At 38.0% G+C, this 72089-nt stretch overlaps 3 protein-coding genes and 1 long non-coding RNA gene across 5 annotated transcripts in view; all 4 read right to left on the bottom strand.

Moving 5' to 3' along the window:
- Positions 1-21442: 21442 nt before the first annotated feature.
- On the bottom strand, positions 21443-24239 carry LOC107798474 (uncharacterized). The gene is made up of 4 exons (XM_016621483.2): positions 23808-24239; positions 23103-23156; positions 22528-22587; positions 21443-21815 (listed from the first exon to the last, which is right to left on the bottom strand). The coding sequence occupies exons 1-4, from the start codon at positions 24129-24131 to the stop codon at positions 21690-21692; spliced, it is 564 nt and encodes a 187-aa protein (XP_016476969.1). The 5' UTR covers positions 24132-24239; the 3' UTR covers positions 21443-21689.
- A 652-nt stretch (positions 24240-24891) lies between these two features.
- LOC107798473 (uncharacterized) lies at positions 24892-31928 on the bottom strand. 2 transcript variants are annotated; one of them, XM_016621480.2, is made up of 10 exons: positions 31788-31928; positions 31178-31327; positions 30100-30258; positions 28230-28289; positions 27990-28088; positions 26771-26878; positions 26547-26690; positions 25715-25822; positions 25270-25321; positions 24892-25177 (listed from the first exon to the last, which is right to left on the bottom strand). In XM_016621480.2, the coding sequence occupies exons 2-10, from the start codon at positions 31274-31276 to the stop codon at positions 25143-25145; spliced, it is 864 nt and encodes a 287-aa protein (XP_016476966.2). In that variant the 5' UTR covers positions 31277-31327; positions 31788-31928; the 3' UTR covers positions 24892-25142. The 2 variants fall into 2 exon arrangements, with proteins under 2 accessions (XP_016476966.2, XP_016476967.2); XM_016621481.2 differs by having other exon boundaries at positions 26771-26863.
- A 6352-nt stretch (positions 31929-38280) lies between these two features.
- LOC107817590 (xyloglucan glycosyltransferase 4) lies at positions 38281-41633 on the bottom strand. The gene is made up of 4 exons (XM_016643443.2): positions 40578-41633; positions 39901-40209; positions 39283-39687; positions 38281-39171 (listed from the first exon to the last, which is right to left on the bottom strand). The coding sequence occupies exons 1-4, from the start codon at positions 41214-41216 to the stop codon at positions 38533-38535; spliced, it is 1992 nt and encodes a 663-aa protein (XP_016498929.1). The 5' UTR covers positions 41217-41633; the 3' UTR covers positions 38281-38532.
- Positions 41634-70050: 28417 nt separating this feature from the next.
- The window catches only part of LOC142171588 (uncharacterized), a 3778-nt gene continuing 1739 nt past the window's right edge, over positions 70051-72089 (bottom strand). Inside the window, exon 3 of the long non-coding RNA XR_012701334.1 lies at positions 70051-71288. This is a non-coding gene — a long non-coding RNA (uncharacterized LOC142171588). The remainder of the gene's footprint in view (positions 71289-72089) is intronic.

The raw sequence follows: 72089 nt of genomic DNA, 5'->3' as shown, positions 1-72089 counted from the left end.
GAAATTTTTACATATTTCTGCCAAATCCTTCTATTATTAAGTACGGTCGGTACCACTTCGATGTGTTTCAAATCTTTCGAACAAGAGAGGTTTGATGCTTTTGAATCCATTGTATTAATTCCACTTCCTACTTGCGGTATGCTCTTTATGATCTTGGCTTATGATTCAATTGCCATGTATTTAGCTATTGAGCCTGAAAGTTTATGTTTTTATGTGATTGCAGCATCAAATAGAAAGTCTGAATTTTCTACGGAAGCCGGCTTAAAATATTTGATCTTAGGTGCATTTCCCTCTGGAATATTATTGTTTGGGTACGACCGGACAACTACCGATATCTATTAATATCTTTTCTTAGATTGTTCTTTAGAAATATATATCTATCTATCTATATCGTAAACTATCAGATCGGGTATTACTTAGATGTGAAACTTGCAGACCTCATAGGTTGTAATATTTTTCTTACAGGGGGAACGAAATCAAAGAATATATAGACTAGTAGAGACCCTCTATGTAGTTGTCTATCTAGGCGATCGGTCTACATCTTTCCCCATAGTCCTGGGGCTGTGTCTCGATCTCCTATGTGCAAAATATAAGGGACTAGTTCCTATAAAGATTCCCCTTGGTCTAATTCCACGCCTTATGACGAAAGGGGAGTTGGCGTGGCGTAAAGTGAACATTGGGGGGAGTAGAAAAAAATTCCCTTATGGGTATTCCGAAGGTGTAACCTAGGCAACGAAAAATGGGCCTGATACTTCAACTAGAGGAGCGACCAGTTGGTTCACCAAACCCCGACCCAGCGTCACATATTCTCCAGGTCTGAAGGGATCCAGTGCCCAACTACCGAGTCCTCCCGGAATTGCATTATCGGAGCCGAGCCAGGAATGGCCGTTAGTGGACACCCATCACTTTTCACCGGTTAGAGAGGCCCTCTTTAATACATTAAGAAAAGATATTCACAGGGGCCAGAAAGACTCGGTCATAGGAATTTAGAACACCTACGTGCTGGTAAACGAAAACCACCTCGACCGTATCAGAGTAAACAAGAATGTCGAATCAGGCCACCCTTTGCCTTGAAAGAATTCACATGCGGCCACCAGCTTTCCCAAAATATGGGGAGATCTACTGCTTACTGCTCACGGAAACATCCGACCTATACTATAGTCAAGTCGTTCACCTATCTTTCTGATCTCCTTTCCTTCTATCCATCATATTTTAGGCTTTGACCCAGTGAAAAATGGGGTTGATAGTGTTGGCTAAAAAAAGGGGGAGAGAGGAGAGCCTTAGGGTACGCTCACTTCTGCATTTTTGTTTAGGTTCTCGAGATTCTCAATCGCTCTTTTTAGTAGGGAGGAATAGTATGTGAATGGCGGTTTTCAGACGAGGGAATCATTCCTCTCTAAATAAAAAGAAGCTAGAATCTTTCTATTGATAGATCTTTCACGTCTGCGCATAGAATCATTTTTTCCCTTCCATTCTGTTCTTACAGTAGTTGGGTCGTGTGATGGTTCGAAAGTCGTTTCAAATATTCTTCGCATCCCCAGAGAGATAGATTGTTGCCATTGTGCCTTGGTCATCAAAAGAGGCACGAACAGTCTTAAAGTACTGTTCCATGTCCCAGAGGTCTTCGAGCCTTGGCATTTCGAATCCCGTTGAATGGCTGTGGTTCCGGGACTCAAGTCTAGAGTCGCCAGGTGAGACATTCGGTTCACGAACTGGAAACCTATCTCCACAGCAAGCTCCTCAATTTGACCCGGTCTGTCACGCTTTGGACATTGCCACCGGGATCGTTGAGGCCCCATGAAGACGGCTCTACTTCACTGGGAAGATACGGTACTCATTAGCGAGCATCTGGTGACCAATGATTCCGGATTCCCCTACCTTTCTGTCATAGTCTACACTTGTCCGTCCAAATGGTCGACCTTGCCATCAAGTTGGGTCACTCGATCCTTGAGTGTTTCCTTAACAATAGTCGCGCTGACAGCACTCCACTGCTATCGTTATGTACATGGTACAACAAGAAGAGAATTAGTAGAAATCGAAAGGTTTTTAGCCAAAACTCCACTCTGATACCTCCTAAAGAGAAATAGGCACGCGCACGGGTAGAGAGTCTGCCTGAGTCGTGCGGCCCCATGTAACGCTTAGTTTAGTATAGCACCTGGGTTCTGCCTTCTCCTTTCCTTGTCGAGTTTTGCCTCTGATCTCTCTATGAGTCTCTAGTTCGTTACCTTCTACTATCGATCGTCTCCCTCTGCTGCTACTGGAGCTATGGGATATCGACCCAAGAGATACTAGACCAGGTGCGAGAGGAAGATATGTTGCTATTGATGGACCGATGCTACCTCTGGATCTAAGAATCATGGAAGACGTAATTGAAATATGCACCTGGAATTAAATCACATTGGTATAAAGAGCCGGAAAGGAAAAAGAGGAGGAAAGAGCAATGGACTAAGTGACTGTCACGACCCCAAATTCCCTCCATAGGATGTCGTGATGGCACCTAGTCTCTAAGACTAGGTAAGCCTATCAATGCGAATAATAATAAATATCTGAAATAATTAAACTACAATTCAAATAATTTCAACTCCCAAACCCGGTAGAAATAAGTCACAAGCTTCTAAGAATTTTATCCTCAATGTCTCTATATATCAAGGTCTAAAGAAAAATAAGGAAGCAACATAATAATGATAGAAGGGGACTCCGGAGTCTGCGGACGCTGGCAGATATACCTCGAAGTCTCCGTGCACAGGTAACTTACTGACGTCTAGGCTGGTAAAAATGTATCTGGATCTGCACAAAAAGATATGCAGAAGCGTAGTATGAGTACACCACAGCGGTACCCAATAAGTGTCAAGCCTAACCTCAGTAGAGTAGTGACGAGGCCAGGTCAGGCCCTACTGAAAAATAATAATAGCATGGTAAAATGTTTAACAATAAAACAAAATAAATGACAATGGAAATGAATCAATTAGCAGGTCACCATTTAATTACACAAAATAATGGCAATTAATATCTAGTGGAAACAAACAAAAATTCCTTTCAACCTTAAGAAAATCACAACAAATAATCAATGGCAACTGCAGCCATAAATCAATATCAACAAGGGCACTCCCGAGGTACAGCCTCGTAGTCCCAAATCATAAATAAATTCACAATATCTCATTTCCTTATCTCACCGCGGGAGCCTTCACAATTTATTTGAAAAAAATATTTTTCCCGAAATAACATCCCGCGTTTTAGCCATCCTTATCACACTGCATGACTTCTAGTAGTTTTCCCTACTAGCCACGCGTATCAAGCCACCCTTATCTCACCGCATGCGTATCAATATCACAATATATCACAATTTGTACCTCAAGTGCTCAAATAATTTAACTTGCCAAAATAATTCAACAACAATATTTTTCCACAATAAAGAGCTCACGGCTCTATCACAATGAGTACGAAAATTTTACAAAAATATTCAGGAATAAATAATTCAGGAAAATAATATTTCAAAATCTTTAATACGTTGCTTCAATATCAAATTTAAAAATGTCAAATACTTTATATTAATAATATTTAATTTAAAAAAAAATTAACCTTCAAATAATGCATAAAATAAAAGAAACCAAGTTTCAACTAAACAGGTAAAACAATTAGCAGAAAAATATCAAACAAATTTAAAGTATATATCTTAGATCAATGATGAAGAATATAACAAGATAAAATAATTTAATAAATGCGCAACAGTGATCTACATAATTTAAAAATATAATCTTTCATATTTAGTCCGTGTACACACTCGTCACCTCGTGTACACGACTTTCAATACATTTTAATAATCACATCAATACCAATCCTAGGGGAAATTTCCCCCACACATGGTTAGACAAGTCACTTACATCGACTTGCTCCAATTTAACCAAGTATTATGCTTTTTCTTCGATTTTCCGACTTCGATTGACTCGTATCTAGTCATAATTAATTCGATACAGTCAACAAAAATAATAGAATCAATTCCATAAGAAAATATTATATTTTTAATAAAATCCAAAATTAACTCAAAAATAGCATGTGGGACCCACGTCTCGGAACCCGACAAAAGTTACAAAATCCGACAACCCATTCAATTAGGAGTTCAACTATACTAATTTCACTAAAATCCGACTCTGAATCGGTGTTCAAATCTCGAAATTTTATTTTATGAAGTTTCTACAATCTTCCCCAAATTTTCATCTCAAAGTCTTAATCAGATGATGAAATCATTGATATATTCATGTATATTAACCAAATCCGAGTTAGAATCACTTACCCCAATGAATTTCTTGAAAACCCATGAAAAATCGTCTCCAACCGAGCTTCCAAAGTCCAAAAATAAAATAATAACCTAAACCTCGGATATATAGTACATCCTCTAAACTCAAATTTTGCGGTCAGCGAAATTCCAAGCACGGTCGCGCCCCAGGTCCCGCGGTCGCGAAAAAATGGTGCGGCCGCAAAATTCTCGGGGCTGCATTGGCAGGCTTTAGTATTTTGGCCATAACTTTCTCTACAGATGTCCAAATGATGACTTTACCTTTCTGAAAATTAGACACGAAGGGCTACAACTTTCTTTTTTGAAGCATCTCAAAATTCTTTGTAGATCAAAAGATATAGACTTCTGAAGTCGGACAAGCGGATCTGCAGAACTTCCAAGCGTGACCGCGAAATTCTACCGCAGTATGCAAAATTCTGCCGCGGTCCGCGAAATTCCAGGCACGGTTCGCGAAATTCTGCTACGGTCCGCACCTCTCCTTCGCCTCAGCATCCCAAAATGCGTGGTCCGCGCCCCCGAAAGTGCCAGAACAATATTAGAGTGCCGAAATGCCCGGAATCGCTCAAAACTCATCTGGAACCTTCCAGACACAAACCATATATGAATTTCAATCATAAAACACTCTACGGACCTGCTCGCTTGATCAAATTGCCCAAATAACACTTAGACTACGAATCGGACACCAAATCAAAGGAAATTTTCAAGAAAACTTTAAAACTTATATTTTTACAACCAGGCATCCGAATCACGTCAAATCAACTCCGTTTCTTACCAAATTTGGCAGACAAGTCATAAATATTATAGTAGACCTATACTGGGATCCGAAACCAAAATACGGACCCGGTGTCCATAAATCCAACATCAAAAGGCCCAATATACCTAGGGCTCAACTTGCCCTTCTTCCCGAACCTCATCATACCTTCATAGGCGAAACCTGGAGCAAAACCCGCTCACCAACCATGATTGCAACGTCACGAACCTTCTTATATGCATAACTCTTCTGTCTAGATTGGGATGTACGAAGTCGATCCTGAATCAATTTAACCTTTTCCAAGGCATCCTGAACCAAGTCTGTACCCAATAGCCTAGCCTCGCCCGGTTCGAACCAACCCACTGGAGACCGGCACCGCCTACCATACAAGGCCTCATACGGAGCCATCTGAATGCTTGACTAGTAACTGTTGTTGTAAGCAAACTCCGCAAGTGGTAAGAACTGATCCCAAGCACCCCCAAAATCTATCACACACGCATGAAGCATATCCTCTAGTATCTGAATAGTGCGTTTGGATTGCCCGCCCGTCTGAGGGTGAAATGTTGTACTCAACTCCACACGAGTACCCAACTCTCGTTGTACAGCCCTCCAAAATCGTGAGGTAAATTGTGTACCCCAGTCAGAGATGATAGATACCGGTACACCGTGAAGTCTGACAATTTCGTGAATATATACTTGAGCCAACTGCTCTGAAGAGTAAGTAGTAAACACATGAACGAAATGAGCTGACTTGGTCAATCTATCCACAATCACCCAAACTACATCGAACTTCCTCTGAGTCCGTGGGAGCCTAACAACGAAATCCATAGTGATCCGCTCCCATTTCCATTTTGGAATCTCTAAGTTCTAAAACAACCCACATGGCCGCTGATGCTCATACTTCACCTGCTGACAATTTATGCACCAAGATACATATTCCACTATGTCTTTCTTCATCCTCCTCCACAAGTAATGCTGCCTTAAGTCCTGATACATCTTCGCAGCACCTGGATGAATGGAGTACCACGAACCGTGAGCCTCCTAGAGAATCAATTCACGCAAACCATCTACATTAGGCACACATAGCCTTCCCTGCATCCGTAATACACCGTCATCTCCAATTGTGACTTCCTTGGCATCATCGTGGTGAATTGTGTCCTTACGGACAAGGAGATGGGGGTCATCATACTGACATTTCCTTATACGATCATAAAGAGAAGACTGAGAAACCACACAATCCAAAACTCGGCTCTGCTCGAAAACATCCAATCTGACAAACTGATTGGCCAAGGTCTGAACATCCAAGGCTAAAGGTCTCTCTGCTACCAGTAAATATGCTAAGCTGCCCAAACTCTCCGCCTTATGACTCAAGGCATCGGCCACTACATTGGCCTTTCCAGGATGATAGAGAATGGTGATATCATAATCCTTAAGGAACTCCAACCATCTCCGCTGCCGAAAAATTCAGATTCTTCCGTTTAAACAGATGTTGTAGACTCTGGTGATCGGTGTAGACCTCACAATGGACACCGTACAAATAATGTCGCCAAATCTTCAAAGCATGAACAATAGCTGCTAACTCAATGTCGTGAGCCGAATAATTCTTTTCATGTACCTTTAAGTGTCTGGACGCGTAGGCAATGACCCTACCGTCTTGCATCAACACTACGCCGAGACCAATACGCGACGCATCATAATACACAGTATAAGACCCTGAACCTGTAGGTAATACCAACATTGGGGCTGTAGTCAAAGCTGTCTTGAGCTTTTGGAAGCTCTTCTCACATTCCTCAGTCCATCTGAACGGAGCACCCTTCTGGGTCAATCTGGTCTTAATAGTTGTTCATAATAAATTACAAAATCGTCAATTAACTTCATGTTAATAAAAATCTCATTTCAAACCTTCACAATACTAATAACGAGACACGAGGCATGAAGACCTCATAATTATTTACCCGAATTAATGAGTCACATTTAGCGTTACCTGGGCGGGAACCTACCTCGTAGGTTAAAACTCAATAATTACAATACAAATTTGGCAAGTATGCACAGAGAATTTCATATAAGAATTTTCAAATAAGTCTAACAGGCATGACTCCCTATTAGTACTATAGTACAAATTAAATTTCACAAGGAAGAACTTAAACACAAGAATTTTCCTCACAAGGATCTCATCCTTATATAACTTCTACCGCAACTTGTAGCCCGGTTTAAACATATTAGTTTATATTTAAATACGAGGATCTCGTCCTCGGTTCTGAATCACAAGTAATATGCACTTCGTGCCAATCGAAACTTTCCATTTGCTCTTTTTAAATAATTTTTGTTAAACAAAATCACAACATATAATGAACCCCATGCCGGTAGGGCATATAATTCACAATTTGTAATTAATTATCTGTAAATTACATCAAAACTTACCGAAATGAGTAACAGAAAGCCACATTTAGCCTCACAGCTCTTATCAGTGACCAACATGGAATGATAGGCATAGTTATCTCCATAGAATCTCCCAACGGGAGTAAACACATAAGTAGATTATAGAATTACGAAGCTCACTGATAAGTGGAGCACCACAGGAGGACTTGTTTCGATACTGAGAACCGAATCAAGTTAAGGAAACTATTATTTCATATTAAATCGAGGTCGTACCTGTAACGACACCATATGATGTAGCGACCTCCGCCATATCGTAAAACAAATATATCAATGGTTGGGTCTCCACCTCTAGGATGCCTTCTACCCGCATGTCCTCCACCCCTAACTAGTCGTGTGGGTGGTGTAGTAACTGCAATAGGGCACGTAGCCTGAGTGATTTGATGAAATATGTCTCTCCCAAGTTTGGGACAATTTTCTCATGATGTGCCTAGTATCACCGTATTCATAACAACCCCTTTGCGGGTTTAGCTGTTTATATTAAGTATGTGCCAGATAACTGGAATAACCATTGTAGGAAACTCATGTCGGTGGTGCATTAAACGAACTTACGGGAGTACCCCGAGTAATCCGATGTGCGGACTGGGCTGGCCGTCTGCCCGAGCCCCCGCCATAATGATTTATATTTGCAGAGTAGAATTCACTGAATCCTCCAGAACCTTGAGACCTCTTGGTCTCCTTACTTTTTTATTTTCCTACACCGAACACGTTCTAATATCTTGGCAATTTCTACAACTGGCAGAAATGAAGTATCAGCATGTAGCTCCCGAGTCGTACAAAATTTTACGATCATAATTGAGTCCTTTAATGAGTCTGTGGACTCGCTCTCTGGTTGTAGGAAGCAAAGTAGGAGTATGACGGGTTAACTTATTGAACTTGATGGCATATTCTGACACCGTCATGGTGACCTGACGCAACCGTTGAACCCTATGCGCCACGCATTATGGAGAGTCCGGGAAACAAACTCTTTCAAAAGCGTGTCTGAGAACTGAGCCAAAGTGGGTGGTGTTGTATTGGCTGGTCTTCCCTCTTCATAGGATTGCCACGAACACCAGGCCAATTTCTTCTTTTGTTATGCTGACTCAACACTATAGAGCTGACCCATTTCTTAACATACTCTTCGATTCTTCTTTGGGGTAACCCTTACCCCTATTTATACACAACGATCACAAAAGTAGAGCTACATACAGACAAATCTTGGCATGAACCACATAGTCCAGAATCTCATCAACAACTGTACTTCCTTCGAAGCACCCCAAAATCTGCAACTGTGACGTCCACGCGGGAGTAGACTTTCTGTAGATTTAGAGTTGTTTCTCTAACTTCTTTGGTATTGAAGTATAGGATTATTAAGGAGGCGGACATACCGCAAGTCCCAACCTTATCCTCTACAAATATCTCAGGCCTTAAACATGTGTAAATTTTAGGGAACCTTTCAGTACCACATATATACATTTCAGGCCAAAACTGATATAACACATGACCCCGCAATCAATCCATTGATAGTGGACTCCCACCACTCGGCGCGAAGTCATAGGTCATAATGTCCGATGCACCCTCCCACATGATTCACTGAGTGATTTCTCAATACGTCCGCATCTTTAGTCTGAACCACACGTTGAGGCAATGTTTGAGCGTCTCTGGCCCCCTCGCAGTCCATCTGCGCCATCACGAACCGTCGACAACAGAATATGAGATATATGTTTCAAGCTAAATCAATGTCGCACGATAAGGAATCAAAAAAGTGAATATTTTCCTAACAGTTCCATAACCTCCCGAAGATAAGTACAAATGTCTCCGTACCGATCCGCAAGAATCTACTAAACCTGCTTGTGACTCATAACACCTATGAACCTAGGGCTCTGATACCTATCTTGTCACGACCCCAAATTTCCTCCGTAGGATGTCGTGATGGCACCTAATCTTTAAGACTAGGTAAGCCTATCAATGCGGAATAATAATAAATATCTGAAATAATTAAACTACAATTCAAACAATTTCAACTCCCAAAACCCGGTAGAAATAAGTCACAAGCTTCTAAAAATTTTATCCTCAATGTCTCTATATATCAAGGTCTAAAGAAAAATAAGGAAGCAACATAATAATGATAGAAGGGGACTCCAGAGTCTGTGGACGCTGGCAGATATACCTCGAAGTCTCCGTGCACGGGTAACTCACTGAAGTTGGGGCTGGTAAAGAGTACCTGGATCTGCACAAAAAGATGTGCAGAAGCGTAGTATGAGTACACCACGATATATTCATGTATATTAACCAAATCCGAGTTAGAATCACTTACCCCGATGAATTTCTTGAAAACCCACGAAATATCGTCTCCAACCGAGCTCCCAAAGTCCAAAAATAAAATAATAACCTAAACCTCGGATATATAGTACATCCTCTGAACTCAAATTTTGCGGTCAGCGAATTTCCAAGCCCGGCCGCGCCCCAAACTTTCTATTTGGGGTTGCACTGGCAGGCTTTAGTATTTTCGCCATAACTTTCTATACAGATGTCGAAAAGATGACTTTACCTTTCTGTAAACTAGACACGAAGGGCTACAACTTTCGTTTTTGAAGCATCTCAAAATTCCTTGTAGATTAAAAGATATAGGCTTCCGAAGTCGGACCGGCGGATCTGCATAACTTCCAAGCGCGGCCGTAAAATTCTACCGCGGTCCGCGAAATTCTGCTGCGGTCCGCACCTCTCCTTCGCCTCAGCATCCCAAAATGCACGGTTCGCACCCCGAAAATGCCAGAACAATATTAGAGTGCCGAAATGCCCGGACTCGCTCAAAACTCACCCCGAAACTCATCCGGAACCTCCCGGACACAAATCATATATGAATTTCAATAATAAATCATGCTACGGACCTACTCGCACGATCAAATTGCCCAAATAGAACCTAAAACTATGAATCAGACACCAAATCAAAGGAAATTTTCAAGAAACTTTAAAACTTATATTTTTACAATCGGGCATCCGAATCATGTCAAATCAACTCCGTTTCTCACCACATTCGGCAAACAAGTCATAAATATTATAGTGGACCTATACCGGGAATTGAAACCAAAATACGGATCTGGTGTCCATAAATCCAACATCATTAATTTCTTAAAACTCATAAGCTTTCAAACTTTTAATTTTTCATCAAAATTCCATATCTCGGGCTAAGTACCTCGGAATTCAATTTCGGGCATACGCCCAAGTGTCAAATCACGATACGGACCTACCGGAACTGTCAAAATACTGATCCGAGTCCATTTACTCTAAACGTTGACCAAAGGACCAAAGTCAACTCACTTGAGTTTTAAAGCTCTAATTCACATTTTAATCCATTTTTCACATAAAAACTTTTCGGAAACTTTTACGGATTGCGCACGCAAGTTGAGGAATGATAAATAGTACTTTTCGAGGTCTTGGAATACAAAATTATTTATTAAATTTAAAGATGACATTTTGGATCATCACAGCGACGAAGCGAGGTTTGGAACCCTTCAATTACAAAGTGGAAGATGCCTCTCACAATGGGTAGGATTACTACATTTCTTATATTTGACTCTTCTATTTGATAATATATATATAGGGAGTTGGGGCTGGTTAAAGGGGAGGGGAAGTCAATTTAAACATAGTACCACCATAACCCTATGAAAACGAGATTGGGTTTGTGTGTGTAGACTATCCTTGGAAGTTTCTATTCTTATAATGTAATGCTATCAGTCACCTCGTACTACCCCCCATTGCGCATCCTGTGTAACATCAAGGAAAGGGAAGGCTCATACTACCGCGGCGGGAGGTCGTCTCCCAACACATTCCCCCTATAGTTGATCTGCCACAGATTGAGGCATATCCTTTGGAGATGGTCACGTCAGCGGCGGCAAGTGGATCATTCATGCGCAGACTTAACTGAAAAAGAAAGATTCCCTTTTGTTACCGACCTTCTTCCCTTGACTGGTGTTTTAGGTCTTCTTATCCAAGAGGACACTTTAATCTTGCTTTAGAGGCCCGAATGCTTATCATTCTTGCCTTCTAAACTTCTTTATATCGAGGGATGAGGAACCATATTATCCTGCATTCCTTAAACCTATGTAGTGAGTCGTGTAGGTGGCGTGTTTAAATTAGGACCATACATTGGGATTCTTTTCTCCTCATCGCTAGCCAGTCGGGATGCTATCTCTCTTCTCCTTCGTCACTCAACCATCAAAATATGGTATATAATTAACAAACTCTTTTTTTGATATTTACTTAAAACTATACTGAACCACCTATCTATTCGTTTTTTGGCGCTGTCCCGACACTGATGAGCATCACTTAGGCCTTCATTCATGATACTCTGCTAGGATCTGCAGCGCTTCAGTAGGCCCTAGGCACTGATGTGAGGTTAAAGTTTTAACCAATGCAACATACTATCCATAAACATTGTACTCCCATAATATAATAAGGCAAGAAAGCGGAAAATTTTAAAAAAGTAAAATGAAAAAAGTGCCCCCTTTTGATTAGCCTGTTTCCAAGAGGGAGAAGGTCTTATGGCAAACTCAGGCATACTCAAAATTGGTTATTTGGCTTGATCGAGCAACCTATGAACAGTTGTCGCCTACATAACCTACCTCCCAGACCAAGGGAAGAAGGTATCAGATCACTTTTGAGAGCCCTTTTGTTAAATCAGTTCCTTTACTCTTTTTGAATGAATTACAGTTAGTAAAGTAATTTGGTGGAAGGGGTCCATAGAATAAAAATTGGCTTCTTTTTCTTTTTCTTTTTTCTATTTTTAGAATATATAAAGAGTCGAAACTAAGGGTACGCTCTCTAGAAGATTTTCTCGGAGCCTTTTTTTTCACTTGGTCGCCTGGTATCTTGAAACCTCTTTGCTTGCGGGGGCAGGAGTGGAAAGAGCGCTTCAGGAAAGAATCGTGTGGTGCGGTGAAAGGTTTCCCGTTGGGGTTTTCGACACTCCAGGTCTCCACCTACTTGTGGAATAGGGGGGGTTCCTTGATAGTAAGGTGTCAAGGCAGTCGAAGAAGGCCACATGTGGAAGCAACCGGTGCTTTGATCATTCAATGGACTCCTTGCTGCCAGTCCGTGCTTGCTGTCATGCTGGCAAAAACAGGGGTATCGGTCGGTTTTATCTACTATTGGATTTTAACCAATGACTCTCGCTGTATGAAAGCGATACTCTAACCGCTGAGTCAAGTAGGTCAAGTTGAGTCAAGTCACCCTATAAGAGAAAGGAGCGCAACCAAAGTAGCCCTTACTATACAAGGGGGCGGAGCGCTAAGAAAGAGAAAGCGTTATCACTATACGAAATGAAGCTAAGATCAACCAATGTCTGAACGCGGAACCTTTCTTTCTCGGTCATCTGTCTTAATAAGTGGATTCCGATTCATGCATTCATTCTCTGTTGGATTGGTCTTTTCACTCAGCACTTTCCACCATAACGAAATGTTTCCACTATATCTCAGGAGTAGTCAAAGGAAGTACGGCAGGTCTGAGTAGGAAGAAATTTACTAAGAAGAGGGCATACAACAATGGATCAATTCATTCAACAAGATCTATTCGGATCGAACCAGGATGAATGGGATTGGTCTGACCTTTCGTGAACAACTATGCCCGAGAATGAATTGTGATATAGCGCCGAATAAGCCACTGCTCTATTCCTGACTCGAAATCCATAAAAGGACTTTAAGGGAGATAAAATAAGGGGCCCTATACCATACATCATGCTGCCTTGGGACGACTGCACGTTACATCATAGCAGTACGACCAAATGGAGGTGGAAATCCCCTGTATAGGTTGGGCGCTAGCTAGCGCCTTCCTTATACTAAGATAAAATATTGGGCCTTCCCCTTATTTATTAGTATTATGCAAGTTGATCGAGGACTTCTACTGGGAATGAAAGTTCCCTATTATAGGATCCCTAGTAAAGCCAATTTAATGATGACCGCTTATTTGAGTAAGAAGACAATGGCTCCTATTATTGGTGAGAGATATCCTCTACACGTTATCTTTGGGCGTTTTACTCTCTTTCAAAGATATGACTATTCAAACCTCAGAGTATTCGGATGCACGTGCTTTGTTAAAATTCCATATCCTGCACAAGACAAACTGAGCCCTACATCTCACTCTATGTGTTTTCTTGAGTGAGGTTGGGGTACTCCTCTCTCAAAAGGGCTACAAGTGTTAATGATCTTTTTACATGACGATTCCACTTTTCTCGACATGTCACATTTTTCAAACATGTGCCTTACTACGGAGCTCGGGGCTTTGAGATTCCCTGTGATGGTGGGCCATTATGTTCCCTTGTCTCCCCTTAGAGGGGAGGGGTGGAACTATTAAGGAGTTTATGTGAGATAACATCAGAATTCTCCGTATAGAGTCAGCAAGATCCGGGTGACCAGAGTGATCAGCAACTTGATCAACTTAAGGGGAAGTTTTGCAGGTTTGTGAAGACAGATTCTCGTCACTCAGTTTTCAGAGCTGAGCCAACTGATTCAGTGGTCTCCCTCTCTCCCTATATTTCAAACCAAGACTCTTCTTCAGACTTAGGTTCTCTAGCTTATATTCTCTGGGTACGTAGATCCACCCGTCTTCGTTTTCCTATTCATAGGTTTGAATCAACTAAGTCTCTGTCTACTTTCTACGAGTCTTTTTTGCAATTTCATCCCTCTTTTTTAGCATGATACCTTTGCAGAGGCCATATCTCAACCCTACTGGCAGCTCTATGCAGAAAGAGATCGTAGCACTAGAATTGTTTGCTACTTGGGATTGAGTCTCTCTTCCTCTAGGGAAATCAATAGTGGGCTACAAATGGGTCTATAAAGTCAACAAAAAGCTGATGGAGTTGTTGAGAGGTTGAAGGCTAGATTGGTGGCCAAAGGATACACACAATAGTATTGAGTCGAACCCCTTTAGAGATAGGGAAAAGATTTTCCCCAGCTTGGCGAATCGCATCCCCGTGCAACGAATTGCATTGCCAACCTCCTGATTGTCTTCTTATCATTTTTTCGTTGCATGTTTGGGATACGTTTGGTGTTCAATATATTCCATGATGTCAGTAAACCATTGTTTACCGGTGGGTTCCCTTTCAATGGCCAAAAGATCACTATTGAACATGCCGGGAGTCAACTCAAATATTTCTATTAGGTTGCAATACACCAGGTTGCTTCTTTGTTCTATCATGATTGGGCAGACTTTCCCTCAGGAATGTTTATCATGGAGGCCAGTGTTGCCAATGCATCCGCAAACTTATTTTTTCTTTGGGTTGTGGAGAGAAACTGATTTTCTTGAATTGCTCAGTGAGCTTTTCAAGATAAGCATGGTATGTCAAAAGTTTTTCATATTTTGTTTTTAATTTCTTTTGAGTTTGGCAGATGATAAGCGTCGAATCCCTAAATACTTCGATTTTTTATATTCCCAGGGTCAAGGCAGTCTTTAATTCATGGATATATGCTTCATCTTCTGTGGTATTCTTAGTTCCTTATAAGTTTCGCTTAATGGCAATAGGGTGTGCGACTCATCAGGTTCAATCAACAATGCCCCTACTCCGTATCCATTTTGATTAGTCGTGCCATCAAAGTCAAATTTTCATGCGCACCTCTTTTGTGACAGCTATTTCCTCGTCTGGGAAGCAATCATTAAACTCATGTTCCTCCTTGATAGAGTGCAAGGTATTCTGCTATCGCCCTTCCTTTTTGGTTACATACGTGATGTCGAATTCAGACAGAAGCAGTAACCATCTTGCGGTCCTTCCCGTTACGTTAAGACAGGTTTCTCGAACAAATACTTTTTTTGTAGGTCCATGGAAACTATTAAATGTGTTGGGTAAAACAGCATGTAATGCCTCAATTTCCGCCTTACCCAAACCAAAGACAAGAAGGTTTTCTCCAAATTGGTATATATAGCCCTTTACTTCCGTCTGTCTTCATCGTATTAAGCCAACATAGACCCCATAGTAGTTTCAGTGACTGATAGGTATAGTAATAAAGGCTTCCTGGCGTTGTAGGCACTAGAATGGAGTCATTTATTTTGTCAAAAGCTTTCTGGCGGGCTTCATCCCATTTTCCTGCTAAATTTTGATTTATAAATTTGTGAAGTGGCTCGCAAGTGGTTATACAAGAGAAAGTCAACGTCTAATGGGACTATTGATCGCTACAAGGCTCGCGTGGTAACCAAAGAACTTGTCGGCATGCACTCAAACTAGAAGACAGTGCTACCTCCTCTAGATGAATGAGACTGGAGGGGGAGATTGATGTGGTCCATCTCATTCAAAAATCAAAGTAATAGGCATGTGCCTAAGAAAATTATTTGGCTGAAAATTTCTTTGGTTTGCTAACCTAACTTTGTTGAATTTCTTTGGTTTGGTAGCCAACTTTGTTGAATTGTCAACATTGAAGAAAAAGAAGGAAAAATGTGTGCAAATTATCAAATATAATAGGCTTTAGAGAGTGAGGCTTCGGCTATAAAAGGAGAGCTTCAGCTCTCATTTCTACACACCAACAAAGAGAGAAAGAAAGAGTGAGGTTTCACAAATTAGGTATAAGAAAATAGTTTGTGAGAAAAATAGAGAGTGAGCGATATTGTAGTGAGGTGGGAATATCAAAAGAAGGTTATTTCTTTTTTAAGTGTTGTAGTGGTCTTTGGAGTATTTTACTCGCACTTACAAAGTGTAAAATTCCTTGCTATAGTAATATCAGTTGCTTGTCTCAGGGCCGTGGTTTTTCCCTTATTCAAAAAGGTTTTTCACGTAAAAATCTTGGTGTCGTTGTCACTCTTTTATTCTTGTTAATTACCGTATTTCGATACTACGTTATTATTCCGCTTTTATTAATGTAAATATTATTTCTGGAGGGGGTTTATTCCCAAACACTACTTTGGAGTGCTATGTTTGGAATTCGATTCCTTCCCAAGACAAAGTAATTTGGTAAAATTGCTACCGATTCTTTTGGATAATCCGAATTGCAATATATCCATTTGGAACGTTAATTGTCACATATTAAGTTTATCCTCTTGCTCGTTCTTATTTTTATTCAAGACACAATGAGGAATAACCAAATGTCTGTATGACTTGATCTGATTAACCATTAACATGACAACTTGCTCTTCCTATATATCTTCTAGTATATTTTTTAAGATGAGTTTAATTTTTTGGTACTGACAATGTGAATATATTTTAAAGTTACGGATTCATGTCTATTATTTGTTATAATTTTAGTGGATTTTTACACATAAATTCACGCTCCGTGTTAAAAGTATTGAGTTCATATGACCCCGGTAACTTTAAGTTGTATCAAGCTCTTGCAAATATATTTATGATAAGTATTATAATAGATGACCCGATAAATAACATGCTATAATAATTAAGCTATATAGATCGTGTAAAAAATATATATGCTATCAATATATATAACATGCGTACTTTCTGAATAATGGTTTTGGAAGTTGCATTCAATCTCTATTATGCTTAGATTGTTGCACCATCCTATTTAACATCTACACCACCGTACGTAATTGCCCTTGTTTGGCAAAGAAATCTTGATAAATACCATCAGCTCTTCTTAGTTACACAAGGGAAGGGAAAAACAAAACGAAAACAGAGATTACAAAGCTTTACCAATCTCATCACAGTAATAGTACTCCATTAATGAAAGACGACATCGTATGGCACAAGAAATAAAACGGTAATATCTATCATTTAAAATAAACTTGAATGACCTTGCTCTTTTACATGCCAAGAGCATTTATTTCTCAAAATCCATCTCCAAATTAATTAACAGTAAGCAACATATTTGTCATATAAATAGTTTTAATTTCAACTTTCAGGCTCCTTCTCCGGACTCGTGCATAACGAGAGCTTAGTGCACGGACTGCCTTTTTAGGGACATTTGATCAAGCCGCCGTGAGTGGTCATGTCTGTGTAACATTTTCCACACTTCTCTCGGTTGCCGGATTGGCCACATCTGCATCTTTCACAGCAACTCGTGCATGCTCTTAGACACACATTCTGCCTTGAATGCGACTTGCACCTCACCATGCAAAGTGGAATACACTCTGCACATATTGTTCAATGTATCCAACACTTATTACCAAAGATCATTCCAAGAATACACGCAAATCGTTTATTTAATATATTCCTTTTGTTCCATTAATTTTATATGACACTAGTATCCGAAGCTTATTATCTCACCCATTGGTTAAGGTGACATGAACAGCGGTGAAGAGGATCTACGCAATTAATACACGCATCGATTCTCCACATTTTCCTTCCAGAAACCGATAATAGAGAGAGAAACAGAAAGGAAGTAGTAGAGAGAGAAAGGAAGAGTGAAGCAAAATAGATACCCGTAGCCACAAATTGCATTGGCAAATACAATTCTTAAGTAGCAATCTTTTAATGCGATTTGTAAATCGCAATCTCGAATGCAATTTACAAGGCGTAGTGCTCTAATGCGATTTACAAGGCGTAGTGCAGTAATGCGACTTACAATTCTCAATTTATATTGCCACTTAAATACAATTGTCAATTTGTAAGTTGCATTTGCAAATACAGTTTATAAGTCGCAACTGTCAAATGCCATTAAAAGTCGCAATTTCAAATGCGATTAATAAGTCGCAACTTTCAAATATGATTATAAATGGCAATTGATACATCACATTTGGTAAATGGAATTTATATGATAAATGTAATTTCTAACAATTTATAAGCCGCATTTGATAGTGTCACATTTACCAAGCAATTTATAAGTAGTATTTACCAATTTTTTCATAAGTGGCATTTATAAGTGTCTTTTTTTGGTTCGTTTCAATTAAGATTGGCATTTTTTTATATTTTTAACTTTTGAATTTTGAAGTCCTTTTACCCTTAATAATATTTTCTTCTAGCCATTAAAATGTCATAACATATTTAAAGAGCACAAGTTTTAGTGATACTTTTGGTATGTCTATGTGTCTAGTCAAACATTTTCATATAAAATGGAACAGGGTGAGTACCTTTTTTGTTCCTTGATTGAGGAGGAGGAGGAGAAGGTGGTGCCTTGACTGCCGGAGGAGTTGGTGCCTCCGCTGGTGGTGGTGGAGGAGGGGGCGCCGTCTTTCTTGGTGGATACAGGGTGGTAGGTGGCTTAGGGACTGAAGCAGGTGCTTTGACTGGTGGTGGGGGACTCGAATATGCCTTACCCTTTGAGCTACCAAGGTCAGATTCCACTTTGCTGTTTGCTTTCTGAAAACATAAGGACCAAACGGGTTCAAATGAACGCATTAGTGTCCGTTGAAACTATGTTTACATATTAAAAAATCAAAATATGTGTATATTAAAATATCACATTTATTCTGAACTTATATTCTAACTTACTACCCCATGCTTTATTTCTGTCACGAGGATGCATAGAATTCAAAGTTCTGATGATCATAACACAATGCATGTATGGAGTATTTAAAGGCATGCTAATATAGCTATATTCCACATGTTCTTTTTCTTAAGGCTGTATGCATAGTTAACTAAGAGAATATCAATTGTGAAAAAAGTGAAAAAGAAAATAAAAAGTTGTAAAGAGACATACAGTGGAAGTAACCAGAAGAAAAAAAGCAAAGAGAAGCTAGTGGCATAGTTTTGAAACACATGGTGAAACCAGGCAACTGCAGAAAGAAAGCAGATAGGAGCAAAAGCTAATTGGTGAATAATCTAGGACATAAGCAAAGAGTATATATAGGGCGTTAGGACAGACACAAAATCATATGAATAAGCTAGCCAAATAGTACTGATCTTATGTAAGATACTAATAATGTTCTGTTACTATCAGGTGAGATCTACCTTGAATACAACCATGTATTAGCTAGATCGAAGATCATGTCACGATTTGAAATATATGAATTCTGAATTTGTTACCGAACTCATAGCTCGTTTTATTGAGTTTACAATTAAATACTTATATATTTAATGAATTTTTTAAAGCACATATAGGATCTAAACAAAATTTATTGGATTCGTCCAAATCCATGCCTAGTATTCTAGCTCCAGAGTCTATCTAGGAGTAGATTCCTTAATTATAATTATTGTTTCAATTCACACCCACATGCCGTTGGGCTCGTAAACTAATATATTTACATGAGATAACAGAGCGTGCTTTTGCTTTTTTAATTACGATTCCACGATGTTTGTCTTCTCAAGCTAGAGCATTTCAGCCTTCGGACTCATATGAGAATCTAAAATTTAAATTCAGTGGGTTCAGAATATATGTGATATATTATACTAGTATATATTTTTAAAACTCATGTTCTTAGATGTATGCTGCCAAGACATTTCTTCCGTTTCCAATATACAGCAACCAACCGTTCCTCCACAACATAGTGTTATTCTGCTGAGGATGGTTTATTTAAGAAACTGAATGCTATTAAATTATGGTGAATATTCCCTTTTGCACTTGTGATCATCTATGGTAGAAACGGTTTTAAGATCATCTAATTCTTGTTGCAAACGCACTTATTGAATACTTGTTTTATTATGGTGGTCATGTTCGGATCATCTTACGTGCATGTTGCTTATTTTACTGAATATTTGCTATTGTTCACCAACTCAAACATCAAATAACTTTGCCTAGTTAGCAGATGCATTATAAACAATATGGCTTGGCTTGAGCTTCCGTATCTATGATGAGGGCTAAAGCCAGGTTGCATTTGTCTCATTTACAACAGGAAATAGCAAGTTGGTATTTTAAACATTAAGAATAGCCACCTCGTATTATTCCTTAAATATACGGCAAATGTCCAAATATACCCTTTTACTTTCGAAAATGATCTAAGAATACCCCTCGTTATACTACTGGGTTATCTATACCCCTGAAATCATACTTTGGGTTCAAATATACCCATCATTTAAACGGAGGGACACGTGTCATCGTCCTGTTGGCCAATTCTAAATATCTCCTAATTAATTAAAAAGACCTATTACCCATACCCGAAAAGTAATTTTCTAAAGTAATTTTTTTTTGTAAAAACTGGAAAAACTGATTTTTTTTAACTAAAAACTGAAAAAAACGAAAATATTTTTTTTTTCAGTTTTTACAAAAAAACTGCTTTAAAAAAAACTGAAAAAAAAAACTGAAAAATAATTTTCTAAAGCGTGTAAAAACTGGAAAAAAATACTGCTTTAGAAAATTGCTTTCATTTTTTTTAGTTTTTACAAAAAAAATTGCTTTAGAAATTATTTTTTATTTTTTTCAGTTTTTAGTAAAAAAATATTTAGTTTTTTCCAGTTTTTACAAAAATATTATTTTTCAGTTTTATTTTTCAGTTTTTACAAAAACATTATTTTATAAAATATTTTTCAGTTTTTTTAAAAGCAGTTTTTTTTTGTAAAAACTGGAAAAAAAATATTTTCGTTTTTTTCAGTTTTTAGTAAAAAAAAATTCAGTTTTTTCCAGTTTTTACAAAAAAAATTACTTTAGAAAATTGCTTTTCGGGTATGGGTAATGAGTCTTTTTAATTAATTAGGAGATATTTAGAATTGACTAACAGGACGATGACACGTGTCCCTCCGTTTAAATGAGGGGTATATTTGAACCCAAAGTATGACTGCAGGTGTATAAATAACCCAATAGTATAACAAGCGGTATTCTTAGACCATTTTCGAAAGTACAGGGATATATTTGAACCTTTGCCGTTAAATATATATGGATATCATGGCACTGAGATACATTTTCATCTGACTCTGACGTGTGATTCCACATGGGTGTTTATTATTCAAATTAGTCATAGTTGCAGTTAACTCATGTTAGGAACTTATAATTTGTGAAATAACACAGTGCGCTTTGGATGCCCGTTATGAACTCTCAAGCAAATAGCATTAGTAATGCTTCTCTTCTCCAGTAGCAGTTGAGCGAGGTTCTACAGAAGTTTCGCCCTGCAACTGATGCTGTTTTTTTCTCTTGCATTTTATTTTTAAACGCTGATAGTGCAAGATTGTACAGAAGTACTTTCTCAAAATTCTAACTAAAATGCAGATAGAAGCTTAAGCGATAACACCAAGATCCTGAAATAACAACATAGCTAAAAAGGAAATTATATAGTTCTCTATATGCATAATCCCAAAAAATGTTACAGAAATAGGCCTACTGAACTACTTGCATCGCAATAGGGGAATAGAAATCTCTTAAGACGTTCCTGAAAGATATCATCTCATCATCGTCTCTGAACTCCAAAACAAGTGTTCGTAGCCACCCTTTAGCTAATATCTTCTTCATCCTGAAAGCTGAGATTCAATGTTTGCAACTTGAAGCCTGAACCTTGTATAGTTTCAACCAAACTGGAAGACACCCCTGTAGCTTGTATTGTCGTTTGCTTTGTTAACTGCATAAAATAACAAGTTAGATCAACACCGAACCAAGGAATATATGACTAATTATGCCATGTTTCATCTCTTGGCTCTTCAAATGCCTTATTTAACTTCTGAATGTAAAAAATAGAGACATGTCTTTAAATGCTTCTTACGTTCTTTTGTAAGTGAAGTTTAGAGGAAATTTTTCTCCATGTTTAGGTTATACAGGTGTTATTGCATAATTCACCTATATATTACTAACATTTTGTTGGCTAAAAATTAGATGATGAAGATCCCAGCAAGGATACTTATATAAACTGAAGGTGGTAAGCTGAAATGAGGAACTCAGGTTCAAATTCTGATGGAAATAGATGGTAACTTTACCTTCCCACTTTTGTATGCTTGATCTATGTTGTCAATGAAATTCTTACACTTATAGGGATTTCTGTAGTTTGTATGCTAGGGGAAATAGCAGCTTAAAAGGATATTTTTGACAGTGTTAGACATTCTACAGAAGATTTTATAGTTCAAAATGTAACAAGTACTTTAAACACCCTTTTTTACTTTTATTCCAGTTACTTTTGAAGAAGAAATGAATTTTTTTTTAAATTAATTTAGTGCAGTGTCTCTAAGGTGCATTATGCTGCTCAGGATGTCAACTTTCTACAGCAATATTTCCTCTAACAGAATATACTAGTACTATTAACGAGTAAATACAAGAGAAGCATTATAGATGTAAATCACCTCCACGCTTGCAATTCCCTCAACAACTTGAACTTTGAGATCTGTGATGCCTTCTATCTCCTGTATATATATGGACAGACAATGAAGGTCAAACCACAACTATTCTTAAGTTCTAAGTTATTATTAGCTAAAATATATTGTTTTTTAACCGAAAATTTCCTTCAGGCAATATCACTACAAATTTGAAATAAAGATGGAGAAACAGATATAGCTCTTCACCAAACACACACAAAATCTGATGAGTATTTATACCTGTACTTTGGTTCTAGGTTATAAAATTTCAGATATGCCTAGTTCCAAAGGAAAATAATTTAAACGCCTAGAAAGCTCAGAACATTTTGGTTTCTCTAATTTCTCCATTAAAGTTTAAGAACCCCATGTTGTTTATTTCCAACTAGAATGTAATTGTGAGTCTTTCTGGTGTGCTACAAGTACCATTAAATTACAGAGAAAAAGAAAAATGCAGAGCAACTTCAACTACATTGTATTTGAAAAGCAAAGACAACGATCGATAAGAAAGGGCAGACAAATTGGCATGTACAACATAAAGATCTGAACTTTATAAACCGAATTACCTCTAAAGCCTTAGTCACATTAGGAACAGCTGCTTCATTCATTGTTCCTTCTGCCTGTGATAATAATATAAATTCAGTTATCATTCACAAGAAAATCCAGAACTAACAATTTGAAAGGAAAAAAAAAAGGAAGCAAAACTAACACATCGAACGCTTGTCATTCTTCTAGACAGTATTAGAAATCAATCAAATAATTAATTAAACCTCAATCCCGAAACTAGTTGGAGTCGAGCTATATGAATCACTTATATGCATTATTCTCTGGACCCACCTCATACCAATATGAACACGACAGAAATACATAGTCATTACTACCAGAATTCATCATAAACTAACTATTCTTACACTAAGCATCAACCTACTGCAACCCTCCTCCTCCGATATGAATCATTTATATGGATTCTTAGCCGAAACCATGTCATACCAATATGAAAATGTCACTACTACCAGAATTCATCATAAATTAACTATTCTTACACTGAGCGTCAACCTACTACAAACCTCCTCCTTTACCGGGACATGGTGAATTCACATAGGTGGAGTTTTTGACAAAATTAAACAACTATGCCTTAGTCCCAAACAAGTTGGAATCTGCTATATGAATCCTCACTTACCATGTCCCCCATTTAATTCAGCTCAGGCCAACATTTTACAAACTAGAAATAAAAAATGAAAAGTACTAGAATTAAGGTCAGAGGGTTAAACCTGAAAGAACATGGTGAGGACATCGGAAGGGGAGACGGAAACAGAAACAGTCTGATCAACGGTAGTTGTCGGAGCAGCAGATGCTTCATCGACAACAGCAGTGGCACCTTCTTCCTCAGTGGCGGACCATATCCTAGTATTTCTCAAAGGTGCCTTGGCTTTCACCAAACTCCGAGAGTGAGAATAGCCGACGGGAATGGCCCCGTTCCTTCGAAATCGAAGGAATTGAATTGGGAACAACTGGGGAAGAACAATAGATGAAGAATGGGGAATTTGAGAATGCGATTTAGCTCCGCAAACCGAAAATGCTAAGACGGTGGCCATTTCTTTTCTCCACACTACTTCCTCAGAGTGATTCTTTTACTTCTTATCCAGAAGCCAAAGCACAAAAGGAAAGGACTGGATATTTGGGACAAAATAATGCCAGTTAGTTAGTAAATTTTGAATATATAATAGTTACAAAAAAGTTTAGTGTCGCCAATTTTACTCGTCTACTAGAACTTTTTCCTTTACTAAATTTCACAACAAAGATAAAATTGGAAAGAAAATTCAAATTTCTAACTCATTATCTTTTATTATCCATATAGTTTCTTGAGGTCTTGAAGTAGCGGCAACTATCACCTTTTAGTGAAAAAGAATTGTTAAAAATTAGATATCTCAACCTTATGGTCATTTTGTCTCAAGAATAAAGGACTGGTATATAAAAAGGAATCTGTATAATGTATACCAATACCAATTGCATGTAAAACAAATCCACATTGAAAAATTAAATACTCAAACTATTGTCCTAATTGGCTAAGTGATTCAGAAAACGCATGTGTAGATAGGCTTCAAAATCTTCAGTCTATGACTCTATGTATATATATATTTCTTTTTTCCGTCATCCGCTCTTAAGAAATCTCGTTATAGTTTTTCTTCACATCTTTCTTGTTTACCGACTAATCTGAAATCTAGTCCCTCATTATATATTTCATATTTGTCGCACCTTTTTAAAAAGAAATATGAGTTGAGTCACCGAAATACCAATTACGTTGAATCATTACTTGTAAGAAGCTTTCTCAGCTAGAGAGAGACGACTTTCACATTCTCAAAACTCAATTAGACCTACTAATTTTCATTGCACCTGAAACCAGAGAATAGTTTATTCGAGTACACCCTAAACACAAGTTACACTAGTCCAGATGCATATAATTAGGTTACATGCACATAATTCAGATCATATATCTACAAGACGCAGTTTGAGACCAAAGAGAACCCAATACTCGTTTTTGGGGTCATTCATCCTTCCCAAAATCCCAATAATTGAGGTAGTCGGTAACTTCACATTATTATAAGTTATTTCATGTCACATTCCACTTGAATTTCACCATCTGCACAAACAAAAGTTTTATCAGATTTCTCATAGGAAAATGGAGATTTTTTTTTAACACAAAACAAAGGGGTCCAAGAGAAAGACCCTTACTCTTGAGATACACAGCTAAATTTGCCTGGGCATCAGCTTCAGTATTGCCTTCCTGATATGTTAAAACAAGTAAAAGTGCAAAACCCTCAGAAGGGGATGAAAGGATAGCTTTCGATGACTACAAGAAAGGAACGATTATGCGAACAGTGAATATGAATAAATAAATTATGAACTCTCCATCACAGGAAAAGAGAGGTCATATAGCTCATCAGCAAGAAGAGAGAAATTGTATATCGCATAAAGTAAACATGACATTCGAACACACTTCACTTGCGCCTCTTATGGTCCCGGGATTGTAAAAGAACACACGCACACATTGCAATTTTATCACATAAATAACATGCAGACGTAAGATATAATAAGAACCTCGGCACATCAAAATTCTGATAGACCTGTTCAGTATAGAGCACGATCCGAATTAGCAAAAGGGGAAAGTTGGTCATACTCTTAATATATGGTTGATCTGGAATGATATAAACTGATCTTTAAGCTCTTTGACGATCTTGGATAGCTCAGCCATGTTCTGGTTCTTACATTTCCAGATTCCCTGAGTCTGTTCCATGACAAAATTTGTAAAGAACAAGAGATTGGCCCATAAGTAGTACCAGCAAAAGCACTAAAGGTAATATAATAGCACTGTGAGCGCGCATATGATCTCATTGAAAGATCACGTAGCTTCAACTTCATTTTTTATTTGTTGGGAAGAATCGCTTCATTTTCAAACTGGTTTAGATGTAGCTTAGAATGGTAGTGCGAAAGATCATATAGGTTGCAAGGGAAAGAATAGCTTCACTTTAAACTGGTTTAGGTGTATCCTAGGATGGTATTGGGTAAGGTACCATCAAGACGGCAAGCTTATACAACAACAATAACAACCCAGTAAAATTCCATTAATGGGGTCTGGGGAGGGTAGTGTGTACGCAGACCTTACCCCTACCCCGAAGGAGTAGAGAGGCTGTTTCTAGACGGCAAGCTTATACCGAACCAAAATTCCTATTGAACTAGGTAGCCTGAACATGTCTCAAATCCTATACTCCTAAACCAGTCACAGCAAAATCTCTCAGGTATTCTGCAAAATAAATATATAAAACCAATTTCCTTACTTAATTGTGAACCTACACTTTGTTCTCCAGCATTCACCTTGGGATGTTGAGAAGCAAGTTTTCCCAGGACAAGTGAGAAAGCAGAACTAATTGACTAATTTGCTAAAGGGGAAGTGGATAATAAGCAAAAACTAAAACAAAAAAGCAGAAGTAAGAAGAACGAGAAAAGAAGACCTGCATGCAGACAAGTTTTGAGTCACCCTGAACTTTAATATGTTTGAAACCTTTCTCAATAGCATATTTTAGCCCTAAGATTAGGCCTCTGTATTCAGCAACATTGTTAGTTGCAACACCCACACCTTCGCGCAACCGGAAAACCTACAGAAAAGGAATTACAAGTCGAAAACCTGTAAATTTATGGTGACAAACCACATCTTCTAAACGGATAGGGAGCATACCATACTTCCATCACCAGCATGTAGAACAGCCCCGGCACCAGCTAGTCCAGGATTCCCCTTTGAAGCCCCATCAAACTCAAGAGTGCAAGAACACTGCATATAGGGGGGCTGAAGGTATCAATTTATAAGATGTTCCTCCAAGCTAGAAGCAAAGATCACATTAAGATAGTAGCACTTAAAAGAAAACAGTACGTTCACCATATTACAAGCGAGTCACAGACCACCCTTTTTGCAAAAATGAAATAAGACCAATGTGGCTAATCAATGTCTTTTTCATGTCATGGAAGACATGATATCATGACTAGGAAACAACAACAACAACAACAACAACCCAGTATAATCCCACTAGTGGGGTTTGGGGAGGGTAGTGTGTACGCAGACCTTACCCCTACCCTGGGGGTAGAGAGGTTGTTTCCGATAGACCCCCGGCTCCCTCCCTCCAAGAACTCCCCACCTTGCTCTTGGGGTGACTCGAACTCACAATCTCTTGGTTGGAAGTGGAGGGTGCTTACCACTAGAGCAAAACTGAAGTACAAACAGAATTAATACACTAAACTATGGCTGAAAAGTCAAAACATAAGTCCAAACAGAATCTTCTTTTTTTTAGGCACATAAGTCCAAAATCTTGTATGTTTTTTTAAATCAAGTGACGTATAATCTTTTATGTTTCTTATAAGGGATAAGTAATCTTGAATGTTATTTCAACGGAGAATTTCTTGCACTTGCGTTCTTTTTGGCTCCTAATGGAAGTGCTCCACGTGAAACAGGTTAGTATGCTCCAAATACATTTGTATTCTAAAATAGACTTATCACACAAAAGTAAACTTTGCCAAAAATCCTCAAACTTTGGACATTTACTGAACTTACTCCTGGAAAGTTGCATTTTGTCCTCACAATTTGATTTAAGAGTCACTTGGCCCCCTTGGCTCGGCATTGCCGAATCAGGACTTTTCAACATATACAATAGACTAAAACAATTTTCTCTTATCCCAATACATATTGACTTTTAAGCCTCTTTTTTCCATTAGCTCAAATAAACATCACTTTCCTAACTATTGCTTGCTCATCAGCACCATAATGTAAAAAAATAGGAGCAAGTCCTTACCAAGGCTAACAGCACCCACCTATCCACCCCCTTCAGACTATCAACAAACAGGTAAAGCAGATAATGACAAGCATTTGTGCATATTGATTCAAAAAAATATTAAAAGAAACTTACACAATATGACGAAATTGGGGGAACTTCAAGGAAATTGTCTAATTTGGCATGTTTTTGCTGACCAGCAGCTGAAAATGAAGGAGATGCCACCACCTCTGTCTGAATGAAGGGAATAATCATGTGAATATCAAAGGCTCCACAGATCACATTTTCATAATAGCAAAACTTTTTCACTATACTGACTCTATCTGATCAATGAAAGAATAATATGGATTGACTCGTTGACCATTAAGAGATTACCTGCATCCTCTTCTCCTGAAAATTCTTCCCAATAATTTTATCTTTGGAAGAGCCAGGTTGCTGCAAAAACATAAAAAGAAAAAATATTACCATGCATGAAATGGTCCTTGATGTAAACCTGAAACTACAAAAAAAGTGTCAAAAAAATCAAGGCACAAAATGTAGGTTATCTATAGACTGCTGAATTTGACAGAGAAAAAAGAGACAGACATTTCACTAATTGATTGCCAAAACATCTGAACCTTTCAAGTTTAGTCTAACTGCAAAATATAAAAGCAGTATTATGCGCATTCTGTAATACCAGTCAGTGGCCGAAAGACACAAAATGGGAGAAGTAGTTGCCATGACGGCAATTGACCGAGTACTAACAAATCCACCAAGTGATTATACCTATCATTGGCATCAAATTCAGACCTCAAGAATCTCATACTCAAAACTATTAGCAAAAGCTTCTACGACCTTAAGGTTAACAAAGTACAGTTCTGCATCTGACACAAACCAGAATACCCCCACCCGACCCCACCCCACCCCACCCCCCAAAAAATTACCAGAATTGGTCTTGAAGCAATATAACGTATGGCAGTAGCATTATCACCAAGAAGATGTAAACCAGAAAATAGGCAACTGTGACATTTTCCCTTTGAAATGCTTCCATGTACCACATAATTGGATAACACTTTAGAAAAGAATCCTCTTCAATTTATTCACGTACAGCTTTTCCATAGTAGCACCTCGGTTTGCTCTCTCATCAAACGCAGCAATGAAACATATTTCTTCCCAGTTCTCCACCTTTCAATTTTTTACCTATACATATAAATCTGATTCAATATTCACTTCCTTTCTCATGCATCTTAACCTAAAGTTCTCCTGTGGTAAAAGTTTATTCAATCACATCATTTTTATTTGTCACCTCTTCGATAATCACCTCAAAAAAACCATCGCCAGCATATATTAGTTACTATTTAATATTTTAATACCTGAATATTTTTGTTAAAAATACTCAGAATTTCTTTGACCAAAATGTGTCCAAATAATATAGCGAGGGATTCTTCCAGTTATGCTAGCTGAACGATAAAATAAATTCTTCCAGTTATGCTCGTTCGCATATGATTGTAGATGATGGAGTGATACTCTCCTCATACACAGCAGAAGGCCCATTATTATTTGGAGCCTATAGGAAAAATTAATCTCATTAGTCCAAAACTATATCTGCAGCGCCAGGTAATAGTGTCATGATTGAAGCAAAAGATAATAGAGAATGCTTAAGAGCTACAAGAAGTATTTTCTCTTACTTCGACGATCAGATGAAAGTGAAGCTAATAGGAAAAGGAGATGGAAATAACTGTTGTAAAGAGAGAAATAACAGTCGCATCCACTGTATACAACTGTAGACAATGCGATGCAAAGAAGACATTACGACTAGGCAAAAAACATAGTACCAACTTGAGTGAATACAACATGTAAATAGCTACCACTAGGTTGCCAGAAAAAAGCCACCAAGTGGAGTGAATACAACATGTAAATCACTAACACTCGGTTGCCAGTAACATAGTTGAAAGATCAGAAGGAGAAGCAGTTCAGCCTGATAAAAAATTTTAAGATGAAAAATCATGCAGACAGTGAAGGCCCCGCGGTGCACTAAAATGTGTCTATATCATGACAACAAAAGGAATGATACAAAACTTAAAAAGGAGGACAATTTAGCACCCCCATTAGCCAAAATTTGACCCAACTATCATCAATTAGATGAGACAACTAAGTCTACCGCTAGGTTAAACTCCTCAAGTGCAGAAGAGGGCACATGAGTCCTAAATTACATAGTGAAACAGCAAAAAACGTTCAGTAACATTAAAATGATCAACTTTCTAACCCGAAAAGGACATGGGATGAGTATCCCAAAGAGATCATCTCGGACATCGCTGAAATCCATAGAATACATTGCATTCTTGAGTCCATGAGAGGCCAAATACTCTTCAGATTCCTTAGCCAGGCGGTACCCTTTAAAAACACTTATGGCTGGTTCACCAACCTGAAAGATCAGAAAAAAATAACAAAATATTCAGAGAAAAAAGGAACACCTAGTTAATATTATTGCTTGAGCTCTAAAAAATCAACTAAGCCTCACCCGACTAGTGGGGTCGGCTATATTGTATGCATTTTGCTTTATTTCTTCTTCATTGTTCAAAAAATATTCATAATTACATGTTTGGCCATAAATATCATTCATTTTCTATATTATATGACGTGTGGCGTACCCAAGTCGATTTTTTCAGCACGTGTGCCTCCGTCCCAAAAAAGGATGTATATTCCGGACATTTATCATGGGTGCTTCTAGAAATACTTGTAGTTCAGTATTTTCAAATAATTGTTTGGTCATCATTATTTGTAAATGTTGAACTTCAGTATTTGAAATACACGTGGCGATATTGAAAAACTTCTTTGAAGAGTGTTTCAAGCGAAATAATGGTTTTCACTCACAAAACTACAACTTTTCTTTTCAGTAAAGTCATGTCAAAACACAAATTCAACATTTAAAGGAGTACTCTTTTTTAACTTCAATTCTAATACTCTATTTTTTCAACTTCAACCAAATATTGTCCGACTTTAAATACTCATTTTTTTCCAACTTCCCCCAACTCTTCTTATACTTGAGGCCTAACCTAGGTAAAAACTTACCCACACTAGGTGTTTGCACCAAACAAATAGGTGAATGCCATGTATTTAAAAATAGTCTCGAATCACTTAATCAGTGGTAATTACTACACATTTTCACAGAATAAAATCACTTAACCATGGTAAATTGCTATAGTATGGTGTAAACACCCGGTGCGCATAAGTATTTACCCCCTAAACGACCCCCCTCCCCCAAAGAAGTAGTCTAATAGATAACCAGAAGCCGCCTTTGGCCCAAAAGCAGAAAGTATTGACGATAAGTAAAAGAAACATACAGAAGTTCGGAGCAGAGCTTGTAAATCGCTCAAGTTCTTATAAACACCGATCACATCCCCTTTACGAACAACATAAAAAGCGTCCTTTTCGTCCCCCATTTATTTGTCCAACTCCAACGCCTTTACTTGACAGTGCAAGTTACTCCACCACTGTACCAACACATTATAACTTAGTAAAAGCAGAAACAGAAATAATAAATACTAGTCCAAATTCCATTGACAAAACTCTATTCAAACAACTCAACGGACAATATACAGTCAATATTTTACCTCAACCTGTATGATCAGTGTAGTTAATTTAGTACCATTGAAACTCAATTACTACTCCCTAGTCTGTCCCAAAAACAACGTAACATTTATATTTAAAAACAATTTAACTTAAAATTCCCCTTCTACCTTAATGAGTTGATTTATAGCCACACAAATATCTAATACTTGTTTTGAACCACAAGTTTCAAAATTCTTTTCTTTCTTAAACTACGGTGCGTAGTCAAATAAATTGGGACAGAGGGAGTATATGATTTAGGCATAAATTTATGTTTAAAAACCTAAGTTAAGCAAATTGAGAATGAATTAGGGTTTTCGAAACATAAAGTGGAAGAATTCTTACCGAGGAGAGGAGCAGAGTGAAGGGAGTAGTTCGTGGGACGGTGAACAGAGGGAACTTTTTAATGGAGTTTTTTAGTCAGCAGCAGCTGATCTCTGCACTCACATACTTACAGTTTCGGAAGTCGTGTAACATGTCGAGCTGATTTTGGTCCCAAACTGCATTTTTGGGCTGCTTAGCGGGATAATCACTACGGGGTCTTTACACAAATAGCCGATTATATTCATTATTTATTTTTTCTAGCCATATCGTAGATTAGGGATGGCACCTGGGCCGAGCCCGGTCCTAAGTGGGCCGGTTCTAAGTGGGCCGGTCCTAAGCGGTCCGGTCCTAAACGGTCCTGGGCTTCGCGGGCTTATTGTTGGAACCGGCTCGGGACCGGGACCACGGACTAACGGGCCCAACAGAAACTTTCTCTTTTTAATTTTTTTTTTTATAGAAGTTAGAGAAAAAAATAGTAATAAAGATATATAAGCTATATTCGATTTATATACTATATATACATCTTAAAATATATATATACTATATTATATATACATAGTATACATCTTAAAATATACTATATATACATCTTAAGATATATATACATCTTAAGATATATAAGCTATATATATATATAGTAAGATGTATATATAGTATATCTTAAGATGTATACTATCGAATATGACTTATAAACTATGTATATATATTATAGTATATATATATACTCGATATACATATATATATAAGCTTATATATATATACTATACTATACTATACTATATATACATCTTAAGATATATAAGCTATATTCGATTTATATACTATATATACATCTTAAAATATATATATATATATACACACACACACACTATACTATATATACATAGTATATAAGTCATATTCTATAGTATACATCTTAAGATATACTATATATACATCTTAAGATATATATATATATATATATACACACACTATACTATATATACATCTTATATATACACACACTATACTATATATACATAGTATATAAGTCATATTCGATAATATACATCTTAAGATATATATAATATATATAGTAAGATGTATATATATTATAGTATAGTATAGTATATACTATATATACAACTTAAGATATATAAGCTATATTCGATATACATATATATATAAGCTTATATATATATACTATATGTTATAATATATATACTATACTATACTATATATACATCTTAAGATATATAAGTTATATTCGATTTATATACTATATATACATCTTAAGATATATATATATATATATATATACACACACACACACTATACTATATATACATAGTATATATATCTTAAGATGTATATATAGTATAGTATATATAGTATATCTTAAGATGTATATATAGTATAGTATATATAGTATATCTTAAGATGTATATATAGTATATCGAATATAGTTTATATATCTTATGAGATGTATATATAGTATAGACTATAGTATAGTATAAATATAAGCTTATATGTATACTATACTATACTATAATATATATACATCTTACTATATATAAGCTATATTCGATTTATATACTATATATACATCTTAAGATATACTATATATACATGTATATCTACTATATATATCTAGTATATCTAGTATACTATGTATATATAGTATATCTTAAGATGTATATATAGTATAGTATATATAGTATATCTTAAGATGTATATATAGTATATCGAATATGTATATATACTATGTATATATAGTATATTTTAAGATGTATATGTAGTATAGTATATATAGTATATCTTAAGATGTATATATAGTATAGTATATATAGTATATCTTAAGATGTATATATAGTATATCGAATATAGTTTATATATCTTATGAGATGTATATATAGTATAGACTATAGTATAGTATAAATATAAGCTTATATGTATACTATAATATATATACATCTTACTATATATAAGCTATATTCGATTTATATACTATATATACATCTTAAGATATACTATATATACATGTATATCTACTATATATATCTAGTATACTATGTATATATAGTATATCTTAAGATGTATATATAGTATAGTATATATAGTATATCTTAAGATGTATATATAGTATATCGAATATAGTTTATATATCTTATGAGATGTATATATAGTATAGACTATAGTATAGTATAAATATAAGCTTATATGTATACTATAATATATATATATATATATACATCTTACTATATATAAGCTATATTCGATTTATATACTATATATACATCTTAAGATATACTATATATACATGTATATCTACTATATATATCTAGTATATCTAGTATACTATGTATATATAGTATATCTTAAGATGTATATATAGTATAGTATATATAGTATATCTTAAGATGTATATATAGTATAGTATATATAGTATATCTTAAGATGTATATATAGTATATCGAATATAGTTTATATATCTTATGAGATGTATATATAGTATAGACTATAGTATAGTATAAATATAAGCTTATATGTATACTATACTATACTATAATATATATACATCTTACTATATATAAGCTATATTCGATTTATATACTATATATACATCTTAAGATATACTATATATACATGTATATCTACTATATATATCTAGTATATCTAGTATACTATGTATATATAGTATATCTTAAGATGTATATGTAGTATAGTATATATAGTATATCTTAAGATGTATATATAGTATAGTATATATAGTATATCTTAAGATGTATATATAGTATATCGAATATAGTTTATATATCTTATGAGATGTATATATAGTATAGACTATAGTATAGTATAAATATAAGCTTATATGTATACTATAATATATATACATCTTACTATATATAAGCTATATTCGATTTATATACTATATATACATCTTAAGATTATATAGTATATCTCAAGATGTATATGTAGTATAGTATATATAGTATATCTTAAGATGTATATATAGTATAGTATATATAGTATATCTTAAGATGTATATATAGTATATCGAATATAGTTTATATATCTTATGAGATGTATATATAGTATAGACTATAGTATAGTATAAATATAAGCTTATATGTATACTATAATATATATACATCTTACTATATATAAGCTATATTCGATTTATATACTATATATACATCTTACGATATAGTATATATGATGGGGTATTTATAGTTGAAAATAGGGAAAAAATATAATTATAAAAAATTTGGGATTAAAACAAAGTTGAGGGGTTAAATGACTATTTCATAAATAGCCAACGGCTATTTTTGACAGTCCAACGTTTTTTTTTTAAAAAAAAAAAAATAGCCGTTGGGCCCGCTAGGCCCGCTAAGGGGACCGGTCCGGTCCCGGGCCCTGGCGGGCCAAACGGTCTCGGGCCTGGCGGGCCCAATCATAGGACCGGCCCACGAGACCGGACCAGGCCCGCTAAAACCGGACCAAACGGTCCTGGCCCGTTTAGCCGTTTGGCCCGTCTGGCCCGCGGTCCTGGGCCGGTCCCGGGCCTGGACCGGCCCACTTGCCAGGCCTATCGTAGATTATACCTTAATTATACACATAAAATACTTGAATTATGCATATATTATACATTCACCGGCTATTTTTAGCTTAAGTAGTTGAGTGAGCGACTATTTGGGTTAATTCTTCAATCACTAATTGGTTATCCAGTTACGTACACTTACGGCCCATTAGCCCGTTATGGTATCAAGCATGTATAATCAGGATCTTTATAGAAATAGCCGATTGAATTTACTGTTTACTTATTATAATCGGTATACATAAAAAATAGTTTTTGCGATTTTATATATATATATATATATATATATATATATATTAAGATGTATATATAGTATATAAATCGGTTAATTCTTCATAAAATACTCTAACAATATCACTTCAAAAACACATTTTGACTATTTGTAGAAGAAAAGAACGCTTACAATATTCCCTCCATTTCAAAAGAATAATGAAGCTTAAAATAAGAGAACTATCCAGTATGAAGTTGGATATTGATTTCTCATATAATGAATTCATTATTAAGAATATTATAAACTATTAGTAGTTATAAATGTTTAAAAATCAACGTTAAATAGAAATTTGTTTGATTTATCGGATAGCATAGTATCAAACCGAACCATGTGCTATTATTACAAACTATATACTTCATTTCGAGGATCAAGATTTTGTCTAATTTGATAACGGGCCATATGATGCGCCCATATTGCAAGAAATGGCGTGGTATAGCTACCTTTTTAAGTGGTATTTACTTTTTAGCCAGTGTTTTTAATATTGAGCAAAAATAGCCACTACTTTATTAAAATTGATACAAAAAGTCATTTTTACCCTTTCTTCATGAGTGATGTGTAAATATTAAGGACATAGTGTCCTTAATTTCACGAGTGTTGTGTAAATATTAAGGACAAACCATACCTTAATATTTTACACATCACTCATGAAGTTAAGAACACCATGTCCTTAATATTTTACACATCACTCATGAAGTTAAGGACACCATGTCCTTAATATTTACACAATACTCATAAAGTTAAGGACACTATGTCCTTAATATTTACAATGCACACATGAAGTTAAGGACACAATGTCTTTACATTTATACAACACATATGAAGTTAAGGACACGATGTCCGAAAGTTTAACAACATAAGGTGTAAATACAAAATAAGGACATTATGTCATTCACATTTACATTGCACATATGAAGTTAAGGACACTATGTCCTTAACATTTATGCTGCACATATGAAGTTAAGGACATGATGTCCTAAAGTTTAACAACACAAGTTGCAAATACAAGTTAAGGACATTATGTCGTCCTTAACATTTACATTGCACGCATGAAGTCAAGGACACCACGTGCTTAACATTTACACTGCACATATGAAGTTAAGCACATGATGTCCTAAAGTTTAACAGCAGAAGGTGCAAATACAAAGACACTTTGCCCTTAATATTTACACAACACTCATGAAGTTAAAGACACTATGTCCTTAATATTTACACAGCACTCATGGACACCATGTCCTTAACATTTACACTGCACATATGAAGTTAAGGACATGATGTCCTAAAGTTTAGCAGCAGAAGGTGCAAATACAGGACACTTTGTCCTTAATATTTACACAACACTCATGAAGTTAAGGACACTATGTCCTAATATTTACACAGCACCCATGTCTATCACAAGGGTATTTTTGTCCGGACGGGTAAAAATTTATTAAGCACTGGCTAAAGAGTAAATACATTTAAAACAATGGCTAAAAAGTAAAGACATCTCAAATTAGTGGTTATTTGTGCACCCCACCATGTCCTTAACATTTACACTGCACATATGAAGTTAAGGACATGATGTCCTAAAGTTTAGCAGCAGAAGGTGCAAATACAGGACACTTTGTCCTTAATATTTACACAACACTCATGAAGTTAAGGACACTATGTCCTAATATTTACACAGCACCCATGTCTATCACAAGGGTATTTTTGTCCGGACGGGTAAAAATTTATTAAGCACCGGCTAAAGAGTAAATACATTTAAAACAATGGCTAAAAAGTAAAGACATCTCAAATTAGTGGTTATTTGTGCACCCCCCCCCCCCCATATTGTTTGTTTTTAATGAATGTGTATGGTTTTAACAGTTTTTGTGACTTTCGTCACAAACCCACTTAAAAGGTAAAAATAGCACGGGCTAGCTATTTTTCGGACTGGTAATTCAAAAATAATCAGTGTTTGCAAAGTCATTGAAAAATAACCACTATTTTGCTGCAACACGGACCGATCCAGCATAATATACTGGAGATTGGTGCACCTGTGTATGAACTTCCAGCATATTATGCTGGAACTCCAACACGCGGAAAGTTCCAGCATAATATACTGGAGATTGGAGTATCGGTGCTCCAATCTCCAACATATTATACTGGAGGAACTCCTGTATATTATGCTGGAATATTTTCCAGATTTTGTACAGTGTTTTCGTTCAGATTTATCTTTACATGAAAAGTGGCTAAATTTCGATTACTTTTGAAACTGTGGCTATTTTTCAATTACCACTTGTAAATCTGGCTATTTTTGAATTTCTCCCCCTTAAAAGTCCCATTCTGTTCTACATCGCTAGTGCTTAATACATACAGCTCTGCAATATATCATAAATTGCAATGGCATTTGGTAATCAATAGTTTTAGTGGTTGAATAGTCGTTAATGCATATGTAATTATTAACAGTCTGGTACTCTGTTGTTTGTAACTTAAAAAGAAAATTTGCTTTACAGTATTCATCTCAGAGAACAAGAGATTTTACGAAGTTATTATATGTGAAATGTGTTCAATATTTGCCTACTTTTTCACTTTATTCATCCCAAAGCATACAGTAATTTGCATTCACAAACCACATAATCTTGACCAAAAGAAGAAAGGCAATTATGTAAACTCAGAAGTATATATCCTGCTGCAGACAGAGTAAGTCAACAAATATTTCCAATGTATTATTATGCTTGAAACAGTAAGAGCAATTACAAATTTCACAAATGAAAAGAAATAAAAATAAAGTATATATGAATGAATCTCAGTATGCTACTTGTTTAAAATTCACCTGTAAACTATTCTTAAGGTGAAAATCCAGTTTGTAGCCAAGTGTTGCTTGCTACTCAGCTGGAATTTTGGTTCTCTAAACAGATGATGTGCCAAATAAAGTAGTATTAAACTCTTTGCTTTTGTTAGCTGACTTGTTCTCCAATTAAATCCAAGCCAACTATAAGAAAAGTTAAACCTTGAAACAGCAAGTAATAGAAGTGTATGCCCTGTGCAGATAACAGACTTCTTGCAGCTGCAGTGAGCAAAAGAAAAGCAAGTGCTAATTCCTTCCTGTAGATTTTGTTTGCCTTCTTTTTCTTGGGCACCTCTTCGTGTTCTTTTAATTTGCCAAATAGTTCTAGACCAGATTCAGACAACCGTCTTGAAATTTTCTCTTCGTTCATATTCTTCGATTCCCTCTCAGCAAGTGCTAGTAAGTCCGACTCAGATGCTCTACCTGTTTTCTTGGTGACTACCCATTCGTAGGCGCTGCCCAACTGAAATAGCCCCGACACCATGGCGTTGAATTTTGTCACGGACATTGTGTTCTCGAATAGAAGGTATGGCATTAGGAAAGGGAAAGACTTTGGCGATGGAAGGATGTTCAAAATGGACATGACTATAGGGATATAACAGATCACCCAAGGGGGTAACTCAGCTTCTGGTATGAACATTGTTAGTGGAAGTATAATACAGAACAGTGTGAATGAGTAAAAAGGTAATATCAGCTTCCTTAGAAGAAAGAATAGGAATATCAGGTTGGCCTTCTTCCAGACAGAGATCTGTGCAAAAAATATACGACATTGTTAAAAATTTACTACTAGTCCGCGATTCCATAATTCATATGGTTGGCAAGTGGAATTGAGAGTATGAAAATATAAAGCAACACTCACCTTGGACTTCAAGATTGAAGGAAGACATAGTCTAAAGAGCTGCATTGGACCAGAATGCCAACGGTGCTGCTGCTTTTTGTAAGCTTCATATGATTCTGGCAACTCACAAAGAGCCCTTACGTCATCAACATAGATAAATTTCCAGCCACACAAGTGTGCTCTGACGGCGATATCCATGTCCTCTACAGTTGTTCGTTCCAACCATCCTCCGGATTCCTCCAAAGCCTTAATTCTCCAAACACCAGCTGTTCCATTGAATCCAAAGAAATTGAGATAGTGACCATTTACTTGCTGCTCCACCTCAAAATGAAAGCACAAGTTGATGTTCTGAAGCCTAGTAAGTAAGTTTTCATCCTTATTAACGAAAGTCCATCGTGCTTGAACTAGTCCAACATCCGGCTTTCCCTGCATAGCAATACTTATTATCAGCTCCAACAGTTCTATTGAAACAAGTAACTGATCATTTATAAAATCAGGTTCAACACTTTAAATGATTTTCATCACTTGCTGCTTATCAGCTACTTTTAACCAGTTAAACCAAACAGGCTCAAGAAGCAAAAAAGAACTTTATGATTAGCAATTGGCTATTCAGATTGAGTAATTGAACTAGTTTGTTACCTTAAAATGAGGTACTGTCAATTTAAGGAAATCAGGATTCGGTTGGAAATCCGCATCAAAAATTGCAACAAATTCATAGTCCTGAACATAGTCACAAGCCATTGCTGATTTAAGATTACCAGCTTTGTAACCAGTTCGAATGAATCGATGTCTGTAGATGATATTGACCCCTTTCTCTTTCCAAGATAAACATTCATTCCTGATCATTTGCTGCAGGACTTCATCATCTGAATCATCCAATACTTGGACCAAGAATCGATCTTTTGGCCAATCCAGCTGACAAACAGCACCTATTGATTGGGCGAAAACCTTTCAGTTCAAGAAAATTAAATAGTCAGATCAAATCTACAAATTCACCAAAACCACTATTGGTAATTAAAGAAAAACAACACAAGCTAAACTCATAGGCGGATGCAGTATAGTTTCAATGAGTTCAAGTGAACTAGTATTTTTAACATGAAACATAAATATATATATATATATATATGTGTGTGAAAATTTACTAAAATTTCAACAAACACTAAGTTCAGAACCCATAATCGCAAAAGTGCAATGGATTAAGTGGTGAGAACATAGATATTGAACACATCAAATTCAAGTTTTTAAATCACCTCTGATTAAACTGATTTAGCAAGAATGACTACAATATTAAGATATGCAATATCTCGTTCTCTTACCTCTTTCTCGTTGCACATAGGAATCTGTACAAGAACCATAGGGAAATTGGATCCATCCTCAGGATCACTTGCATCTTCATTGATAATTGGCTTGATTTTCCTTAACTTGATCCAGAAACAACCAAGGCAAAGAAGTAGGCGATCTACGGATTGAATGAGGAAAAGCACAATGCAAAATGTAGTAAGCGAAGCAAGGGTGGGAGCAATATAATCAACTCTAAAAGAAATCCAAGCCATATAAGTCCATTGCCAAAGGCTTTGCACTTCCCAAGGATTCACCATATTTAACTGCCACTGATTGAAATAAGCAAATATTTCAATAAACAAAGCCACCACTGAAATAGCAAGAAAAGCTCTAATAAATCTGTACAACTTTCCCCTGTATTTAGGGTCTTCATCATTTTTATCTGATAAAGCAATCCTTTTTTTAACAGAAGCAAAAGTTGTGCACAAACTATTAGCTAACCAAGGAATACAACCAAGAGTTCTTTGGGCTTTGAGAAAGAGAACTTTAGTAAATCTTTTTGGATTTGCAGCTTTGTTTTTATCCCTAAAAGCTGGTGAATTCAAATCATTGACTTCAACTAAAGAAATGCTCTTTGGATTCTCTATAGTGACAACTACAGAGCTTGGTGCCATTTTTGGATGTACTCTAATTCAGCAATCCAAAAATAGATGAAAAGGCAACAACCCCAGATGAGGAACTTGAGGGGAAAAGCAATAAATGAATCTTAACAATTCAATTATGACATTGAGACAGTGACACCCATTACAAGAATGGTACAATTTGATCTGAAATTCTGGATCTTGAAACAGAAAAGATGGCACAGGAATTTAGAGAGAGAGAGAGAGAGTTGGGCAAAGAGGTGTTTCTTATATTGTACTTTGGGAGTTTGAAGTCAAAGCTAAGAGAGAGAGATGAGACGAGAAGAGAATAGGAGATGGAGAATATGGTAGTTAATTGTGAGAAGCAGCAGAAGAAATAAAAGGAGGAGAAGAAAAGGGCAAGATCAGGTGTCAGTGGAGACTGGCGTGGCACATGGAAGCTTCGGCTATAATTTAAAAATCTTGGGATACTTTAATGTCTGCTAAATAAGTAATTAGTGAAGTAATTAATATCTTAATAGTACTAGTGCAGTAGTTGTTTAAGCGTAAGAGAAAGAAAAAATCAGATACAAAAGGGACCAGTCAAAAAGGGAAAGCGTGGAGAGTGATTGGTGAGTCTAAGGAAGAAAGACAATTACTACTATATTATAAATTTATAATTTATAATAATAAGGTATTGTCAACTAAAAGCGAGTAATGTGAGAACACCAGATTCCTCTTGGCTGTCAATCAACAAAAACAAAACCAGTTTGCAAACAAACAAATGACAGCCAATTACAGCCAAAGTGAACAATGCCTAAATATTACAACCAAGTCATCTACCCCCCGCTACTTCTCCATATGCCTTCGCAGCTAGAAAATGAAGATTTTAAAACGAGTCATTTAAGTATATATCTCAGCAGTTTTAGTCTTCTATATTATCAAAATTGAACGCATTTGGTCTCTGTTAGATTTAAAATGTATTGTTGTAACTATCTTTGACGGAATTAGCTCAAGATCAAACACGTGAACTATTTAAGCTAAAGAAACTATTGGGACAGACTTCTTTGAATCAGAGACAGACCTATGCTATACCAGAAGGGTCACGGCACCCGTAAAGTTCGGCGAAAATTCATGTATACATCTATATGTCTCTAGAAAAATTAGTGATATATTAGTAGTGACAACCTACATAGAAAACATATATTGGTTGAATACAAAAGTCCTTCCTGGACTCACCTCTGCTTTGAATTCATTTTCCTATTTCTAACTTTAAGGTTTTGGCAATAAATGATGATATTGTAAGCTTGAACCAGATATGCATTCGCTATTTTATATAATGGAGGGTGAAATAAATCATATTCATGCGTTTCATTTACTCATATGATTTTTCTTAAGGTGCAAATTGGTAGAAATGAATGCGAAGAAGTCAATCCCAATGGTTCCATCAGTTTAAACAGTTCATGTGCTTCTCACGGGCGTATTATGTTAAAGAAGGCTATCGTCGTGAATTTTAAATATAACATTGATCAGTCAATTTTCGCATATATAAAGGACCAAAAACTGCTCAACTATATGTTTGAAAGACTATTTTAGACCAATCCCAAACTTAAGGTACTATTTTGTCATTTTCTCCCCTCTACAGCCGTTCCGTTTCTTTTTCGTGGAAAACAATAGTAGTACTGAAAAGGAAACATTTCCACGTCTGATGATCTGTAAAATACCGCGTCTTTTTCCGCAGATTAGGATCGTTAAACATGCATTTTTTGGTCTTTTCATTTTTTTCTTCTTTGGTTGTTTGTTATAAGGTGGTTTGGTCATGTGAGAAGGATGAGCACAGACGTCCCGGTAAGAAGGTATGAGAGGTTGACATTTGAAGGCATACAGAGAGGTATAGGTAGACCAAAGAAGAGGTGATTAGGAAAGACATGTCACAGCTTCAGCTGAATGAGGACATGACGCTTGATAGGAATGTATGGAGGTCGAGAATTAGGATAGTAGAGTCGGTAGTTTAGAGTGTTCATTACAGTAGTATTGGCACGCAATCTCGCTTTCTGTTGGTATTAGATTTTTATAATTAACCGTTGTTTTCTTTCATTGTTGATCACCTTACTATCTTGTTGTTTTTATTCTGCTTTTATATGACTTTTTGGTACTGTCTTTTCTTGTTTATATTTTCATCAATGGAAGTTTACGCTTTCTTAAGCCGAGGGTCTATTGAAAACAATTTCTCTATCCTCACAAAGTAAGGGTAAGGTATGCGTACACACTATCTTCCCCAGACTTTACGGTGTGGGATAATACTGAGTATGTTATTGTTGTTGTTGTTGATATTGTTGGTTGGTTATTACAAGGAGTAACAACAAAGAAACGGCGTCTGCCGGTGTTCCTCTTTCCATGTTACTACAGTTGTTGTTATGAACTAATCTTATTTCCCTTCAGAAGTCAAATGTGTTCGGTGTATTTTGCTCACTAGTCAATCTTTACACGACACTCTTTTTAATTAACATAACAATATCCCACTTATTGTATTAATTTAATAACTTCCATAAATTTTACAATGATATTTTCAACATCAACGGGTGGTTAGAATAGTTGGGATTCGTAATTCTTAATCAAAGATCTCAAATTAAAGATAGTAAATGAATTTTTTTTAATAAGAAGTACTTTAAACAAAGACAATTTCTTATTGAAATTGTTTACCTTAAAATTCGAGTAACAATTAAACTTATTTAGTGGTTTCAAGGATACGTGATTTAATCCAATATTAATTGATAAGCAAGAAATTTAAATAGATAATCTGAATAGTAAAATAAATCAAACTAATGTTCTGACAGCGCTTTCGACTTCGATTCGAGATGGTCTCAAGGTTGGGTAACAAGAACAGAAAAGAAACAGTGATGAGCAGTAATAGATAGTAAGTGAAATAGAGAAAGCAGTGTATGTGTATATGTTTATCATTGAATTTTCCCCCTTACAAATGAATGGGGTCCCTCTTTATATAGTAGAGGAATCCTAAATAAGGTACAATTCTAATAACGGAAATAAATCTCATGATTGACGTCAATAACCGCTTGATTCGATCTGTTTCGATTTCCGCCGAGATCTTCGGTCGGTTGCTAATATCTTGCCATTCCGTTATTATGCCTTACTCGAAGTCGGTCATGCTCGGTCTCGATCTTCAGCGAGCACTTCGATCTTCATGCTCCATACTCTGCCATTGAGCTCGAGCCTGGTCTATTACGAGCTTACTCTCGAGGCAGCTCCCCATGCCTATGAAATCGGACATGCCGATTTCGACCGTATACAGATAGTCCCAGCGTTTCTTGGAATAAAATGATAAGAAACGGTTTGAGCCTTGATTTTTCGAAACCTCGATCATGACGTAAGTGACGGATGTGACCGAAACGTCCCGTCGGTTCACTTCCCCAAATCATTAATGCCTGTCAGTTAGCGGTCGGCCGCTATTGCCACCGAACCATCGACGTGAGCCTATAAATACCCGTTCCTTCATTGAATCAAACTTTATTTTTGCTCTAATAAAACCTCTAAGTCTTCTCACTCTTTTCGTCTCCTCCTTTTCGCCGTCTGTAGAGCCACCTTCATTAGCACCAAAACCACCAGTTTTTCATCTTCCTTCGCTCTTCTTTACTTATACAAATGGCGAAAACCTCAAAGACCGTACCCAGAAGGAGAAAGATTATTGCTTCTCTTCCCGGTCGTCCGGTGGCAAGGCGTCGGTGGAGCCGCTTCCCCACGAGTATATTTCCGGCCCGTGTACTCTAAAATCCGACTTCAAGGACGAAAACCCTTCATCGATCCCTGGTCGATGTGAGCATGTGTCAATGTACATGTGCTTGATAACGAAGAGCCACCTCGAGGCCATGAAGAGGGGCTGCAACTGGGGTCCCGAGGTCATGGTGCAAATTCCTACTCCCAAAGAGAGCATCACCACTTATGTGGAGGGGTTCCTAAGTGTTTACACTTACCCCTTCACATTGGGTCCCCTCGACCCAGTGATTATTGATCTCTGTAAAAGATATCAAGTCACCCTCGGCCAAATCCGCTGAGGGGCTAGAGTTTACTCTAAATCACCTCATGCGGTTGTACCAGCCTCGAATCTATCGAGGACTAATCAGGCTCCAACATCGGGCAACGAAGGCCTTGATCTCTAGCATCGACGAGGACAAGGATCGGGGTTAGATGAGCCGTTTTATATGGGAGAAGACCATAAAATTCCAGAAGAGAAGATGTCATTCCTTGAGGAGTGGAACTTCGACCGTAAGTGATCTTTTAATCTTTGTTCTTCGTACCTTCTTTGACTTCGCCTGATATCCCCTTTCGACATGCAACTATTCCTTGGATGCCTCAATCGATAACTGACCTCGAAGATTGGGTTCGGAAGTTAGCCTCAACTTCTACTTATGCCGAACGCGCATGGCGTGATTTGGCAAGGGGCAGATGGGAGGCCAAGAACCACGGTAAGGATCTTCATTTTCATGTTCTAAAACACTTTTTTACTTCATTCGTCACTAATTTTCTTTCATGCAGGCCTGACCAAGGATGCCATTTTGAGGCCTTTAAGGGCGAGGAAGAAACCAAGTCCCCGGTTCCGAAGCCGAGGAAAGACAAGAAGAAGAAAACTGCCTCGCAGTCCGAGGACCCCAAGCCCAAACCTCGAAGGGTGAGGAGGAAAGTAATCGCTCTCACGATGGACTCGGTCTAAAAACTGAGAGACGAAGAAGAGGAAGAAGAGAAAAATGCCTCGACACTGACGGTCCAACCTAGGAAAGCCGTCGAGGTCACCAAACCTTCTGAGCCAACCACGGCTGCTAAAATCAAGCCTCGTGTCGAGGAGGCTTCCAAAACGAAATCGGTTGAGGATCCCAAATTACCAGAGGCCGAGATCGTTTCTCGGCAATCTGCAACTACACCGGACGGGGCCGGTTCTGAGACCCCGAAGATCGATCAAAGCGTCCCGAGCGACTTGCTCGGGACCATGACAGCAGGTCACTTGCCTTCTCTTTCGACTTTTTCTGAGGAGGCACTAAGGGAGGCTCGAGAGTTGAAGACCCCTGATATAGGCGGAGGCTCTAGTGTAGGGGATCCCTTTCGGGATTTCTTTACTGGAGTCGATGATGCCTCTGATATCAGTGATGCTTCTATTCGTTTAGAAGAGGCCCAACGTCTCTTATCTCGGGTAAGGATCGGTTTACTGTACTTCTTTTCTTTACTCTTTTTTCTCTAAATCTGACTTGTATTTTCCTTTTTTGTATAGGCCTTCGCCAAGTTTCGAGCTGACCTTAGCCAGTGTGAAACCGATCTCCAAAAGGTCTCGGAGGAGAGGAACACTCTGAAGCTTCTTTGCGGCCAAAAGGACAAAACTATAAAGGACCTTCAAGCGGATTTGGCCCAGGCTCGTAAGGAAGAGGCCGAGCTAGATAAGCAGGTGAGCATCCTTTTGATAAAGTATGGACTCAACCCAACTGTGGAGGCTAATACTTCATTATCTCAGCTGCAGCAAAAGGTTGAAAGGATCGAGCTGCTTCGGGGAGAAGTCGATAAGGTCAAGGCCGATTGTGATCGGTGGAAGGAAAATATGGACCTCCTGGCTGCGGAAAAAGAAACTACCTTGGTCAGACTGTCATCAACCGAGGATCAACTTCGGGGCATCAAAGAGAAAAGTTCGGCCCAAGCCAAGAGGATCGAGGAGCTTGAAACCGGTCTTGCTGAGGCCAAGGCGGAGATCGAGAAGACAAAGGTCATGGCGGATAAGTCCATTGCCATGTACCGGGCCGATGCTGAGGCTGCTCAAATGCAACTAAGAGAGGCTTCTGACCGAGAGCAATGGATCACTAACTCGGCAAAGTGTCAATCCCGGAGGGAAACCCTCGAGGAAATCCATACTCGAGGCTTTGACCTCTACGAGGAGATAGCCCGAGCCAAGGTGCTTGAGGTTGAAGCAAGGCAGCTTGCCTCCTTCGATGACGAAGACGATGATGAAGAAGGAAGTCGAGGCAGATCCCATGAGGGGCCTGAAGGAGAAGTTGCTCCTGAAGAAGAGGTAGAAACCGGCCATAGTTAGGACTTAGTTTCTCTTTTGTAAGACCTTGATCGGTCTCTTGTACATAACCTTTTTTATCAATATATAATAAAAAAACTTCTTTTGAATGTCTTCTTAGTTTTATAAAAAAGAGGTCAGTTTTATAAACCCTTCGAGATTTTTTAAAAACCAGGTAAAGTTTCTCTCTTCTATTTTCTTCTTTCTGATTTTCTCTCAATTCTTATTTTTTTTATTTTAGAAGCCGGTCAACATGCACAAACCGAATCAAATATAATGTACATGTAGCACATAAGATGCATCGAGATGGTCTTGTAATTATCGGGTACACCTGTCCTAGACGGACCCAACCCCTGTGTTGAGTCCTCAAAGTCAAATGCATGTGATGCAAACAAATGTTCCTACTAGGGAAATGGCTTGAGGCTATGTTATTCTAGGTTTAAAATCTTGGGGGGGGGGGGGTTTAAACCTGGCTTACCTAAGCGGACAACTCAAGCCGAGGTGGGGGGCAACGTACGGGAGCACGAAAGTGTACCCGGCCTAGTTATTGATCTAGCCTCGTTCTATTTGGTATGGCCTCTAACAGAAAAGTGGGCCACGCGCACGTGTGCACCATAAATTCAGAAGACTCAGAAGGGAAGCGTAAGAAGGCAATTTATATAGTTTAAATAATATCAAAGCGGCAAATGAACGGCAATTAGCACATTAGGCCCACAAATACAGTAATATTAACAATCAAGAAATCCAAGTATAGATCACATTAAAAGCTCGAATTCTGAACCCTGAACCAGAAGTTCTGGGTTCTTTTTCCCAGCAGAGTCGCCAAAACTGTCACACCCCCTTTTACCCCACAAAAGATATGTGTATGGATTATTGTGGGTTAAAGGATTTTTCCAATTAAAGTGACAAATCTGAGTAGGGATTATTTTATTTACAGAGCTGCCACTTGAAATTGATTTTTTGGGTGGTCCAAGTCACCTTTTATTTGAATCCCTATTCAAATGAAGATTTGACTCTTTTATTATTGGTTTGCGAAAATAAAGTCTGGGTAAGGAATTCTGTTGACCGGGGAGAAGGTGTAAGGCATTCCCAAGTACCGTGGTTCCAGCACAGTCGCTTTATTGACTACAACTTGGCTTGAATTAATTTTGGATAAACTGTGATTTATTAGTTTTCATGTTTTATCTATCCGCTTTTAATTATTAAAATATAAAATTATCTTTGAAACGAATCACGTGTGTGAATTCATTTTTTTTATTATGCCAAAATCTTATCACGCGTACGTGTACACAATTAATAGAATTTTATTATTAAGATTGTTTTGGCCATAGTTAACATATGCTTCGGTTTTATTTTTGGAAATCACAATTATGCCACGCGAACGTATACATAATCGCGATAAACTAATTAAAGGCGTGCCTAAAACACTCTATCAGTGTTCATTATTCTTCCTATATATTTGAGATTATTATAAGGTCATGAATTATGGAATTACTTGTAGAAGAAGTGTATGATTTTAGATATTTGAATAAATAAACCGTCATATACCAATACCCTACAATCTAACCATTGAAGCCCAAACTTATTAGGGTCCTAATCTTCCCAACTTTCAAGCAAGTTTGAATACCATATTTTCAGAAACATGATTAAGTATATAGCATTTAAGGACTAATTTACATTATTATTTATAAAGTTTAAAGGCAAATAAATAAAATCACATGAAATAAAATTAAAAGAATAGAGGAAAGAATAAACCTTTAATGCAAAATTTCCAATTAAATGAGTTTCCAAGAAAAGGTACAGTAACTCAGACGAACGTCGAACAAGCATAAGCGAAGAAGAACATCAAAGCTAGTGAACGGAGCTCCAACGGAATCCTCGACCTCGACTATTGACTTCACTTTTTGGCATGTAAAAAGGGATGTTATGAAATATTTTTGTTGGGTTTTGGTTGATGAATAGCTAGATTTTTCGAAAAGAAGAGACGAAGAAAGAATGACACTATTAGAAATTCCCTTAGAATAGAAGAAGAAAATAAAATTCTCTCAATTCCCTCCTCTCCTTTTTTCTTATCTTTCTCCTCACATTTCTCTTCTATTTATAAAAAAAAAATTCGAAATTTTTTCAGATTTTGTTTAAATTTTATTAATTTAATTAAAAAGAATTCTGACTTCCCATTTTTCTTCTTTTTAAAAAAAAATAATTTCCCACTTTTCTTTACTTTTATTTTTTAATTTCCCACTTTTTTACATTACTTTTTTTCCCACTTATTTTACTTTCCTTCTGTTTTAATTTTCACTTATTTTACTTTTCTTTTTTTACTTTCCACTTTCTTTTACTTTTTTAAAAAAAAAAATTCAGCAACCTTTACTTTTATTTTTTTAATTCCAACTTCTTTTACTTTTTATTTTTTAAATTTTCATATTCTTTTACTTTTATTGTTTAATTTTCCACTTTTTTTTACTTTAAAAAAAATAATTTTCACCTACTTTTACTTTTACTTTTTTTATTCCATACTTTTAATTTTTCTATTATTTTATTCCCATTCAAAAAAATTTAAAAAATATATTATTTTTTCGTTTTTTAAAAATTTATTACATTTAAAAATAAAGATAAAATTTAATACTAATAGTAATTAGTTGACCTTTTAAATTATTTTTAATTCTTACCCTATATTAAAAGAATGTAACAAAGCTAAAAAAATATATTAAATTTTTAAAAGTAATTACATAGTAGAAGGTGGTAAAAATTCAAATATAGTCAAAAATTAGGTGCTCACACGTGCTTTACTTCGGACTGGGGTCTTCTCTTTTGCTTCACCGGTTTGAATCTAGGGTCCAGGCTTAGCCGATGTGTCGTTACTTCTGGTGGAATCCCTGTCATGTCTAAATGGGACCAAGCAAAACAATATATGTTATCAACAAGAACCTGAATAAGTTTTTTCCTAAGTTCGGGGGTTAATCCCGTTCTCAGGTATACCTTTCGCTCGGCCAGGTACTCGATCAATATAACCTGTTCCAGCTCTTTGACCGTTGATTTGGTGGTGTCAGTATCTTCGGGAACAACAAAAGTTCGAGGGTTCAAAAAATCCTCCCCTTCTTCTTCTATCTCCCGCTTCCCCGATTCGGTCGAGGCTGGTGGCTGTGATTGGTATTTGACTTCCTGTTTATCTTTGATGCTCGACCTTTCCGAGGTTGATAGTGTCGTAATCGGTGTTTCCTCATCGACCGCAAACATTTCCTTTGCAGCATGTTGTTCCCCGTATTGTGATGACCCAAAATGTCATCTTTAAATTTAATAATTAATTCTATGTTCTAAGACCTCAAAAAGTACTATTTATTACTCCTCGACTTGCGTGCACAGTCCGTAAAATTTTCTGAAAAGTTTTTATGTGAAAAATAAATTAAAATATGAATTAGAGCTTTAAAACTCAATTGTGTTGACCTTGATCAACATTTTGAGCAAACGAACTCAGATTAGTATTTTGACAAATCCAGTAGGTCCGTATCGTGAATTGGGACTTGGGCATATGCCCGAAATCAAATTCCGAGGTCCCTAGCCCGAGATATAGAATTTTGATAAAAAATTAAAAGTTTAAGTTCAAATAGTGATCGGATGTCGAATTATGGGCAAACAACCCCGGAATAGAATTTTGATGATTCCAACAGCTCCGTATGGTGATTTTGGACTTAGGAGCGTGATCGAAATTTTAATTGGAAGTCCGAAGTGGAATTAGGCTTGAAATGCCGATAGTTGAATTTTTGGGAAGTTTCACCAAGGGGTTGACTTTTTGATATCGGGATCGAAATCTGATTCTGAAAATTTGAGTACCTTCGTTTATGTTATTTATGACTTGTGCGCAAAATTCGAGGTAAATCGGAAGTGATTTGATATGTTCCGGAGTCATTTGTAGAAATTAGAAATTTCAAAGTTCATTAGGCTTGAATCTATGTGTGATTCATGTTTTAGTGTTGTTGGACGCGATTTGAAGGCTCGACTAAATTCGTATGATATTTTAGGACTTGTTGGTACATTTGGTTGAGGTCCCGGGGGCCACGATTTGAAGGCTCGGGTGAGTTTCGGATGGTTAACAGATCAAATTCGGACATAGAAGAAATAGCTGAAGTTTCTGCCCTCTGCTGCATTCGCACCTGCGGAAATTATATCGCAGGTGCGAGCTCGCAGAAGCGAGCCTGGCAAGCGCAGATGCGCAAATGGACTATTGGGCAATGGTCGCAGGTGCGAGGGAAATTCCGCACTTGCATGAGCGCATATGCGGAGGGACTCGCGCAGAAGCGGCCTGTGCAGGAGCGCAAACAGGCACGCAGATGCGGGCAAAGGCGCAGATGCGAGACTTTTTCCGCACATGCGGTAGGCGCAGAAGCGGCCAAGTTGCCGCAGATGCGAAAATCCCTGAACAGTAGAAAAACAGAGGGGTTCCGAGCTTTTGCCATTTTTTTGGGCATTTCAAGCTCGGGTTGGGCGATTTTGAGCAAGGTTTTCATGGGAAAACCTGAGGTAAGTCCCTTTTGATCATTTCTACTCCATAACATTGAATTATCATCAAATAGTCCGACTAGATTACATATTTTTGAGATGTAAATCGGGGGTTTGAACTTAGGAATTTGAAAATAAGATTTGAAGCTTTGAGGGTCAAGTTGGGGTTGGATTTTGATAAAATTGGTATGGTTAGACTCGTGGTTGAATGGGCTTTCGGATTTTGTAACTTTTGTCGAGTTACGAGACGCCATTTTTGAGTAAATTTCGGATTTTATTGAAAAATATAGTATTTTCTTATGGAATTGATTCTATAATTTTTGTTGACTGTATCGAATTAATTATGACTAGATACGAGTCGATCGGAATCGGAAAATCGAGGAAAAAGCATACTACTTGGTTAAATTGAAGCAAGTCGAGGTAAGTGACTTGTCTAACCTTGTGTGGAAAAGATTTTCCTTAGAATTGATATTAATGTGATTATTGAAATATGTTAAAAGTCGTGTACACGAGGTGACGAGTGTGTACACGGGCTAAATGTGAAAGATTATATTTTTAAATTATGTAGATCATTGTTGCACATTTATTAAATCATTTTATCTTGTTATATTCTTCATCATTGATCTGAGATATATACCTTCAATTTGTTTGACCTTTTCCTGCTAATTGTTATACCTGTTTAGTTGAAACTTAGTTTTTTTTTATTTTGTGTATTATTTGAAGGGTAATTTTCTTTAAATTAAACATTATTAATATGAAGTATTTGACATTTTAAATTTGATATTGAAGCAACGTATTAAAGATTTTGAAATATTATTTTTCTGAATTATTTATTCTTGAATATTTTGTAAGATTTTTATACTCATTGTGATGGAGCCGTGAGCTCTTTATTGTGGAAAAAATATTATTGATGATTTATTTTGGCAGAAGCCGTGAGCTCTTTATTGTGGAAAAATATTGTTATTGAATTATTTTGGCAAGTTACATTATTTGAGCACTTGAGGTGCAAATTGTGATATATTGTGATATTGATACGCATGTGGTGGTATAAGGTCTGGGTATTGAAACACATGCGGTGAGATAAGGGTGGCTTGATACGCGTGGCTAGTAGGGGGAACTACTAGAAGTCATGCGGTGTGATAAGAATGGCTAAAACGCGGGATGCTATTTCGGGAAAAGTATTTTCTTTTAAATAAATTGTGAAGGCTCCTGCAATGAGATAAGGAAATGAGATATTGTGAATATATTTATGATTTATGACTACGAGGTGGTACCTCGGTAGTGCCCTTATTGATATTGATTTATGGCCATAGTTGCCTTCGATTAATTGTTGTGATTTTAATAAAGTTGAAAGGAATTCTGTTTTGATTCCATGAGATATTATTTGCAATTATTTGGTGTCATTAAATGTGACATACTATTTGATTCATTTTCATAGTCATTTTATCTTATTAAATTGTTTAAACATTTTTTCATGTCATTATCTATTCTCTAGTAGGGCTTGACCTAACCTCGTCACTACTCTACCGAGGTTAGGCTTGGCACTTACTGGGTACCGCTGTGGTATACTCATACTATGCTTCTGCACATCTTTTTGTGCAGATCCAGGTATATCTTACCAGTTCAGTGAGTTACCTGCACACGGAGACTTCGAGGTATATTTGCCAGCGTCCGCAGACTCCGGAGTCCCCTTCTATCATTTTATGTTGCTTCCTTATTTTTCTTTAGACCTTGATACATAGAAACTTTGAGAATAAATTTTTTAGAAGATTGCGACTTATTTCTACCGGATTTTGGCAGTTGTAATTATTTGAATTATAGTTTATTTATTTTAGATATTTATGATTATTCCGCATTGATAGGCTTACCTTGTCTTAGAGACTAGGTGCCATCACGACCTCCTACAGAGGGAATTTGGTACGTGACAAGTTGGTATCAGAGCACTAGGTTCATAGCTATTATGAGTCACAAGCAGGTTTAGTAGAGTCTTGCGGATCGGTACGGAGACGTCTGTACTTATCTTCGAGAGGCTATGGAACTGTTAGGAAATATTCACTTCTTTGATTCCTTATCGTGCGCCTTTGTTGATTTCAAAGTTCTAAACAATTGTCTTTCTATTCTCTCACAGATGGTGAGGACACGCACAACTAGATCTGATGATCAGATACCCGCGCCCCCTGTTAGAGCCGCAAGAGCCCGAGGAAGACCACGTTGTGCAGCCAGAGTACCTGCACGAGTTGCAGTTCACGGTACTCCATTCATCCGGGTGCTGCAAAGATGTATCAGGACTTGATATAACACTATTGGTGGAGGCAGATGAAAAAAGACATAGTGGGGTATGCATCTCGGTGTCTAAATTGTCAACAAGTGAAATATGAGCATCAGCGACCGAGTGGATTACTTCAGAAGTTAGAGATTCCAGAATGGAAATGAGAGCGGATTACTATGGATTTCGTTGTTGGGCTCCCATGGACTCAGCGAAAGTTTGATGCAGTTTGGGTGATTGTGGATAGGCTGACCAAATCAGCTCATTTCATTCCTGTGATTACTACTTACTCTTCAGACCAGCTGGCTCAGGTATATATTCGCGAGATTGTCAGACTTCATGGTGTACTGGTTTCTATCATCTCTGACCGGTGTACACAATTTACCTCACGGTTTTGGAGGGCAGTACAGCGTGAGTTGGGTACTCGGGTAGAGTTGAGTACAGCATTTCACCCTCAGGCGAACGGGTAGTCCGAACGCACTATTCAGATACTGGAGGATATGCTTCGTGCGTGTGTGATAGATTTTGGGGGTGCTTGGGATCAATTCTCACCACTTGCAGAGTTTGCTTACAACAACAGTTACCAGTCAAGCATTCAGATGGCTCCGTATAAGGCTTTGTATAGTAGGCGGTGCCGGTCTCCAGTGGGTTGGTTCGAACTGGGCGAGGCTAGACTATTGGGTACAGACTTGGTTCAGGATGCCTTGGAAAAGGTTAAGTTGATTCAGGATCGACTTCGTACAGCCCAATCTAGACAAAAGTGTTATGCGGATCGGAAGGTTCGTGATGTTGCATTCATGGTTGGTGAGCGGGTATTGCTCCGGGTTTCGCCTATGAAGGGTGTGATGAGGTTCGGGAAGAAGAGCAAGTTGAGCCCTAGGTATATTGGGTATTTTGAGATTCTTGAAAGAGTTGGAGAGGTGGCTTACAGACTTGCGCTACCACCTAGTCTCTCTGCAGTTCATCCGATATTCCATGTTTATATGCTTCGGAAATATCACGGCGATCTGTCTCATGTTATAGACTTCAGTTCGGTTCAGTTGGACAAGGATCTATCTTATATTGAGGAACCAATGGCTATTTTAGATAGGCAGGTTCGAAAGCTAAGGTCAAAGAATATTGCTTCCGTGAAGGTTCAGTGGAGGGGTCATCCGGTCGAGGAGGCGACTTGGGAGACTGAGCATGATATACGCAGCCGTTATCCACACTTATTCACCAGCTCAGGTACTTTTTTCTAACTCCGTTCGAGAACGAACGTTTGTTTTAGAGGTGAATAATATGATGACCCAAAATGTCATCTTTAAATTTAATAATTAAAGCGCACGTAAAATTTTCTGGAAAGTTTTTATGTGAAAAATGGATTAAAATATGAATCAGAGCTTTAAAGCTCAATTGTGTTGACCTTGGTCAACATTTTAAGCAAACGGACTCGGATCAGTATTTTGACAGTTCCGGTAGGTCCGTATCATGAATTGGGACTTGGGCGTATGCCCGGAATCAAATTCTGAGGTCCCTAGCCCGATATACGGAATTTTGATAAAAAATTAAAAGTTTAAGTTTAAATAGTGACCGGATGTCGAATTATGTGCAAACGACCCCGGAATAGAATTTTGATGATTCCAACATCTTTGTATGGTGATTTTGGATTTAGGAGCGTGATCAGAATTTTATTTGGAAGTCCGTAGTGGAAGGCTTGAAATGCCGAAAGTTGAATTTTTGGCAAGTTTGACCGAGGGGTTGACTTTTTGATATCGGGGTCAAAATTTAATTCTAAAAATTTGAGTACCTCCGTTATGTTATTTATGACTTGTGCGCAAAATTCGAGGTAAATCGGACGTGATTTGATAGGTTCCGGAGTCATTTGTAGAAATTAGAAATTTCAAAGTTCATTAGGCTTGAATCTATGTGTGATTCGTGTTTTAATATTGTTGGATGCGATTTAAAGGCTCGACTAAGTTCATATGATATTTTAGGACTTGTTGGTACATTTGGTTGAGGTCCCGGGGGCCTCGGGTGAGTTTCAGATGGTTAACGGATCAAATTCGGACATAGAAGAAATAGCTAAAGTTTCTGCCCTCTGCTGCATTCGCACCTGCGGAAATTATATCGCAGGTGCGAGCTCGCAGAAGCGAGCCTGGCAAGCACAGATGCACAAATAGACTATGGGGCAATGGTCGCAGCTGCTAGGGAAATTCCGCACCTATGTGTGGGCAGATGCGGAGGGACGCGCGCAGAAGCGGCCTCCGCAGGAGCGCAAACAATCACGCAGATGCGGGCAAAGGCGCAAATGCGGGACTTTTTCCACATATGGGTAGGCGCAGAAGCGACCAAGTTGCCGCAGATGCGAAAATCCCTAGACAGTACAAAAACAGAGGGGTTCCGAGCTTTTGCCATTTTTTTGGGCATTTCAAGCTCGGGTTGGGCGATTTTGAGCAAGGTTTTCACGGGAAAACTTGAGGTAAGTCCATTGTGATCATTTCTACTCCATAATATTGAATTATCATCAAATAATCCGATTAGATTACATGTTTTTGAGGTGTAAATCGGGGGTTGGAACTTAGGGATTTGAAAATAAGATTTGAAGCTTTGAGGGTCGAGTTGGGGTCAGATTTTGATAAAATTGGTATAGTTAGACTCGTGGTAGAATGGGCTTTCGTATTTTGTAACTTTTGTCGAGTTCCGAGACGTGGGCCCCACTAGCCATTTTTGAGTTAATTTCGGATTTTATTGAAAAATATAGTATTTTCTTATGGAATTGATTCTATAATTTTTGTTGAATATATCGAATTAATTATGACTAGATACGAGTCGATCGGAATCAGAAAATTGAGGAAAAAGCATACTACTTGGTTAAATTGGAGCAAGTCGAGGTAAGTGACTTATCTAACTTTGTGTCCGGGAAATTTTTCCTAGAATTGATATTAATGCGATTATTGAAATATATTGAAAGTTGTGTATATGAGGTGACGAGTGTGTACACGGGCTAAATATGAAAGATTATATTTTTAAATTGTGTAGATCATTGTTGCGCATTTATTAAATCATTTTATATTGTTATATTCTTCATCATTGATCTAAGATATATACCTTTAATTTGTTTGACCTTTTTCTGCTAATTGTTATACCTGTTTAGTTGAAACTTAGTTTCTTTTATTCTGTGCATTATTTGAAGGGTGATTTTCTTTAAATTAAACATTATTAATATGAAGTATTTGACATTTTAAATTTGATATTGAAGCAACGTATTAAAGATTTTGAAATATTATTTTCCTGAATTATTTATTCTTGAATATTATGTAAGATTTTTGCACTCATTGTGATGGAGCCGTGAGCTCTTTATTGTGAAAAAAATATTATTGATGAATTATTTTGGCATGAGCCGTGAGCTCTTTATTTTGAAAAAATATTGTTGTTGAATTATTTTGGCAAGTTACATTATTTGAGCACTTGAGGTACAAATTATGATATATTGTGATATTGATACGCATGCGGTGGTATAATATCTGGGTATTGAAACACATACGGTGAGATAAGGGTGGCTTGATAAGCGTGGCTAGTAGGGAGAACTACTAGAAGTCATGCGGTGTGATAATGATGGCTAAAATGCGGGATGCTATTTCGAAAAAAATATTTTCTTTCAAATAAATTGTGAAGGCTCCCGCGGTGAGATAAGAAAATGAGATATTGTCAATTTATTTATGATTTAGGACTACGAGGCGGTACCTCGGTTGTGCCATTGTTGATATTGATTTATGGCCATAGTTGCCTTCGATTAATTGTTGTGATTTTCATAAAGTTGAAAGGAACTCTGTTTTGATTCCACGAGATATTATTTACAATTATTTGGTGTCATTAAATGTGACATACTATTTGATTCATTTCCATAGTCATTTTATCTTATTAAATTGCTTAAACATTTTTCCATGTCATTATCTATTCTCCAGTAGGGCCTGACCTGACCTCGTCACTACTCTACCGAGGTTAGGCTTGGCACTTACTGGGTACCGCTATGGTGTACTCATACTACGCTTCTGCATATCTTTTTGTGCAGATCCATGTATATCTTACCAGTCTAGACGTCAGTGAGTTACTTGCGCACGAAGACTTCGAGGTATATCAGTCAGCGTCCGCAGACTCCGGAGTCCCCTTCTATCATTTTATGTTGCTTCCTTATTTTTGTTTAGACCTTGATACATATAAACATTGAGAATAAATTTTTAGAAGCTTGTGACTTATTTCTACTGGGTTTTGGGAGTTGTCATTATTTGAATGTAGTTTATTTATTTCAGATATTTATGATTATTCTGCATTAATGGGCTTACCTAGTCTTAGAGACTAGGTGCCATCACGACCTCCTACAGAGGGAATTTGGGGTCGTGACACGTATACTATTTTTACACCGTCTGATGTTAGAAATTTTAACATTTGGTGGAGAGTCGAAGGGACTGCTCTTATATTGTGGATGCAAGGCCTTCCGAGTAGGGCATTGTACCTCATGTCGCCCTCGATCACGTGGAACATAGTATCTTGAGGGGTTCCAGCCACGTTCGCCGGTAGAATAATTTCCCCTTTAGTTGTTTCACTGGCCATATTGAAGCCGTTTAGGACTCGAGCTGCGGGCATGATTTGATTTTGTAGGCCGAGCGTCTCCACAACCCTCGATCGGATGATATTCGCCGAGCTACCTGGATCCACTAAAACACGCTTAACTTGAACTTTATTTAATAAGATAGAAATTACCAAAGCGTTGTTGTAGGGCTGAGAAACGCCTTATGCTTCTTCGTTGTTGAATGATAAAGTGCTTTCGGGCACATAATCTCGGGTTCGTTTTTCCCTAGTGATTGATATCTTAGTGCGTTTGAATATGGGTCCCTGTGGAATGTCGACCCTACCGAGGATCATATGAATGACATGTTGGGGTTCCTCATGTTCATTTTTCCTGTTGGCGTCTCTTTCTCTGAAATAATTCTTGGCTCGATCACTGAGGAACTCTCGTAGGTGGCCCTCATTGAATAGACGGGCTACCTCCTCCCTTAATTGCATGCAATCCTCGATTTTGTGACCATGCGTGCCTTGATACTTGCATATCAAATTTGGGTTTCTTTGAGAAGGATTAGTTTGTATGGGTCTGGGCCACCTAGTATCTTTGATCCTTCCGATTGCTGATACAATGCCTGATGCATCAATGCTAAAGTTATATTCCGATAACCGAGGTGCTTTTGTGGGATCGACGTACTTGTCAAAATCACTCTTGCTCATAAGTTCCCGAGAATTTTATCCTCGATCACTTCTCTGATCGTTCCGGGCGGAATTGCGTCCTGAACCATTATCCTTATTGTTCCTTCGATCTATGGTATATGGTTGATATCTGTCTTTGTTCGACCTTGGCTCCCTGTCGACATCCCTATGGTTTTTAATTGTCGACCTGTTTGGATGTGCTGAACCGAAAGGGGCTCCCAATTGATCGTCCTCGACCTTGATCTTCGATTGGTATCGATTGTACACATCTGCCCAAGTTACAGCTGGATATTCGATTAAATTTTGTTTCAACTGATGTGATGTTATTGAACTCCGCTCGTTCAACCCTTGGGTGAAAGCTTGAACGGCCCAATCATCTGTGACCAGTGGCAACTCCATGCGTTCCATTTGAAATCGGGACACGAACCCCCTCAACATTTCATTATCCCTTTGTCTTACCTTGAAAAGGTCCGATTTCCTCATTGCGACCTTTATGGCCCCGACGTGTGCCTTTACGAAAGAATCTGCTAACATGGAAAATGCGTTGATGAAATTTGGTGGCAGGTTGTGATACCAAATCATTGCTCCCTTCGAAAGGGTCTCTCAGAATTTTTTCAACAGCATAAATTCGATTTCGTCATCCTCTAAATTGTTACCCTTGAAGGCGCTTGTATATGAAGTAACATGCTCGTTGGGATCGGTGGTATCATTATATTTGGGTATGTCTGGCATACGAAACTTCTTTGGAATAGGCTTCAGAGCCGCACTTGGAGGAAATGGCTTTTGTACAAACTTCTTTGAATCCATCCCTTTCAAGATTGGCGGTACCCCCGGTATCTGATCAACTCGAGAGTTGTATGTCTCCATTTTTTTGTCGTTGGCTTGGATTCTCTTCTCTCCTGATTCAATTCTTTTGGTGAGCTCCTCGAGTATTTTAATTATCGCAGGATCATTCCCCGATTTGTTACCATTCGGCCTCTCCGATACTGGCTCGGTACGGCGAGTAATTTCCGACTCGGCCCTATTCGGAGCTCTATGTTGATTTTGTAACTGAGCAATAGCGGCTTGTTGAGCCTGAAGCATCTCGAATATTACTTGGAGACTGACTCTCTCGTCTCATCTGCCTTGTGTTCCTTGGCCATTAGATCGGCCTTCTCTGCGTACAATCCCATCAAGATCTGCACCTAGGTCAGCATTTAGAGCAACGTGCGAAGTGACATCGACGAGGTTGGCAAACGGTGCTCCCCCGTGATTAGCCTGTGGCACTTCGATTCCTGGAGCAATCACATTTTCGTTTTCATCATGGAATTCGAGGCCATTGTCACCGTGTGTGGATGCGTTTTGTGAGTTTTAACGTGAAAGCAAATATACTTGACAAGAACAAGCATAAAATAGTGTGTTTCAGCAGAATCAATACTGAAAAATTACTATTACCCTTACCCCTACGGTGGACGCCAAACTATTTACCCTAAAATTCGAGTAACAATTAAACATATTTAGTGGTTTCAAGGATACGTGATTTAATCCAATACTAATTGATAAACAAGGAATTTAAATAGATGATCTGAATAGTAAAATAAATCAAACCAGTATTCTGGCAGTGCTTTCGACTTCGATTCGATATGATCTCGAGATTGGGTAACAAGAACAATAAAGAACAGGAAATAAACAATGATGAGCAGTAATAGATAGTAAGTGAAATAGAGAAAGCAGTGTATGTGTATATGTTTATCAGTAAATTCTTCCCCTTACAAATGAATGTGGTCCCTCTTTATATAGTAGAGTTAATCCTAAATAAGGTACAATTCTAATAACGGAAACAAATCCCATGATTGGCGTCAATAACCGCTTGATTCGATATGTTCCGAAATTTTCGCCGAGATCTTCGGTCGGTTGCTAATATCTCGCCATTCCGTTATTATGCCTTACTCGAAGTCGGTCATGTTCGGTCTCGATCTTCAGCGAGCACTTCGATCTTCATTCTCCATACTCTGCCATTAAGCTCGAATCTGGTCTATTACGAGCTTACTCTCGAGGCAGCTCCTCGTGCCTATGAAATCGGACATGCCCGATTTCGACCGTATACAGAAATATTTCTCCTTCCAGTTCATTTTAAGTATCTTTTTAGCTCTTTAAATGTAATTCAAAATAAGTATTATTTTAGAAAATTAAAAAGGCATTATTATTCTTTTTCAAATTTACCCTTGATCTAATAATCTTTCCACGTTTAAAGAAGTAATAAAAGATAATTTTGTCAAATTCCCTTATAATTAATATTATTAATATAGTTTCTTAATAATAGCTTATCTCGCCAAGCTTTCTTGGGCCCAAAGTACTTTTCCCCCAAAGTTAAGGTATTTAGCTAAGCTTTTGGAAGGAAAAAAAAATACTTTAAGTAGAAGCAAAAACAGTTTTTGAGAAGCAGAAAAAAGTAATTTAACTTCAAAAGTATTTTTTTTAAAAAGCATACTTAAGAAAAAAATTACACTTAGAAGTACTTTTTAAAAGTTTCGCTGAACGTTACTCAGAAGTATTTTTCACAAAGTAAATAGCCAAACACAAACTATTACTTACAAAAAATATTTTCTTAAAAAGTACTTTTAAAAAAATTAGTTTTCAAAATAAGTTGATTTTAGAATCTTGGACAGACAAGTTATAAGTGTGACTAAACATAAAAACAAATACTTTAAAAGGAACGGAGGAAGTAATTAATATTATACTCCCTTTGTTTTCATTTATGTGAACTTATTTCCTTTTTAGTTCGTGCCAAAAAGAATGATTATTTTCTATATTTGGAGATAATTTATATTTATGCAATGATTTATAACCACACAAAATATATGTGCCTCATTTTAAATCACAAGTTCAAAAATCTTTTATTTTTTCTTAAGTTTTATGTCCAATCAAATAAGTTACATAAATTAAAACGGCGGGAGTAGTATACAAACTAAACCCCATTTAAAATCAAGTGGCCTTCTATAAAAAAGGGACGAAGGTCATAATCATCAGATTGGATTTTGCTAAGACCCATAAACACGGTAACTGTTACGCGGCGCCTTCCTGAAGTTCCTTGGAAGGGCGACGTAAGGCTAGGCAACCGATGTCAGTACGGTTGCTGTCCGCCAACTGAGGTCCCCTCCGTACGCTAGACTAGATTGTCAGTGCCGTACGGGAAAACCAATATCATGAGCAATTGAAAGAGAGCAGAAAAGAGAATTGAGAATGAAAGAAAGCTTGATTGCATTGAATGAAAGCTATTACAGAAAACAAGATGGTGTCGGGGAGGAGAGACACCAGTACAGAGAATTGTTTGCTTGCTTGAAAGTTTTGATTGCTTGGTCCCCCTTAATAATGCTTAAAAAAATAAACCAAAGTTACATGACTAGACCTATGAAAGCTGGAAAATCACACTTAAAGAAAATGCAGCAAAACTACTCTATATTTACAATGAAAAGGACTTAGTCTTCTACAAAGCAGCAACAAGTCCGTTGGCAGCAACTTTGTCTTTAGCATCAGGGTCTGCGCGCGCGGCGCTGTTGGCTTTTGCCTGTGGCTGGGCGCTGGCGATGGCTATCGGTGGGGCGAATTTGAAGACATCATGGAGCTGCCGAGACCACGGGGACGACCGTGGCGATGGGCGTTGGGAGGCTGGCCAGGACGCCACGGGGTGCGTCCAAGGGGTCATGGGGCATGGTTGGAAAGCCGCCCATGACATTCTCCCCCACCTGAGTTGGCGACGTCCTCGGCGCCTTCCTTGCAAGGTAATCATCAATCAGGCTCTTGTAGGCTTTGAGGTTTGTTCCCCTCTCCCAAGTATTCTCCTCTGCATCACATCCCTGCCATTTCACCAAGAACTCCTGGTGATCTTTTCTTGAGGCGTGAATCACTCGATCATCAAGAATAGCTTCAGCACGCCTTTTCCCGGTTGAATTGGGGCCTCGAATACTTGGTATTGTGAGTTGGCTTCGTGAAGGATCCTCCATATCTTCCCGAAAAGGTTTCAGGAGACTGACATGGAAAACAAGATGGATTTTCCACCAAGCTGGGGTATCCACCCGGTATGCAACTTTCCCAATGTGCCTTTCAATGGACAAGGGTCCAATATATTTTTGCAATAGGCGAGGGTCATGGACCCCTGCAAACAAGTACCGCTTTAGGATTTTGACCATCACTTTGTCACCCACTTGGTATTCCACAAAGCGGCGATTCTGATCAGCATGCCTCTTCATCCGCTTTTGGGCTTTGACAAGATAGCTCCGCACTATCTCCAAATTTTGCTTCCATTCTTTTGAGAAGCTAGCAGCCCGAGGAGATTTTGACATGTTTGGTGCGTTCACTGTGTGTGGGAGTAGCGGTTGCTGTCCGGTAATAATTTCAAAAGCGCTTTTGTTGGTACTTGAGCTCTTTTGTGAATTGAAACACAGTTGAGCAGCATCTAGAAGCTTCACCCAATTCTTCTGCGATCTGGTCACAAAAGTGCCGGAGATATTCCTCTAGCATGCCATTGAATCGCTCCGTCTGGCCATCAGATTGCGGATGAAAACTTGAGCTATGACTCAATTTTGACCCGAGGCACTTAAAGAGTTGGGTCCAAAAATTGCTAGTGAAGCGTGAGTCGCGATCACTAACAATGTCTTTAGGTAAGCCCCAATATTTGACGACATGAGAGAAGAATAGTCGAGCTGTATCTTCTGCTGATATATATTGTGGGGCTGCTATAAAGGTAGCGTACTTGGAAAACCGATCCACCACAACCAAGATAGTTGTGAGATCTCCGACCTTGGGCAATCCGGTGATGAAGTCCAGGGAAACGCTTTCCCAAGGTCTTTTTGGTACAGTTAGTGGTTCCAAGAGCCCTGCCTGCGTCAAGCGGTCTGACTTATCTTTCTGGCATACTAGACAAGTCTTCACATACTGAGCGACATCATCGACCATTTGAGGCCAATAATATACACGGCGAATTCATCAATGTATTCTCGGAAGACATGGTTCATCAATGTGTAAAATGTGGCTGGCGCGTTAGTCAAGCCAAAGGGCATAACCAGGAAGTCGTACGACCCATATCTTGTCACACAGGTCGTCTTGTGCTCATCACCATCTGCAATCCGAACTTGCCAATAACCTGTCCTCAGGTCTATTTTGGTGAATACCGTCGCACCACCCAGTCTATCAAACAAGTCTGCCATTAGCGGAATAGGGTACTTGTTTTTCACGGTGATTTTGTTTAGAGCCCGGTAATCCACGCAGAGTCGTAAACTACCATCATGTTTCTTTTGGAATAGCACAGGGGACCCGTATGGGGACTTGGAGGGCACAATGATCCCTGTGTCTAGCATTTCCGTCAATTGTCTCCGAAGCTCGGTGAGTTCGGGTTGTGACATTCTGTATGGCGCCCGGGCAGGTGGCTTCGCACCCGGCACCAACTCAATCTCATGGTCCACAGTTCGCCTAGGCGGAAGACGCTTTGGCATGTCTTGTGGCATGATGTCTTCAAATTCCAGAAGTAACTCCTTCACGGGTGCAGGAATGGGACCCGAGGAGCGTTCTATATCTTCCATGCAGAGGGTAGCCAGGAACGTGGGTTCATGTCTTTTTACCCCCTTCTTCAACTGCAAGGCCGAGATGTTCTCGGCTGCTATCTTCATGGGAATGCACGGAATAATGCAGGGCTTGGCCCCATTTGCCCCCATCATCAGTAGCATGTCTGCATACGGTGCGGGCATGGTATTGGTCTGTCTCAGGAATTCCAACTCCACTATTAACTCAAAGTCATCTATGATCACTACGCGCAGGTTGAACTTTCCTTCATAAGGGCCAAGCTTCACTGGTACTTCTTTGGCTATTCCACCCACTGGTTGAGGTGGTGAGTTGATAGCCTTCACACGACCTTTGCCCTTTCCTACAACTAGTCCAAGACGCTCCACCTGAGTCGAGGCTAAGTAGTTGTGGGTGGCACCCGTTTCTATCATTTCCCGAATGGGCTTGCCATTTACCTTCATGTCAACGAACATTAGGGTCCTCTCTTGATGAGGAGGAGTCCTCAAATTCGCCTTCTTATTTCCTTTCCTGGCAATTGGACATGGGTCCTTCTTCTTGCGGATACCGGCACTGGTTCCCGCTAAGGGCTCAGAAATGGAGCCAACAATTGCATTGAATGCACCTACTGGCTCGGTCTGGTCCGCATCATCGGCGTCGTCATCCGTCCCATCCTCAAAAGCTTGATGGGCGTTCATCTGTGCATGTGGACATTCATTATTCCAATGTGGTCCGCCGCAATGACGACATCCTGAGGGGGGTTTCCTCCCCCGATCATTGTTGTTAGATGCAGCACTAGTACTGCCGTAAGAGGGAGCCTTGGATTTGGGTGCACTCCGGTCTCCTCCACTTCTGCTAGGGCCACCAGTGTTTGGTTGGCCCCCTTTGTATCCTCCTCGGACAGGCGGTTGAGGCCTATCCTTCCGGGCTTCCACTTGGTAATCCCCAAGGCACTCTGCTGCTTCGATTGCCTTAGGCAACGTGTCTACCCTTTGTCTCTGCAACTCCATCCGGGCATAAGGTTTCAACCCTTCCAGGAAGGTGAAGAGTTTGTCTTTGTCCCCCATGTCACGGATGTTCAGCATGAGCACGGAGAATTCCCGCACGTAATCTCGCACTGATTTGGTCTGGCGGAGCTCCCGCAACTTTCTCCTGGCATTGTACTCAACATTTTCGGGGAAGAACTGTAGGCGTATGGCTGCCTTCAGTTCCGCCCATGTCTCGAGGGCATCTTCACCAGCCTTGATGGCTTCGTACTTCACCCGCCACCAGAGTTTGGCATCACCCTGAAGATACATGGCAGCAGTTGCTACCTTCTTAGCTTCTTCTAGGCTTCCCACGGCATCGAAGTATTGCTCGATGTCGAAAATGAAATTTTCCACTTCTTTGGCATTCCGAGCTCCACTGTATGGCTTTGGCTCAGGAATTTTTAGCTTTTGTGCCATGGGGGCGAGGTTCACACCACCCCCAAATTGGTTTCCGCCTCCTCGAAGTAGGCCTTGTAAAGCAGCATTGACAACATTGAACTGGCCTGTCAAGTTGTCTATGGTTTGTTGCATGGCAGTCACCCTGTCTGCCTCTTGTTCCCTGTTGGCTAAATCCTCGGCACGCTCCTGCTGGAGGACCTCAAATTTACCAAAAATTTCAGCTGCCACTGTGGTTGCTGTTTGCCGGTCTCCTTCAGAGTCGCGACTGATATTTTCTATGTCAACTTCGGCCTGGATGAGTCTGCGGTCCAGGTCGTCCAACCTTTGCACTAGGCTGGTCTTTAGATCGGGCACCATTTCCACGATGGGCCGTAATGCGTCTACCGTTCCCTCAAGTGTCGCAATGCGATCCCCATAATTCACCATGGTCAGAAATGGTGGCAATTGTAATGTAATCCCTCGTTCGATGTCGAGCCTAGGCTCTGATATCAACTGTTACGCGGCGCCTTCCTGAAGTTCCTTGGAAGGGCGACGTAAGGCTAGGCAACCGATGTCAGTACGGTTGCTGTCCGCCAACTGAGGTCCCCTCCGTACGCTAGACTAGATTGTCAGTGCCGTACGGGAAAACCAATGTCATGAGCAATTGAAAGAGAGCAGAAAAGAGAATTGAGAATGAAAGAAAGCTTGATTGCATTGAATAAAAGCTATTACAGAAAACAAGACGGTGTCGGGGGGAGAGACACCAGTACAGAGAATTGTTTGCTTGCTTGAAAGTTTTGATTGCTTGGTCCCCCTTAATAATGCTTAAAAAAATAAACCAAAGTTACATGACTAGACCTATGAAAGCTGAAAAATCACACTTAAAGAAAATGCAGCAAAACTACTCTATATTTACAATGAAAAGGACTTAGTCTTCTACAAAGCAGCAACAAGTCCGTTGGCAGCAACTTTGTCTTTAGCATCAGGGTCTGCACGCGCGGCGCTGTTGGCTTTTGCCTGTGGCTGGGCGCTGGCGATGGCTATCGGTGGGGCGACAGAGGCACATGCGCGCTTGTCACTTGGAGCTGCCGAGACCACGGGGCCGACCGTGGCGACGGGCGTTGGGAGGCTGGCCAGGACGCCACGGGGTGCGTCCAAGAGGTCATGGAGCATGGTTGGAAAGTCGCCCATGACATAACTCATAACAAAACGCGGTGGTTGACTTCCCTTTTTACTGTAGTACTTTTTCTACTTAGTACTAGGATTAATATATAGTGGAGAATTTATTACTATTACTTCTCCAAATTCAATGAAGCCCTTAAAAAGCACTTTATTTAATGTAAAATATAAAGTATGTGCCAGTCTGGTTTCCCATGTAAAACCATTTCTGACATCCGTTATGAAACTATTTGCTTTTTATCCTGACGTCTTTCTAATCCGTACAATTCATAAATGATTGAAGAATAATTTACCGTAAGTTTAACATGGCTCACCATTTAGTCGCATTAATAGGTTCAAAGTAAATCCGAGTAACAGAGGCGGAACTAAGATTTGAACTTTATGGGTTCGAAATTATAATCCTTTCAAGTTACTGAGTTTTAAATAAAATTTATATATCCAATGAATTTTGTAAGACAAATAAATGGATTGAACAAAAGTTATTAGGTTCGGCCGAACCCGTATCCGATACTCTGCCTTTGCCGCTGCCATGTAAGTACAAAACCGAACAATTTGCAATTAAGTTAGTCAACGCAAAAATTAACTTATGATTAGCAACCATTGCACTTTTTTATTGTATGCAATAGCGGGATAAAAACAAAATTACACAATAAGATTACTTAAAATACAATTAGCGATAACTATATTTAATAAACTTTCATTGCTATCCTATAACAAATTGTAAATAATATATTATACAATATGTTAATTTACACTTGTTATGTAAAAACACCCATACGTAGTTTGTATATATAATTTAAATCATTTATACAACACAAAAAGAGCTCCTTTCTCTTGTGCCCTCAACCTCCCACAACCCCCCCCCCCCACACCCCCAAACCACAAAAGAGAATTTATAGAAGATTAAAACTAGTTAAACAAGATCAGAATGGGAGTTTACTGTTTTGTGCCTTAGTTTTTGTTATTAGACATTTTAGACTGTCCTAAAAAAGACATGACACTACCTAGAAAATGTCCCTTAACTGAAAGACTGCCAACAACATTAAATATAACTTTGTCCATGTAACTTTCCCCCTAATATCAAAATTATGAGTTAGTATAAACTTTCACACACAACAATCTCTTGCAGAAATATAAGGTAAGACTGCGTATAATAGACTCTTGTGGTCCGTTTTTTCCCCGAACCCTGCGCATAGCAAAAGCTTAGTTCAAGAGAAAAACTAAATAGATAAAGGTGGAAAACTTTTCACCAACTCACCAAATGGTGCAACTTGCTAGGAAAGACAGGCTAAGGAGCATTTCCTGATCGGGGTATTCTGGGTTTTCACATGAAGGAGTGTAAGATGTTGTTCATATATGTTGATTGCTTACGTAGAGAAGACAATCTTGAATAACAAGTTGTTTATTAGATTTCTTCAATTTGGACTCAATTATACGATTTGTGTCTACCATATGATTTTTTTTTTGGTAGGTCCATAGTCCATACAACCCACGTTAACCCGTTTTCCTTTCACTTGTACCTTCCATTACCATTATTAGATGTGGTGACCATGTATCCAATATTTGATCCACCTGTCTAAAAAATAATCATATTAAAACCTTAGCAAGTTTAGCATATTCTACATAAAATACTTCATGCGTCTTGCATCTTAAAAAACAAAGTTGACTGTTAGACCTTGAATCACACTCTAATTAATTTTACTACACTGAGTCTAATTATTTTTCATAGATCTATTGTGTGGATTCCTTGATTTCTTAAACGCTCCATTATGTAATTGCATCAGATCCCAGATTTAGTCCAGGTTTGACTTCCACACTAATTTCACTGTGTTAGTGATCTGAGCATTAGGGTTAATAATACCCAAAGAAGTGCCTGAATAAATTAAAGTATTAAAAGCCATTGTCACATTTTGCACTAGGAAATTGGCTCATATACAGTAACCCAAAAGCTTGATGGTGACACCCATCACAGAAATCCTGGATATCAAGCCATTGGCACAGCTTGATATGAGCATTGAGAAAATTAAATGAGGGGCAGTTTTTATCCAATTAACTGAATATCACAGCCTGACCCGTTCATATTCTTGGTTTGTATGGTGTTGCTCGCTCATGTTAATTATATTATCCATACTTCTAATGTTGAACCTTCATGTTATATTGTTCACGTTCCACATGTCCATTGGTTGATGGAATATATCTCCTTATACGGTTTTGACAGTCTTCACCTCATGAACTAGCTTTTAAAATTGGATTGTGGACTCGAGGGAGAACCTAGCTAATAAGTCACGAATTCGCGTAAACCAAGTAGCTTCTACCGAGACCTTATATATGTATTAAAAAATATACTAAATGACTATAAATCTTTGAATGTGAACCCAGTTCTTATTGTATACCATTAGCTTGCGATGGCAATCTCGGACCCATGATTCTAAATGCTGAATTTATGTGTAAGTGAAAAACGAAATAGGGGTCGAAGGTGTTATGGTGATGCACCCTAGCAACCAAACAATGGATCACAAACCTCATCCAGCAGCAGAATCCAACCCCACAACCACAAGTGCAAGTCATAACCGAAGGATACGGCGCATATGCGTAAATCAACCAAGTTTTAATATCTTGGCCTTAAGACAGGGCCACATGTGGCCTTTTATGTCCCTATCTGAATCCCCCATGTGCCTAGCCACCCTGTTCTTCGCTGTACCATAAGTCATATTTTTATTTTGAAGGCCTTTATTGTAGACAATGATATTTAAAATGAATAACTATTACATTTACAATCTATGGGAAAAAAGAGAGAAGGGGAGGGTATTAATGATGTATCAGACTGCATTTAACCAGCTAATAAAACATTATCATTAATAACCCATGTTCCCACACTTGTATTCCAGATCTACTAATGCTAAAGTATAACTTAACTAACCTGTCTCACTGATTGAATACTCTCAAATGACTTTATTAAATCATGTGCTACACTACAAAAACTGACAGTTACTTCTAACCTAACATCCGGAATACAGTATCCAGATTCTCTCAATCAACCATATCAACTGAACATGACTCCGAATTTAGATGTTTTTGGGCATAATAAAACTTGAAAAGTGGGAAGCTATTTATAACCTGAATGAAAATAAAAAAAAGGGAACTAAAATCTTAAACATTTTTTTAACTTCCACATGGAAAGAACTATCAATCAATCAATGTATTCAAGTACAAAATGATGAAGTTAGTTTTCTCAGCGGAGTAAAAATACTAGATGATTTTTACTATCTGTCCAAACCTTTATGGATAATGTTACCTAGCCAGCACCTGTGCTGGTGGGAGGTAGCAGGTATCCTATTCCATAGTCGAGGTGCGCACAAGCGGGCCCGACACCACAGTTAGTAAAAACAAAAAATGAAGAAACTTATGCAAACAGAAATAGTGACTCTAGTTGGAGGACTATATCAAAGAGTATTGCGGAAAATAACAAAAGAGCAATTCACCTCATCTGCATGTATTTATTAACTATAATAAGGTAGAAAATGTTGACAATAAAAATTGTCAAGGAGTTGGTACCATAAGTGATCAATGTCAAGTAACTTCACATAACAAAATTGTGCACATGAGAATGTTATACTACAGTACTACTACATGCTAAAAGCAAAGAAAGTTTCTATGGATATACACTAAACAGAAGATGGTTCTATCATATGACACAAAAACCCAATCTGCAAGTTGAAGAATGTAACTACTCAAGGGTAGACAGCAGAAGAAGGCAAATTGTTTCCTTAACATGAATGGTGTATTTTAGAACTTATAATTGTAAACAAGCACATGAACAAAAATGTGAGTATGTTGGGATAATCGAACAAAATTTCAATTCAATGCCTAGTAGGTGACATGTCCTACTCTGCTTTTAGGGACACTGACTTCACATTGAGGCACCCAATTGATAGCCAACTTACCTGCAAAATTACCTTAAATATCAACATTAGTCAGCTTTGGAAAATGAAAAAAATTGGACCACTAAAATTTGGATGATAGTTTAGATAGTTGCCAACTCCTAAGGTTTCCCATGCCTATGTTACTAAATTTGTTTAATTTGTCATTTCTCTTATGTATCCTTTCTTATCTTGGTTGCTCTGATGGTAAGCACCCTCCACTTCCAACCAAGAGGTTGTGAGTTCGAGTCACCCCAAGAGCAAGGTGGGGAGTTCTTGGAGGGAAGGATGCCGATGGTCATTTGGAAACAGTCTCTCTACCCCAGGGTAGGGGTAAGGTCTGCGTACACACTACCCCCAAACCCCACTAGTGGGATTATACTGGGTTGTTGTTGTTGTTGTTGTTGTTGTTGTTGTTGTTATCTTGGGTGTAGGGGTGATGAGAGGGAAGACGTTGGTGCACTTTTCCTATACGTTTGGAATATTGAAGTGTTTTATATGGCTTTCATATACAACTACTTGACAAACTCAACTCAAAGTTTTCTACAGAGTGTTATGGGGACTTTGAGAAAGGACAAAGATGCATTTAAAAGGCACCATATTCCCAGGAAAAAGCAAAACATGCTGCCTTTGGCTTTTGTTTTAGATGAACAAGTAAGGTCCAATTAGACCATTACCATGTAGTTTTTGAGCTCTTTCTACTTCACAGATTGTGGGATCAAATGGGTACCCCCTTAGTCCAAAATATTCAGAAATTATACTTCTGAAGAAGACTGGTGACAATTTTTATCAAAGTCCCTTCCAATAGTAAATTTCATCAATGCA

This window comes from Nicotiana tabacum, chromosome 17 (genome assembly GCF_000715075.1).
Source record: "Nicotiana tabacum cultivar K326 chromosome 17, ASM71507v2, whole genome shotgun sequence".
NCBI classification, from domain to species: domain Eukaryota; kingdom Viridiplantae; phylum Streptophyta; class Magnoliopsida; order Solanales; family Solanaceae; genus Nicotiana; species Nicotiana tabacum.
The sequence above is the reverse complement of the archived record's forward strand: the minus strand, read 5'-3'. Positions and strand labels throughout refer to the sequence as shown.

What these genes read in the sequence shown, in the direction of transcription:
- LOC107798474 (XM_016621483.2), bottom strand. Translation starts at nt 24,131, where the DNA reads ATGGCCACCGTCTTAGCATTTTCGGTTTGCGGAGCTAAATCGCATTCT. An exon ending in ATGTGACTAAGGCTTTAGAG is followed by an intron (nt 22,588 to 23,102) that starts GTAATTCGGTTT and finishes ATATATATACAG; the next exon opens with GAGATAGAAGGCATCACAGA. An exon ending in AGGGAATTGCAAGCGTGGAG is followed by an intron (nt 21,816 to 22,527) that starts GTGATTTACATC and finishes TATTTTATGCAG; the next exon opens with TTAACAAAGCAAACGACAAT.
- LOC107798473 (XM_016621480.2), bottom strand. Translation starts at nt 31,276, where the DNA reads ATGGGGGACGAAAAGGACGCTTTTTATGTTGTTCGTAAAGGGGATGTG. An exon ending in AAGCTCTGCTCCGAACTTCT is followed by an intron (nt 30,259 to 31,177) that starts GTATGTTTCTTT and finishes CTGATCTTTCAG; the next exon opens with GTTGGTGAACCAGCCATAAG. An exon ending in AGATCAACCATATATTAAGA is followed by an intron (nt 25,322 to 25,714) that starts GTATGACCAACT and finishes TTAACATATCAG; the next exon opens with GAAGGCAATACTGAAGCTGA.
- LOC107817590 (XM_016643443.2), bottom strand. Translation starts at nt 41,216, where the DNA reads ATGGCACCAAGCTCTGTAGTTGTCACTATAGAGAATCCAAAGAGCATT. An exon ending in CTATGTGCAACGAGAAAGAG is followed by an intron (nt 40,210 to 40,577) that starts GTAAGAGAACGA and finishes TTGAACTGAAAG; the next exon opens with GTTTTCGCCCAATCAATAGG. An exon ending in TGACAGTACCTCATTTTAAG is followed by an intron (nt 39,688 to 39,900) that starts GTAACAAACTAG and finishes ATTGCTATGCAG; the next exon opens with GGAAAGCCGGATGTTGGACT.